Below are 72,089 nucleotides of genomic sequence, written 5' to 3'. Positions count from 1 at the left end.
ATTTTGAAGCACTAGTGGTATTACTACTGAAAATAGGATTTTTGATTCTCAATAATTTCTCAATTGTTTCAAAAAAGTTGAGAATTGGATTCTTGATTTTCAATTAACTCTCAATTCACTGAGAGTAGATTGGGAGACAATTGAGAACCAAAAATCCAACTCTCATCTCTCAAAAAAGTTGAGGGTACATTCAGAGATACCTGAGAATCGAAATTCAAAAATCAAATCAATCCCGATAGTAAAATTGATAGTAAAGAGGGTGACTGACATAAAAAGCATTTTACGCCTCGTCACTCCAACTTTCAACTAACCCTGAATTTTCTCTCAAAAACCAGAAATTATCCAGAGTCCAACTCTCAATTTGGTCCGCAAGAGCCAAGTTTCCGAGAGCGTTCCAGAAAATTCTCCGGTTTCCGAGAAAATCCGTCGTTTTTCAAAAAAAAATCAAAAAAATTCTTCAATTTTCTAAAAATTTTGAATTAATGTACCAGTTTTCTAAAAAAATCGAGAGAATTATTGGGTTTTTGGGAACGTTCTAGGAAATTCTCCGATTTTCTAAAAAATTCACGAAAATTCAAGCTTATTCTCCGATTTTCTATTAAATTGCACGAGGTTCGCCGATTTTCTAATAAGTTCGGAAGAATTACGATTATCTAGAAAATTCGATGAAATTCATCGATTTCCTAATAAATTCGGAGGAATCCTCCGGTTTTCTAGAGAATTCGACAAAATTCTTCATTTTTCGAAAAAATTCTCCATTTTTCGAGAAAATTCTCCAGTTTATGAAAGATTTTGCGAAAATTCTGCATTTTTATAAAAAATTGGAGGAAATTATCCAGTTTTCTAAAAACTCTGAAAAAATTCTCCGGTTTGTATTTGAAAAATGAATTTTTGATATTCAATTATCTCTCAATCTACTTTCAACTTTTTTCAGAAATGAAAATATGATTTTTTTGCTTTTGAAAATAGCATTGTTGCTTCTCAATGATGCTAAATTGGAGATGCAAAATGACAGTCACTTTTGAGATCGCGTCATGTGACCAAAAAATAACGGTCATGTGACGCACAAATGTTGTAATTACAAATGATCGCCACAAATAATTTCTAAGCAAATTGTTGTGAAACCATCTATATGAATACATAATGACGGTCAAACTCATTTCTAATTTGTGACTGTCATAAATAAAATAGCTTCATCTCTAGATAGATGGAAAATGACCGTAATTTTGATTTCAAAATGCACATTAGGCTAATGCAAAATGAATTCAAAGATGAATTGATAATAAAAAAATGAGCTCGCATCTGTATAGATAAAAAATGACTGTCATTTTTTCTTGGCCAATTGTGACGGTCATAGAAGAGTGGGGAAATTGTGACAATTGTGGAAAACGTCTCGTCATATGACTGTCAATGATGGTCACATAACCGTCATATTATGGGTCATGTAATGCATTCGCAGCTCTATCTGAATCTTATTGAAAAAAACCCAATTCTCAACTCTGTGGAAAAGTTGAGCGTAAATTGAAAGACANGGCCTGCGCTGAATCCGCGAGAAGGACGATGTCGTCAGCAAATGCTAGTGCTAACAGTTCAAGGGATCCACCCAAACTGGCCCCTGAAAGCCCCGCCTCACGAAGGTGTATCTCCAAGCCACTGATGAATAAGACGAATAGTAGCGGACTTAGAGATTCTCCTTGTGGTGTACCCTTGGTGATTCTCATTGTTTTCGACATTACACCATTGATCTCGTAAAACATGCGAAGCTTTTCGTACAGATCCATTATTGGGTTCAAAGCTCTCGAGCCTAAACCAAGACTCCTCATTCTGTCCCATAGCATATGATGCTCTACTGAGTCGAACGCCTGCTTGAAGTCGACAAAGATAGCAAACAGGTATCTGCCGGGCTGGCTCAGAGCTATTTGAGTGGCCGAAAGCAGACTGAAGAGGTTGTCAGAACACCCTCGGTTCCGACGGAATCCACACTGATATTCAGGGAGCAGTTTCTGATCCTCACACCAGTTCTGCATGCGGTTTGCAATTATTTGAGTGTAGATCTTCGAGATACAATTAAATAACGCAATATTCCGGTAGTTGTTGTGGTCGAGTTTGTCTCCTTTTTTATGCAGAACTATCGTCTTGACCATTCCCCAGCCTTCAGGGACTATGCTTGTTTCCAGTACTCTGTTGAAGAGGGTACTTAGTGCAGAGATGCCTGGTGGTGGAAGACTCTTATAAAACTCGTTCGCTAAACCGTTCGGTCCAGGCGCTTTGTTGTTTGACAGCTGCGATAGAGTTTTATACACCTCATCGAAGGAGATATCCAGGTCCAGTGATGGATGTATCGTCTGGAAACAATTCCTTGGGATGTCGATGAACTCCGATGAGTAGTGAGTCAGGTAGAAGCTCTCCCATCTTTCTATTGACAGGGGACAAGTGGAGGGTGGCCTTGAAGAAAGCTTTCTGTACGTGGACCAGAACTCTCGTGTGTTGCGGACATTGGAGATCGCCGCAATTTCCGCCGCTCTGTTATCTTGTTCCACCGTATTCATAGTGGAAGCTAGATTTTTTTTAGCTGTGAGATAGTTGTCTCTATGCTGCTTCTCAAAAGTCGAGTCCCTGGCGATCTTGAATAAGAGGCGAACGTTTTCTTTGAGATCCTTGCAATGAGCCGCTACTCTGGAGGGTTGCCCAAGGTAGGGTTTATCAGGATTGAAGGTTTTGCAGAGATTAGCTCGCGTTGCTGCTACTTTGAAGGCTCCCTCCATTTGTCGATCCAGAGAAGTCGGATCATCGGTACGGCTGGTAAAAGAGTCCCAAGCATCACAGATACAGCTAAGATACATGAGATATTCTTGTTCTGATTTCGCCCACACGTATTTCTCTGTTATGGCCGGAGTTGGGATGCTCATTGTTGATGGAAGAGATTCAGGTAAACCACTCAGGATGATCTTATAGATCAGGTGCGGAGACTTTGTTCCATGTGGAATGACTTGAGAGTCCTGAATATGGTCGATGGCTGAGATGTTTACCCAGGCGGTATCAATGATACTCATCCCTCTTTGGTGCATGAAAGTCCAGTTGGCTGGGGAATTGTCCTGCCGTTCAAGAGTAAGAACCCAAGACTGCTCAATTCATCTTCCAAGAGTCTTCCCCTGCGGCTTGTTTTTTCATCCAGGCTTGATCGTAAGTGTATCAAATGTGTTCCTTCAGTGATATGGGGATCTAGTTGATTCAAACAACCCAATCTCGCATTAAGATCACCCATGATTAAGAAGGGAGTGTTGGGGTATCTGACTATAAGTACTAACTGCATCTGAGAGCTCATTCACAGCAACCTCGTCATCCATATCAGGGTTGAAATATACCAAGCAAAATAATAACTCAGTGCCTTCAATCTGCAGTGAGAATACTACGAGGTTTTCCGTGGTTGTCTGGATGACCGGAGTATTGCTGGTTAAGCACTTCTTTATGAAGAGGATGAGACCACCTGACGGTCTGCCCGTGGAAAAAGATCTTTTAGCTGGGAATTGAAACGACTGGAAGTTGGATAGGAAGCTGGGGAATGCTGAGATCTCACGATCGCACCAGGATTCCGCGATGCCAAATAATTCAAGATTGGAAAAAAATTTCATCATGGGTTTGTCGAGGTTGAACAGGTTCTTGATGCCTTCTACATTCCAAAAAGCTATGGATCTGCTTCGTGGTTGGATAGGAGTGTGAGTGTTTTTGGATACAGATGATTTCGGTGTGAGAAGGGGAGGGGAATCGATTGGTTTTATGTACATGGGATCTTGAGTAAACTGGAGGGAAGGGGGGAAATTATTTGTTGTAGGCGAAGGCAGAGAGGGGGCTAGGACGAAAAAACTTCTTCTGTTGCTCCTTTGAGTTCTCCTCTTTCTGCTTTTTTGAATTTATTGAAAGAGCTGGATCTGTTGGAGTCATTCCCTGTTGACCACTTCTTCTTCAGTTGTAGAGCTTCTTCCTTGGTTATTTTTTTATTATTGACTAATATGTCAGCATCCCTGAGCTTGGCATCAAAGCCTAGATGTTTTAGGCTCTGGACTATGGGCAGACATTCCTTGCGAGCTGCAGCAGTGATTTTGTCGTAGTCCCTTGATATTGACACCCTGGTCCCCTTCAGTTTAAAAGTCTTCATGAGTATCTGTAATTTAGTATTAAAAGAGGTCAGTGAGAGGATGATGGGACTGGGTTTGTCTCTTCGATCGATCCCGAGCTTTCTTACGTAGTTGACATCTTGTAGCCGAAGCGAAATTTCCAGATTGTCTTCCAGGAATTTAGACAGTGTCTCGAATAAACCAGTGGTTTCTTTAGGTGCTGCTAGACCATATATTATGAGATTATTTTGACGTTTCTGATCTTCGATCATCTTTGCCTGTGCCTCGACAGTTTGTTGGAGTTTGAGATTCTCCTCTGTTAAGGATCGAATCTTCTCTGTGTTATCATCAACTTGAACCTTCAGTGGGTCAATAGCCTCTTTGACCGATAAAGTGATCGTTTCCTTTATCGTGGGATCTATCATGGCAAGGAATTGACCGACTGATATCTCGCTCAATGGCTTATCCAACATTGCCTTATCAATACCTGACATGGTGCCTCTTTGTACGTATAGATGGAACTAGTGGTTATAATTTGATTAATGCTGTGTGAATGTGGTATACATATAAGCATAGGGCGTGCAATTGATCATTGAAAAAAAATTAATAATTTCAAAGTTATTTCAAGAGTAAAACAGGAAATTCAAAGCTACTTTATATTTCAAACTTCAATGGAAAATTTAATAAAGTCGAAGTTTGTTCGTTAACATCTTTCCCAACTCTAATTTTTCTTTATACAAAGATATCGACACGATTCTGTTGGAAAATGTCCTTTAAAAATTTTCTTTATTTTGGAATAGGACCAAATTTTTCGGATGTCTATTTTACCCCACTCTTGAATAATTTCTAAGTTGTGGACTTTGCCAAGAAGCAATTTTTAAAAATCAATTATTGAAAATGTTTTGAGTGTTCATTTTAGTTCCGTCCATACAGATTTATCAGGTGCGTCCATAATGCCCAATGAATCAATTTATAAAATTTTGAATTTTGCAAAAAAAAATTTTTTCGCCAATTTTTGAGTGTCCATTTTATTTCAGTTGTCCATATTACCCCGCCCCCTCTAATTTTTTCAAAAACCGGAGAATTTTCCGAGAATTTTCTCGAAAACCTAAGAATTATCTACAACTGTCTCGAAAACCCAAGTTTTTTCTGGAATTTTCTAGAAAACTGAAGAATTTCTTCGTACGTGCTCGGACACCCTAGAATTTCCTCGAATTTTGTTTGAAAACTCTAAATATCTTTGTAATTTTTTCGAAAACTAGAACGTTTCTGCGAAAATTTTTAGGAATTTTCGCAGAAACCGCAGAATTCTCTCGAAAATCGGAAATATTTCTCAAAAACTTCATAAGAAACATGAGAAGATCTACCGGAAAAAATAAACACGAACAAAATAAGAAACAAAAACTGCGGGGCCCCTTCCAAGCCCCACTTTTATATGTCACCCTGGGTTCCTGCCATTCCCGCAGTTACCGACATAGCTATGGTCGGGATAAAGCTTCTTGCTTTGACCGCAAACTGGAGGGGGGCGGGGAAATTGGCACTCGGAAAAAAATCCCTCCAACCGGGCCATAACCGCAATGAACATTTGGTGAGACCGAATAGACCCTAACCTCCAACGAAAATCCATTCGTTAACAATAACTAATCCGTTCTATTAGTGCACTGAGAAAATAATTGTTTTTGCCAAATATCCATTTAGTTGAGAGAAGTATTCATTTTTTCAATACCATATTTTTCCTGTCGAATCATTCCCAGACAATCCTCATTAGGCTTCAATTATGACAATTATATTGCTCTAGAAGATGATCATGTTAGCTACATCTATCTTGAGTGAACTCCCTCAATAATTATCAACATTAAAAAATTAATCAACATTCTTCCCTCTAGAAAATAAGAAATTCAGGAAAAATGAATAATTATTGAAGGAGTTCATCGAAGGTCATGTAGTACAGCAGTGTTCCTCTAGAGCAACATGATTGTCATAATTGAAACCTAACCAGGCTCGTATGGGAATGACTCTGATAGAGAAATTCGATTTTAAAAAAATAAATACTTCTCTCAAGTAAATGGATATTTGGCAAAAATATATTTTTTTACACTCCTGCGTGGAAAGTTCATACTTTCCTCCTGCTCATTAAAGAGGAAAATACGAACTTTCCTTTTCAGGCGTGTTAAAAAATCGCATGTCCACCTCGGGCGGAAAGTCTTGATTTTCCCGCACTTTTCCTTGATGCACAATAGTATATTTCTAACCTAGGAAGGGAAAATAAAGGATCCTCAGCCGCCAGTGCAATTACCAGCCGAGCCGAAGGCGAGGTTGGTAAGCACGCGGCTGAGGGTCCTTTATTTTACTTCCCGTCGTTAGAACGCGATTTTCCGTCTCGGCGTAGGCGCAAAGTTAGAGTTCCCTCCCGCGAAGCGGGAGGGAAATGTAACTTTGCGCCCGCCGGGACGGAATATATATTTTTCTCATCGTCAGTGCAAAGGACACCAATTGTAAGAATTACCTATTAGTTGGTATAAGTAGAGATGTGAGTCACAAGTATGACCGTCAATGACCACTGTCATGACCGGCAAATACCGTGCCGAGAGTCTGAGCATATGGCCAGAAAAAGAGATGACGATTGGCCATAAGCATAAAATGACTGCATAAATTTTGACCGTCAATTCTCATCTATATAGATGATCGTCAATTTTCGACTAGTCCAGCGATTTCTACACTTTAAAAATTTTTTAGCTCCAGTACAATTTTCCGAAATTTTTATCACAGTTAAGTTCCACTTAAATTTCAAGGAATTTCGTCATTGAAAATTCTGAATTGTGCGGAAAAATCTATGAGAACTGCAAATTTTAATTTAATTATTCCCTGAAAATTAATAGAAAACCGAAAAGTTCCGATAAGCATATTCTTCAATTTTCAACTATTTGAAAATTCGAATAAAAGGAAAAAATTGTGTCTTTATTATCCTCAAAATTTTAGTATTTTATTGAATTTTCAGTGAAATCTAAAACTTCATGATTTATTTTACCAGGAAATGGCATTCAGTGGCACTGTGCTAAAAGTTACTAGTCAACTGCTCATGAAATTTCATTTTTTTTTTCTAACAGTATATCACTGAGAATGAAGCCATTGATAATAATTAATAAATAAAATAATAAATGATAATAATTCTATTCTACGCTTCCAAGTTTAGCGTATGATACATAACTCCAATACCGCCAAAGTGAGCTCTTTTCATGTGAGCGTACACATTAAAAATATGAACAACTTAGTTCTCGACTACTCTCACGTCGCAGTATTGAAATATCATATGTAAATATTTATCAATTCCACGGTATTTGAATGAAGCTCGAACACTGCGGAATTATGATTACGTTAATTTGTAACAAAAGAAAATGTCTAGGATTCGTACAATTAGTTATGACAAAAATTCAATAATCATATTCTGCATTTGTAGTTAAGTCGTTTATGTATTATTTCTCCATATACAATATAGTTCAAAATACATCAAAATACATGAATAATCGCATGTATACAATTGAAATATATTTCGGCTGAGGGAGAATGGTGGTTGAACGAACTAAAGTGGGAAGAAATCGGACGTAGAGTATAGTATCTGTGAGCACGAGGAATTCTTCATTTTAGAATTTTTTCCATTTTTTATATCAATTACTGAACATCGAACATTACGATCACGTTGTGATGAGTCAAGATTTTTTTTTTCATCCAAGAGCTGAGGAGATACACTAAACTTTGTGTACATCCTTTTTGAATAAATAAAACAGAATAAATAAAAGATAATGAATAAATAAAGATATAATCCTTAAAATATAATTCACAACGTAAAATTTTCCCTCTCTAACGAATATTGAATATTAAATTATTCTGTTAAATAATTGAAGATATTTTTTTATAATGTAATCAATACATCAAAGACGATACAAAAAATCTTTCAATAAATTGGTCATTGTGTGGAAACACGTCAAAATAAGTTTTTCATCACGCTGTGACGAAAAGTGAACTTTTCGGCACGCTCCACGTGCCTAAAAGTCCAATTTCCGCCACATTGTGATGAAAAATATTGTTCGTAACTCGTGAAAAAATGTTTTTTGGTTCTTGGGATTATATCACTCGCCTTCGGCTCGTGCTACAAACCTCCCACAAACCAAAAAAACATTTCTTCCCACTCGTATCAAAATATACTATTTTGAATCTGTTGCTACTTTTACCTCGTGCCGAAAAGTGCCTTTTCGTTTACTCGTAAACGAAAAGTCTTTTCTAGCTAAATTATTTTTCCAACGGTTTGCATTAATATAAAAATTCCTCCTCCTTCTGCAGGCCATTTCCGTATATTTGAAAGGAAGTTTTTGGAGTAAAAGAGAGTTTCATGAATAAGTAGGAATGAAATTCACATATAGATCCTTGAATCATGTGGGATATCTTAATTTAGAATCACTCATGGCTAATATCGAAATAGATATCTATGATAATGTTTTGAATCTTCTTTGTTTTTTTAAAGTAGATGGAAATAAAGTGATTGCCCTGATGAGCAGTGAGATTTACCACTCGAAAGGTTGGCAACAGTAAATCGATTTTTTGTGTTAATTCATTGTGGACGTTAAAATAGCCGAGAACCCCGAAATGGTCTGGAGAGGGAGGAGAAATTTTGAAAAGCCTTTTCGTTGACTCGTAAACGAAAATGGCACAGTTCGGTCACTCGCTGAACGTAACATCACTGTCAAAATAGTATATTTCGTCACTAGGCCGAAAGAAACTTTTCTGACGAATATGAGTTTGCAGCCCGAGCCGAAGGCTCGGGCTGCAAACATATGAGCTAGAAAAATTTTTTTTGGCCATATTTTCCGCCATATTTTTTGTTATGACGGCCGTAGGCAGAGATTCACGGACGCGGAGCGGAGCGGAGCGTCCGTGAAGCGCTGCCTCACGGCCGGAATGACAAAAAATATTGTTCGGCACATGTGAGACGGGAATTTTCGGCTCGTGCGATTGACACCCCTCGACTTCGCCTCGGTCTGCAACTCTCACACTCGTCAGAATATTTTTTTTCGGCCTTGTGACGAAAATAGTTATTTGTGTAGCTGAGATAATTAAGAACACAAAAGATCTTTTGACATTTCCTCCCCCACTGGATAGTCATGGAAATAATTTCATAGGTATCACTCCAACCCTAATTATATTGTATCCCACTCTCGATTAAAGTTTTCAAAAAATTGAGTGCACCTCCTCAACTCATTTTTAGTCATATTTAAGACACTGAATTCTAATTCTCTCATGTGTGTTACATCAAATATACACATTACCTCCTACACTTTTTGAACACTTAAAATTGGATGGGTAAAACATGAATTTATTGATCATCTCCATCGGATTCGCATTCAGATATAATTAACCACAGAATCAATCACTCTTCGACGTTTGGCACAATTGCTTTGATTTCAATTATTGAACCCCCCATCGTGCTCAGTATTTTAACGACTGTGAGCAATTGAGCGAAACATTTCGGATGTTTTTTTTCATTCATCTGTAACTGTATTTTCATCACGCTGTGCGAAACAGTAACTTCATAAAAGTAAGCTTCGCGTGCCTAAAACGTCCCTTTTCCACACATTGTGATGAAAAATATCGTTCGATACTCGTGGGAAAAGTGTTTTTTGGCTCGTGGGAGGTTTATAGCACGAGCCGAAGGCGAGTGATATAATTCCACAAGCCAAAAAAAACTCTTTTCCGCACTCGTAACGAAATATACTATTTCGAACATAATTCAGCGAAATAAAATGTCATTGATGTGGATATGTTCTATAATGTGAGCATGTGACTTTGCTAGAAAAATCGTACGGCCCATATAAATGACTAAAATATTGAAGAATCAGATGTTTGAAATGAGTTATATTGACTCAACCCTTTCATTACTTCTTTATTATTTTTTTCCTCGCAAAATAGAGATGATCGTCTTCGATTGATCACAAATATCCCACGTCGTAAAAGAAATTAGTGCTCTTCTCTATTGAACAATAAAAATAATGATAATTATCGTAATAATAATTATTCATATGATTTTTCCTGCCGATGTCACACATGTATTCTCAGTTGTTCTAAAATACAAAATTCGAAAATTATTTGCTTCCCTCGGTAAATGCATTCGTAATAATTTCTCTGCCAATATAAAGTAAGTAATAAATTCGTATTGTAAATGTTAATAAATGTGGAATATGTGAACTAAAATATTTCGTTAATTCTGCATAAATAAATGGGATTACTCCACCTAAACGTGGTTTATCTTTCAATAACTACTCTTGCATCTGTCCGTAACTTTGGCATATTTTTGGACCACGAAACATCTTAATTACACTTGTATCCTGCTTGCTGTTGAACTGAATATACTACTGGTTATATTGTCTCTCTACATTTCTCTGTTACAATAATTCAATTACAAAATTATGGGTTTCTTAATTAATTATACAGAATAAATGAAATCAGTGCATTCGAGTCATTTAATTAATAATTACTCTGTGGTCCTGAAACCAGTCTTGAGGTCAACCCAACGATAAAATCACATATTCGTTTTGTTTTGTTATTCTTAGAAACCTTTTTTGTATATTTTACGTTGCAATATCGATAAAATCCTCTCTGAAGAGAAATTATCGGACTTTGTAGATCGAAACTATTGAGAAACGGTTCATTAAAAATTGAAAAAATCACAGGAATGGTCACGTAGGAAATTTTTTAATGAAATTGTTCCAGAAAAATTCCTGAAAATACTGTGGGTTATCAGAAAGGGGATTTGGTTGTCATATGATTTTTTTAAATTAAATCACATTGTAACAGGTATGAAAAAAAATTATAGAAAACCCAGCGAATTCGTTAGAAAATTCTATTGGAATTCTATAGGAATTCTATGGTGTTTCTATAGGATTTCTATTGGAATTCTATTAAAAAATTCTATTTGTTTTTTGCGCTGATTCTATTGGATATTCGATAAGAAAAGCCAATAGATTTCAAATTTCTGTTTGAATTGTAATCTTGAGATTTTTTATATAAGAATGCTTGGGCATCAATTTTCAAAATTTTTTCTACTCGGATTCTGTAATGCAAAACGAAACAAAATCCAGCGGAAAAAACTTGGAAAATTTGTGCCCAATAATTCTCATAGAAAAAGTCACAAGAGAAAAATTCGAACAGAAATTCAAAATATATTGATTTTTTCTTATGAAATAGCAGTAGAATCAGCGCAAAAACAAGCAGAATTTTTCAACAGAATTCCAATCGAAATCCTATAGAAACCCCGTAGAACTCCTATAAAATTCTAATAGAATTTCCTAGCGAATTCGCCAGGTTTTCTATTGAATGTTTTCATGCGTGAAAATAAGAAAATTGGTTGAGAATTATAAAAAGAATGTTTTCCATTCTGACATTACATTGATTGTGAGTAAAAAAATCCGTCTATTGGAGAAATATCTGTATTATTCATTACGGTAGATAATCTTCCATACCTATGGGCACTAAAAAATACAGGTTCAATTTTGTTGTTCAACAATAAAAAAAATCAGGTAAAAGCCTTGATTAGGACAATCTCTTCAATCAATTCCTCTGGTAAAACTTCCTCTTATCAAAAGTCTCGAACGATCATGATCATTTCTTTCATACAAAAGCAGACTTCTTTCATAAAAATGTCCGAATCATTCACAGTTATCTTTCAGGATTTTCTCTAGAACAAGTTTATAGAAATTCTCCATACATGGGGTCACCGGGAAAAATATCATGAAAAAATAAACAAATATAATCGTAGTGATGAACTTTTGAGATGAATCAAATAATTTCATGCACATTATTCCCGAAATATCTCTTGAACTATAAAGTTTGGAGAAACATGTGAAAAAACATTTCTATAGGTCATCAAATCCCTGCAGAAAATACTTTGAAATTCTTCTTTAAACTTATTGGTTCATTAGATACATCGATATTAATCTATGGGGAAAAACCCACAGTATGAGAATTCCATAAGGAACTGAGCTCATTCTTTAGGAAATTCTATTTGATTTCTTTACAACTTCTATTGAAAAATCTATTATTTTTCACCAATTCTATCGAAAAAATCCGCGACTTTTCTGCGCGCTTTTCTCAATAGAAATTTTTAATGAGAAATAATTGTAGAAAAAAACTGAATACGATTTATTATGCAACGCATTATATGAGATATTTTCTATAGATATTTAATATATTCTATATTTAATAATATAATTAAAAATTTATTATTATCTTATATTATTAAATATAGAATATAGAATTACTAAATGTATACTAAATTCTATAAAGTTTTTGGTTTGATTTTTTCTAATGAGAGGAGCAAAAGGATGAATAAAAGAAACTTATAAAATTTATGTCGAGAAATTTCCATAAAGAAATCTCAATAAAATAAATTTTGTGAAAAATAAAATTCTGTTGATTTTTTTCTATGGAATATTTTCTGTAAAACATTTCCCACTTAAGCAAATGCAATCGGCGAAAAACTAATGGAATTTCCAATAAAAGTCCAATTTTCTTGGCGACTCGCCACCTTTTCCTATATTAGATTTTCTCGTGTTTGAACAGTTCAACTCATCTCATTCATCACTTCATTAGTGAATAACAAGAATAATAATTATTCTTTATTTAATGAAAGCTCTTTGGTGCAATAAATTAGAGATAAAACGCTGTGTGAAAAGAAAAAAAATAGTAATTACTGGTAAAAATAAAAATATCAGGTGAAACTATAACTTTCTAAAACGGAAATATGTACATTATCCGATGTTGTTGCTAGAATTACCGTCTGTATTTGATGAATGAATTATCAGACAGTAATTGGCTAGATCTGGCCGATATATGTAACCATAACCAGGTGTATAGATAAACGTAGTTTTCATAATACGTCTGTAATTAATTAAAAGTATAAAAGTTCAAATATTTATAAATATCCCTTGATCACGTGATCACGAGTTTTCGTACATTGTTTACTGTCTTCTCTAACATGTATTAAATGTCGCAAGCATACATACAAACATTGGTGATAATACAATGACTATTTAATATTGTAATCATAGTTCATATCAAATATCTGCAAAAAATTTCTCCTATTTTACCCATTTTGCTTTCTACCTTTTCTATTCATCTTCTATTACATCCTTTCCGCAATGAAATGGACATGTAATGTGCAGCCACAATCACAGACGTTCTGTGTTATCAAATTTATATAAATCTAATTAGTCTCAAAGAATAAATGTATGCAGAAAAGAATAATCAGTTTGTGACCGATAAATAATAATTAAAATATTTGATTGAATATAAAAAATAATGATTGTTGCCTCTGTTGCCAATAAAATCTTCACCCATTCATTCATGGGATTTCGTAGCCGAGAAATAATAAAATAAATAGACCATAAATATTAACGAATATTTGATGATTAATACTCGTTCGAGATTATTCGCTAGGACTATTCAACTAATTTTAGACGAAGAAAAAGAACAAAAATTTGAAAAAATATAAAATGTTTTTCCATGGGTTATTATTCAATGACAATAATAATCACGATTGAAATTATCATTAGTGGAAGAATAAAAATGCAGTTGGAATGATGAGAGTTTCACAGAACTGTAGTGAAGTAATATAAGACAACTAGTTCATAGCAAAATTGCTCAGTATTTCGCAAATATCTTTGTTAAAAAATGTTTGAGAATATTAAAAGATCTTTATAATAGCCCGCAAAATTACCTACAAAAGGATCTTTCGAAAATTCTTAAAAAATTGATTATTACTCGGATAATCAAATAATAATGAAGGAAAATTTCAATGTTAAATGCATTCTTTGTACAAATTTCGTCAAAATATTTCCGTAAAAAAGGTCGTTCGATATTTTTCTCAAGACCCATCAGTTTCATAAATATTTGGGAAATAAGTTATGAATATTTTTTTTTTCATTTCTATCACTTCACGACAGGAATTTTTAACAATAATATCGAATCGTTAACATTACTCGTTTTGGAATGAGCATGAGATGCCTGCCTTGGTCTGAGAATCCTCCCAGATAATCGCTAAAAATACCAGTCAATGTAGAAATGCAAATCGACGATTATTGGACACACAGTGAACGCTTACGAATTAATTGTCTAACAATTACAAACACTTTTTTTCTTTCCTTTCTTCGTTAATCGACGGATTTCCTTCGTTTAACGTCGATGTCTCAGTGATTTAAACGATACAAAAAAATTGGTTTATGAGTCCCGAGACCGATATTATTATATCGTAGTAGCTGGAGGGAATCGAAGCAGGCGATTTTTTTCATCTCTTCTTTGTTATTCACTAAGTTAAAAAAATCCTGCGCTAGTTTGTTTGCTGTATATTCCATGCTTGTGGATTATTATTATGTTTGACGTCTAGTGGGGAATTCCGTGGTGAAAGGAGACGAGGCAGATTATTCTGTAAATATTGCCAAAAGACCTTTTCAGTAAACAGTTTTACGATTAGAAGTCTTCTGATATTTCCCTATAACATCTTCCATTTTTTAGATAGGGACGTAATTGACGAAAATTTCCTTGGAATTTATTGGAAATGTATCATTAATTATCTTTTGTTTTTTGTAGAAAATTGTCTTGGCTACACGAAAAATATTTTGACATTTTTCTTCAGACCTACAAGTTTTCAAGGTATTGCCAAATTATTAATATCATATGAGGTATTTCACCCCAAATGAGTCAACCGCTGACCCTCACCAGTTCGGAGATATGATTTTTTTTATTTTTCCGTTTTTCTCCAATAACTCGAGTTCTATTTGTCCGATTTGGATTTATTAAGCGTCAAAATTTTCCATTTTTACCGCCTAATGAGTATTTTTAGTAATTTTTTTTCCATTCCTAGATTCTCATAATAAGGAATTTTCGAAAAAAGTTGAAAAACTTGAATTTTACAAATTACATCATGGTTGATTTAAAAATTTTTTTTTTTCAGTAATTCTTATAATCAAAACAAGTATTTTAAGCCGTCATTCATGTTAAGCATCCACCTGGATGTATTCAATTTTAATTTTTTTATTTTCGAAATTTCGCAAATGTGATCAAAACACCCCAAAACGACTTCAGCTATGTAACGAAAAAATATGTAATATATATGTTTACAGTCAAATTTACTTCATACTGTCTGTAATCAAAGTCAATCAACGCCATTTTGGGACGTTTTGACCAAATTCGCGGAATTTGGATAAGAAAAAATTGGAAATAAAATAGATCCACGAGGATGCTCAACTTTTATGACAGCTCAAAATACTTGTTTTGATTAAAAGAATTACTGAAAAAAATGAAACAAATTAACGGTGACGTAATTTGCAAAATTCAAGTTTTTCAACTTTTTTTTTGAAAATTCGTTATTATGAGCATGTAGAGATCGAACAAAAATTTTCACTAAAAATATTCTGATGGGCAGTAATAAATGAAAAATTTTGACGCTTAATAAACCAACATCCGACGGATAGAACTCGGGTTGTCGAAAAACAAGGAAAAACGAAAAATCATATCTCCGAACTGGGCTGCCGAAAAAATCCAAAAAAATTTGAGAGATAGTTTTTCAACCCCTTCAATCGTAGAAAAAATCGCCATCAATTTCCAAGAGGGTGAGGGTCAGCGATTGACTCATTTGATGGGGAATACCTTATATACTTCTCAATACAACTATCTAAATAAATATATTTGGAAAAATGTCATCAAAATTTATCTGAAATCTGTCATTGATTATTCTTTGTTGATTATCTCAATGATCATTGATGCTAGGAGAAAATATCTGAAAACCTTTTTTGTAGAGAATTTCCTCGGTTACAAAAAAGGTTCTATAACATTTACGCTTAAACCCCTTAGTTTCAGAGATATCCACAAAATAGTTCACATGACATTGCTTGCCCTGTCTCTTCTCACCACACAATTTCCAGTGAATAGTTTCTTCTACTCCGATTACTAATTTTTTTTGGAATTAATTAGCTAGACTATTCCTCTAGAGTTATTGTTTAATTGTTGTTGAATTTGGCATAGCTAAATTCTCCTAGTGTCTTATCCCTTTTGTTAGTTTATTTTGTGTTATTTGAATTATTAGTCCTATTGTTCCTTTCATATACGAGGTTTGTATGTGAGAGTGACGTGGAACGTCTGGACGTCCATTTCAGTGCAGTCCTGGGGACCAATCGGCATTTCTGCAGTCTTGTCTACCTCGTTCGGGAGTTCCTCACTATTTTTGAGGATTTTCTCCGCTGGTAGGTCCAGGGAGACTCTCTTCATCTTCATTGCTTCTAGAGAGCGCGATTTTCCCGAGTCACTTCGACACTTTGCACCGTTCTCCTTGTTTCGGCGGGATGAGCTACGGTGCAAACGGGATTTCTCTCTCGAAGCTGTTCGACGCAGACTCGGACGTTTTACAGACTCTGCACTGGCACTCAGACCTGTTGCTAATCATTTTTATTCATAATTAGAGTTTGGGATTAAAGAGTAAATCTGTTTGCTTTAGTTTTTCTCTTTTTAATTTATACCACGAAAAGGGAATCCTTAGAATCCAATTTTTGTGGACTTTCCTTCAAAGGAAGATCGCTGTGGAATTTGAAAGTCCCTGGATTTTTTCAGAATAAAGCTGACAGTTCTTGATATTTTAGAGTTGCGGGACACCTCCCAAAAAAGCGCTTCTAAATTGACCGACCGACCACTCGCGTTATAATGCGTAATTCTTTTTTTGAACAATGAACTAGGATCACGGAACGTCAAGTAAACAATTTCCAATCAATTTTAGGCATTGCAACTATTTATTATCAACAATTTAGTTGTTCAAATCGCCCTAGCGCCCAAACTATCCAAGATATACGGAAATTTTCGGATCACGAATCATTTAGAATTTCATGAGGAATAATTTTTGTTTTTTCTCACTTTCACATATCTCCTTTAGAATTCGAGATATGAACAAGGAAAGAGTTGCGTGACCCAACACCGCGCCCTCCAGCCCACCGCGCGCCCCAAGTAGTTTATTGCTCATATCTCGGAATCTACGAGAGATACGTAAAATTGATAATAGACCAAAATTATTTCTTATTAAATTCTAGATGATTCATGATTTGAAAATTTTCGTCTATACTTCATAGCTTGGGTGCTAGGGCGATTTGAACAATTTAATTGTTAATAATAAATAATTCCAATGCCTAAAATTAATTGAAAATTGTTCATTTGACGTTTAGTGATCATATTTTATTGTTTGAAACAAGAATTACGCATTAGAACGCGAGTGGTCGGTGCATGTCTGAAAATCGAGGCTGTCCCGCAGCTCTATTTGTTGTGACCCTCAGAGAAGAGAAGGAGGCGCGAACTTTGGATGGGCGCAAGTCCCCTGACGGATCGCTCGATAGGGGATTCAAGTTGTTCACGCAGTCGAGTGCTAGTCGATCACGGTTCGATTGATCGACCATCGATCAACCAACGATCGATATATAAGAGGAATCTAATAGGATTATATAGGATATGCTGTAGCAAAATCCTGTGGAGAATTCGAACATTTCCTATAAGATTTTCCAGATATTTTTGTAGGATGTCCCATAGGATTTCATGTGAGATTTTCAACAGGATTTCCTGTAAAATTCAGGGTCATAATGTCATATGGGGATCATGTGGGGGTCATAAAAGGAACATATAAGGGAAATATGGAGGTCATATGGGAATTATATCAGGGTCATACGGGAGTCATATAAGAGTTATATAGATGTCATCTAGGGATCATATAGGGTTCACATGGGGGTTATATAGGGATTACATGGGGTGATATAAGGGCCACGAAGGTCACTTGATCTCCATATGACCCTTATATGACTTCCATATGACTTCTATATGATCCTTATATGACCCCACATGACCTTAAATTTCATAGAAAATCCTATTGAAAATCTTATAGGAATCCTAGAGGAGAGTAGGGCAAATTGCTCTACTGTTGCTAATGTAGGGAAACAGTGGGACAAAATTAAACAGTTGAAAATACGACTGTTTGATGCAATTTAAGCAAAAAAAATGTTTTTCATCAATTATTTTTTTTACTAATTTTTGTTTATTAATTTTTTTCATTATTGGGAGTACTGATTAAAATAATAATTTTCCGTTCAGTAGAATGGAAAATTATTGACAAGTTTTGACCGGAGATTTTGGCAATGAATTAATTGAAAAGAAAATGAAACAGCAAAATCTAAAGTCCAGAGGAAGGCTCAGGGGGAGACCCAGAGGGGGAAAAAGGAAAGTGCGATAGTGAATTTCAATCGAATGAAAAAAAAATGTAATCAGCCTAATTTAATCAATTAATTTGTCATCAACTGAAGTATTATACGAATAAATTTTTTTTTGACGTGAATTGCGGCAAATAGTTGTTTTTCGGCTATTCCATTTTACCCCATGTTTCAATTTGTTCCGCCCTCCCCTATCTGAAAAATCCTATAGGAAATGTTCGAATTTTCCACTGGATTTCCTATGGCAATTCCTATAGAAAAACCTCTAGGATATCCTATGGGAAATCCTATAGGATTTTTTCATACGTGATTAAAACCCATGAAAATGAAAAAAAAAATCCCCACGTTCAATACACCTACAAATCCCACTAAATCAATAACACCCCTGCCCCGTATCACTTTCTTACCGATATTTCCCGACGACGAGCGATTGGATCCCCTAAGAATGTGTATAGCAGTTGGATCGCTATCAGTTCCAGCTAATCTCTCCCCAACGGGTGTCAAAAACCACTCAGACCGGGTGCGCATTCGTGCGGTTTGCCTCTCGTGCACCTTGAATCCATCACAAATATTCACCTCTTTTAGAATCATTTATCAATGAACTAATAATCTTCATTCGGGTCACATGAATTCCACATCAATCATGACAAAGTGCAAAATGCTTGAAGAATAATCAGTTTATTATTCAGGGTAATTTATCAATAATGCAAAAATCATATATGGCAATAACAGTATGAATTACAGTACATGGATTAACAAGAAAGAAAAAACTGTTATAAAACTGATTAATTGGATATAAACTTGTCATGCAGATGAAGATAATCAATACTAATAAAAAATAACTAATAAATAATACATAAATTTAGATGGAAAAAATAATAATCGACAAAAAATCGAACAAATACAAATCGATAAATACTACAATGATTGTGGTGACAGAACAACATATGGCATTCATTTGAAAAATGCAGTCTTGTTTGCGTAATATCATCGTGATACGAGTTCGAATGATATACTGTTATAGTGTTTGGAATGCAGATCGATAATAAAGTGTCGTGTTGAGCTCTGAGAGTCGTCATAAGAGTTGACATTCATCTTTTTTTTAATCTCACACATTCTATTCAATTCTCTTTTTATTTTTCATTCTATTTTAGTTATGTTAATTCAGCCGGGAACATGGGACCACAATAAACCTCTCGTGTCCTAAAATGGTGTTCTCTCATAATGTCATGGGCTCGTTTATTATTCTCGGTGGGATGATCGTTAAACTTCGCCAATTTTTACCTGTGGCAGATAACTGAGGCTCTTTGTGCTCTCAGCATAACGGTTAACTGCCCTCAGTTCGTCTAGTGTCATTATGTCTCCATGGCGTGAATGATGACTACCGTTGCTTGAGGATCTACTTGATGCCTGGAATCATATTCATGTATTAGTTTTGCTTCTAGAGGAGCTGAGAAAAATTAATGGCTTTTTGATGATAGATAACTTGGAATTTGCAGAAGTCAGAGAGGTTCTTAGAAGTTTTAAATAATCTGTTGCCCCCTTTCAGTAAATTTTCAAGGTTTTTTATGTTTCCAGGAAATTGGTGGAATTAACGCGACAAAATATACCGTTTTTGCGTTTTATTTCAATGACTCACGAAGTTTTATCATTTTCCAACTATTTTCTTGCGTTTTTTCTAAAGTTTTGTAAATGTCCGAAAATTTGAGAAAAACCAGCAGGGGTTCGAGCCTATCCGACAGAAGGCATGTGACTGTTATTTTTGTGCCATTAGTCTTTCTTTTTTTTTATTTTTACCAACTCCATTGGTAGTAAGCTTCCGAATGGATACGTAGCAATTCCCTATCCTTCTGACAGGTATACAACCGTAACCATATGCTACCGGGTGTCTACAGGAAAATGTTCAACCTTTTAATGAAAAAGATTTATACGCAAGGTTAAATATCTCCGAAATTGTTCATCCGATTGCGCCTATCCAAAATATTAACCTTTAGTATTATAAGAGCTAGGATCTTACCAAATTTCATCTTGCTAGCTCCTTTTTTTCTCAAGTTATCGTGAGTACAAGATTTTTCATTAAAAATGTAAAAACGGCAATATCTCTAAACTGTGTGTCAAAGAGGTTATATATTCTGATTGATTTACATAGAGGCCATCGAGACGAGTATTTTGAAAAAAAAAATTTGAAATCGGTGGGGTAGTTTTTGAGATATTGAAGAAAACTAAAATTTAAACAAGTTGTTATATATCAGGAACTACAGGACCGATCGGGTTGAAACAGCACGCCAAAGTTAGCTCAATAATAGCTCCAATGAGCCAAAATTTCTGATTTTTATCTACAAATTTCACCGTATTTATGTTGAATTGTCTAAAAATTAATCACCAAAAACCAAAGTTGTTGGATACATAGATACAAACATGACTCTAAAAACATCATTTTCTCACGTTTCATAACATTTTAGACCATTTGCAATCAAAATTAGAAAATCTAAAAATCGGTCAAAAATAAGGCTTTCATCCGGAAGCAAAAACGGTTTAATGTGCCCAATCTTTGAGATACACAACTTTTTTTTCAAAATTTTCCAAAAAATGTGCAGAATAACAGTGACAAAACGCCTCTTTTATAGTTGAGATTTGGAGATTTAACTTAATGACGCCTATTTCTGAAATGCTTAGAAAATGAAATTATTATTGGTGGTAAATAGATAATAGATATTTATGAATTACAGTATAGTTGAGTTTTATCCAAGGAAAATTATGAGTATTCGTGGTGAACTGCAAGATTTCCATAAGATCTCTTCATAAAAGGACGACTAATTCCAATTTATGGGGATTATGATTCAGTGAAGAAACAAGATGACTCAATATCACATGAGGCTGAATTAATATCTCCGAATTCCAGGAGAATGATGAAATTTTTAACAAAGGGTCTTCCAAAAAATACGTATATTTTCTTTACATTCAGCGATATTCATCAAGTAAATTACATTGAAGAGGAATTGTATCTTATTGTTACAGTATTCTGTTTAAAATTCCTCAGTGGTGGGTAATTTTCATAACTGCTTTGGATTCTGCAATTCAGAATGCATTCTTTTGAAACAGTGTAACAACAGATTATGCAGTTCATCTAGTTTGTTGTTTTTTCGTGCGAGTTGAGCATTCTCTAAGAATTTTATTACCTGAAAGAGACCGTTTTCCTCGAGGCTCACTGACAGTCTTGTGTAACTCTCCAGGAGGGTGTTCTCTGGGATCATTCCCAGGGATGACGTCAGCTCTATAGTTTCTGGGACGTGGATCAGTGCGGGGGTCGATTGAGACTCTTCCTGATGTGACATTGCTGATGACAAGAAGAAAATTAAAACATCAGTTTTAGGAAAGTTTCTGAACCCCTAATTCTAAAAAACAAAAATAATTATTTTTGTAAAAAACACTGCGCTAAGGAAAATTTTTCTTTGGTTTCTCTTGGAAATGAAGAAGACAATTTTCTACAAAAATACAACTTCCATAAAAAACATTATAAAAATACAGAAACCAGTGAAAATAAGCCAAGTGAGGGCTCAATACAAAATCAGTAAAGATAGAACGAACGTCCTTGGCGCGGGTCAGAACATGAAAGATTAGATTGATATTAGGCAGTGTTATAAAAACTCCGTGCTAAGAATGTTTCTATTGTTGGTTCTATCTTTACTGATTTTTTATTCAGTCCTGACTTGGCTTATTTTCATTGGTTTCTGTACTTTCTTCGCGTTTTTTATGGAAGTTGTATTTCTGTAGAAAATTGTCTTCCTCATTTCCAGGAGAAACCAAAGACAAATTTTCCATAGCGCAGTGTTTTTTACAAAAATATAATTATTTTTGTTTTTTAGGAAGGTTTCATTTATTTTTGCAAAGCGAGGAAATAATTGATTTTGGGTTTGTCTACAAACCCCGGAAATATACTTGCCCACAGTTAATTCATGAATTTAATTAATAACATTAATTATTTGAAAACGGAAAAATTTTCTCACAAAAAGCAAAATACCCTTGCAGATCACCTCATTTTTCATGTTTATGTTGCGTTTACAATAAGTAAATGAGTCGGACCAAAATGAGTGCAGTACAAGAAGAGAGAAAGAATAGCATACTCTTTCTCTCTCCCTCCATCACACGCGAGGCTGGTTCACTCTGCTACCAATTTCGATACCCACACTTAGGGCTCGGAGATATTGTGAAATGCGAAAATGAAGATAGCAACTCGTTGCTATGCGCGTAACTTTCTTAATATTGACTTCAACAAAAAAGTGGGCACAATTAAAAACTTGTAAGGGATTTATACGATATTACTAAGGGTATTTTCATCACACTATCCGTAAAACGTCGTGTTCATCAAACCCACATGTAATTCAACATGTGGGCCACTTCTTGTCCGCCAAACGCCGTTTACGGACATTGTGAAAAAATAGTATGTTTCATCATTAGCCCTAGTGGAAAAACCTAAGGCAGAGGCGTAACATGCCTGATTAGAATTTCGGATCGGACTTGATCAGTTTCTGATCGAGACCTGAACAGAATTTCCACTCGGGAGGCCGAAAAAAACTTTTCTGGCAAATATAAGTTTATAGCCCGAGCCGAAGGCGAGGGTTGCAATCATATGAGCTAGAAAAGTTTTTTTCGCCACGGTGGGCGGAAAGGCCACATTCCTCCCGCGAAGCGGGAGGAAAATCTGCCTTTCCGCCTACGCCGCGACGAAAAATAACGTCCTCACCACGGGAGGTAAAATAAAGGACCCTTACCCACGTGCTTACCACCCTCGCATTCTGCACGTGGGCAGGACTCCTTTATTTTCCCTCCCTTGGTGGGAAATATACTATTTTACGCGTAGCGTTCGTAAAGCGCTTAGCTGCCTTACGGTCGAAATGACGAAAATTATGTTCGTCACTCGGCTGAAATAATATATTTCGTTACGAGTGCGGAAAAGAGTTTTTTGGCTCGTGGGAGGTTTATAGCACGAGCCGAAGGCAAATAACACTTTTCCCACGAGTATCGAACGATATTTTTCATCACAATGTGTGAAAAAGGGACGTTTTAAAAAGTTACTTTTACCTAAAAAGTTACTTTTTCGCACAGCGTCATGAAAAGAACTTTTCTGACTCGTGTGATTGCATTCCTCGACTTCGCCTCGGCCTGCAACACTCGTCAGAAAAGTTTTTTTCGACCATGTGACGAAAATAGTTATTTCCATGTAACTTGTTTCGTTTTTATTTTACGAGATCGGCCGCGCGTACTACGCACGCGTTTTCTCATCTCCTCGCGTAGTGGGGCTGCGGTTTCAATCTTACGCTTACGCTTATTCGAGATTTTCGAGATATTTAGAGATCGATTTCCTTTCTCCTTTTTACGATAGGACTGACTGAATAGGCATGATCTGAAGGCAGTGGACGGGGTAGTTACTTCGTGTATAGATACCCGGCAGCGCTCGGCCTGAGGTGTTGGAGAGTCCGCGTATCTGGACCTACAGGCTGGGTCAAATTGACCCGGCTCTAAATTTTTTTCAAAGAACCTTATATACCCTCAGATTCTACTCCCAGTCACAGATCTTGAGCCACCAAATACAATTTAATTTCTTCAAATGTCTCAATGAAAGAACAAAATATTCAATTCACTACACTGAGAGAAAAACGGCAGTGACTAAACAATTCTTACTCGGGTCAAAATTGTATATTTCATCACTTGTGTGTAAAGTGAAATTTATGCATGCTCGTGGGACAAGTGTTCTTTGACTCTTGGGAGAGTACTACTCGCCCTTGGCGAGTGCCGTATTCCTAATATTTGGAGTTTGGTATGCAATTTGACTGTTGCTGAATACTAAAGTCAAATCAGAGAAATTACACACGTAATTTTTCATTTTCTTAAATAATAAAAAATCACCGAGTCATAGGCAACTGAAAACATCTGCATTATGACGTCATATTGCAGATTTTCCTCAATTACATGCAACTTCATTTTTTATTCATTTTATTGATTTTTTTAAAGCAAAATAAAACCTCTAAATTTTTTTTTCTCAATTTTGATTTTTCATTATTTTATATTATATAAAAAGGAGATGTCACACGTTTATTCCTAAATATCTGAAAGAGAAATCACATACATGATAATGACGATACCGATTTTGTTGTTAATGTTGATCTTACTGATGGTCCTGATGTTGGTGTTGGCGATTACCAACGGAGTATGATTATGAGTATTGATTCTCAATTGAAGTTTTCATGGATTTCGACGAATTTTTCAAGGACTCTTAATAGAAGTTTCGATAGATTTCTATGGAAAATCCTTCGCTTTCTAATGCAAGTTTTCATAGCTTTTTCCATCCCTTTGCAATAAAAAAAAATCATGGATTTTCAATAGAAGTTTTCATCGGTTCCCACAAATTTCTCCTCAGTAATACTATAGAAAGTCGTATACGTGAAAGAACATATTGATTCCAATCAACTTGAATAATAGCGTGATGAATCATATAAAATCTATCAAATAATCAGGCGCGCGGAGCGCGTCTTCAATCTCGTTCAACAAAAAAATGCCAGGTAACGAAATTATAAAAAAACTAAGTTATAATACTTACATTCCAAATTGAATTTCAGTCCCCATCGTTCGCATTCATATTGCAGCCATGTTTTCTCTGCTTCTAGTGATAGTTGTCCTGAAGAAAATAAAAACAAATAAATTGGAATAATGCTTGCACGGGAAAATGAGACAACATAACTAATTTTGGAAGAAAAAAAAAAAACAGCATTGAATGTTCAGTTTTAGATTCGTATGCCGGAATATAACAATAAAAGTTATTTGATAGACAATCTTTTTTCCACAAAAAAAACAAGCATTGTTTCTACCAATTCCATTGGTAGTAAGCTTCCGAATGGATCCGTAGAAATTTCATTTTTCAATTGAAAAGTGGCAATTTTTACTGAAAACGTGTCCTCGAAACGTTTGACCTTCTAAAATTGAGAATTAAATTTCGGTTTTATCTAGAGGGATAGGCATATCTATGCGGCGCTACTTTTAAAACATGTTTCCATATTAAAAACAGTGATAGAACACTGACATGTCATTTTATGTGAAAACGTTTTTTCCGTCCCGGCGGGCGCAAAGTTACATTTCCCTCCCGCTTCGCGGGAGGGAACTCTGACTTTGCGCCTACGCCGAGGCGGAAAATCGCGTTCTAACCACGGGAAGTAAAATAAAGGACCCTCAACCGCGTGCTTACCGACCTCGCCTTCGGCTCGGCTGGTAATTGCACTGGCGGCTGAGGATCCTTTATTTTCCCTCCCTAGGTTAGAAATATACTATTACATCAACTGCGCCATTTCAAAAAGTATTGAATCGATAAATCTGAAATTAACACGGGAGTGGAACTCGATGATACTAACTAGTCCTCAACATTTTGGAATTTTACCACATCCTTCACTCATGTAATGAAACGTCAAAGCAACTTTCAGCCAAGAAAAATACAAAACCGCCAGTATCTCGTAAACTTTGTAGGAACGAGTATGTATATTTGGAAAGAACTAGATAGGAGACATCGAGACGAATATTTGGAAAAAAACTTGAAATTGGATGAATAATTTTTGGGACATTGAACAATATAGTTTTATGCCAAAAAATATCTTTAAAACTACTCATTCCATCTCGCCCATCTGAAATCCCAGCGTGTAATATAGTAAAAGCTAGAATTTTTTTTAGCATCCAAACCATGTAGTTTATTCTGCTATAAAAGAATGACAAAAATACAAATGTGTTTACAAAATAATTCTTTAGGTACTATTGGTAACGTTTTACATCACTTCTTCAAATATTCAATCCTGAGGAGTTCAAGAAGGAATCATTATGTTTCAGAACATTCAATTTCTTTAATAAGAGCTAGAATCCTGCCAAATCTCAAATTCCTATCTCAATTTTTTCAAGCGTTATCGTGTTCACGTCAATTTTATCACAAAAATGAAAAATGTCAATTACTGAGCGAGTCGCAATAGTTAGTAGGCATATTATGGTCTGATTCGATAGTTATTATTGTAAGGAATATTTTGACATTTGATGCTGTAGTTTTCGAGATATTGAGAAAGGAAACATTTTTTGGAATCGCTGTATCTCAAAAACTACTGGACCGATTAAGCTGAAATTTCGTCTAGATGTGCTCCCAAAGAATACCAATTATGAGCCAAAATTTCAGATTTTTATCTATCACTCTAGTTCTTTTTCTGTGAAAATTTATTACAAAATTTCCAGAATTTTGTACACACATACATTCTCTGAAAACATCATATTCCGACGTTTCACGACATTCTAAGTTATTTCCATGCAAAATTAGAGAATCGAAAAATCGGCCGATTATAAAGCTTCTATTCGGAAGCAAAAATAAAATTATAACGTCTTCATACATACTTGATACAAGAGAATCCGGCGGATATCTAAAACTAAATATCCAGTCCTCGTCGACCTTCAGTATTCGTCCAGTGATTCTCGCATAGAATTCGTAGTTCTCACGTCCAAACAAATTCGACACACCGAAATTGTCAATCATGAATTTCATAACTCGAGTTGCAACCTGAGTTGAATAAAAGAGAAAAAAAAAGTGAAATCGTGTTGCTTTTCACGAGAAAACTGAGAAACTTGAATTATATAAAAGAAAGCGAAACTATGAAGCTATATGCAGTTTCTTTATCTGTTCATTAGTAGATGGATTATGATAATTTTTTGTTTCTCTTTCATGCATTTCCGCGAGATAAACGATGTTAGTACTTGAAAACTTACGGAGACTTCCGCCTGGCAGTGACAGTAGGCAAACACAGAATATTGAGAGAAGTGATAACATCGAGGTTGATAAGCACATGCTTTTTTTTGTTAATGATTTATGCAGATGAGATGGTAGAAAACCATAAAGGAAAATCAATAATCTCTCTAGGATATTCTACCCTTTTCTTCTTTGGGATGTGATAACCCCGTTCTAAGGGTTATTTATAAATACCAAGACAGGATAGATCATCCGTAAATAGGAGTGATACATCCCTTTTCACAGATGATTTACACCGAAAAAATAGTGAATCATCTACACAATTCTTCAAAAAAAAAAAAATAAATACACAATTCTTCCCCCGGATAAAAAGGCAGAAATATCCTTAAGACAAGGTTAATTGCCCTCAGTAGAGGATAATTTTTCCTTATCATTTTTGTTTTGTATAAACTCCTCTCTCACTTTGAATATTCCATTCAATTTTACTATGAAAAAAGAGATGACGCCGCAGATCTTAATTAATAGATTATTGAGTAAATTTCTCTGAAATTACTAGGTTTTAAGGAAATTTTTTGGATCTTTTTCGAAAACCATAAAATTGCCTGCAAAACAGTTCTCTTAAAATTTGAGAGTTGTCAAAACTATGAAAAGGTCCGCTGATGAATTCCTCTGAGACTCTGTTCTCTGCAGATTTAGTTTTCCAGATCACGGATGAAAAAATTTAATCGAAAAATCTAGCGAATTCGTTAGAAAATTCTATTGGATTTCTATTGAACTCTCTATTAGTTTTTGGTCAATTCCATTGAAATGTTCAATAGAAAATATTCAATAGAAAAAGTCAATAGAATTCGATTTTTCTATATAACTTAATCTAATGAGATATTTTCTATAGAATTTACTTGGCTCAAATTTTCCAAGTTTTTTTGTTTTATTTTCTTGATGAGAAGAAAAAAAACAGAATGGAAAAAACTTGGAAAATTTGAGCCGAGGAAATTCTAGAGAAAATACCTGAACAGAACTAGTTATATAGAAAAATAGAATTCTGTTGATTTTTTCTATTGAACATTTCAATAGAATCGGCCAAAAACTAATAGAAAATTTAATAGAAATCCAATAGAATTTCCTAACAAATTCGCTAGCTTTTTCTATTCAATTTTGTCATGTCAAAAAAGTTCTAAATTACCCCGGAATTTTAGTAATCATTTGGTATTGGAACTCAGAAGTTTTTCATAGAACTCTAGTGGAAAGACAATCACTCTGGCATAAATTACAGTAGAATTTATACTTGAATTATTTGCGTGAATTATTTGAATTTTTGTTCAACTTTTAGCATTTTTCAAATAAAATTGTAAGAATTTAAGAAAGGCTACTACGCTACTCCATTATTAAAATTCAGGGGCAACTTTTAATAGATTCTTTTCTCCATGTATGTCTTCCTCCCAAAGATACCTACGAAATCAACCTACTAGTATGTTTTGAATTCATCTCCCATATCTCCGATAAGATATATTTGAAATTATCAAGAATAAAAGAACAAAGCCTAGCAGTTAGTACTAATTGCATGAGCAATTAATTCATAAACTTTCTAACAAATTCATTCATTCAAAAACACTTCCCACTTAGATCTTTATGGATTGAAATTCATCATGAAATTTAATGATAATTTCACGATTCAGAATTGCGATTAGTTGTTCCCTCATACTTATTAACAATATATGAATAATGTGGATTTAGTGGCTCAATGAATGTGATGAATAAGCATTAGTTTTCAGCACTTTGCAGCCAATTGTGTTTGAAGCGCAAAATTTTGATTTCTTCTAAACATGAATTCAGTAGCAAAGCGATAAAGTCCGATAAGTCAACTCAACTGGAGAATCCGGATATCTTCTTATCTCAGGCAGATAGTAGAATTGAAAAATTGTAGTGCATTTGCGATAGGAAATCTGGGCATTTCCGGAGATTTCTGTGAAAATTTTATGTAAGAACGGAAAAAATTCACGTGCTGCTCAATAAAATTTCCAGTGTCGGCACTGGAATTTTTCTCTGGTCGTCACTTTGTGCCCAATTTCCCATGCTAGCACTAGAATTTTTATAAAGAATTTCTCTCCGTGTAAGGAACTTTTTTTTCGTAGATTTTGTCATATTGCACAAAAAATTCGCTATCGCCCTCTGATTTCGAGATTTTTCCAGAAAAACGTACATTTCCAAGTGAAATTGACTCATTATTTCAACACTTCACCACTGAATTTCATTTCCATCAACACGATTGAATGATTTCTTACCTTGAACCTCAAGACATCTTCCATTTTGGCAGTTTTTCCGTCACTCACACAGCTTTGGAAAAACGAGGGTGCGACAGAAACGCCGAGTGCTTCACTCGACATTCCAGTTCTTGCTCGTTCACTATTTACTGCAACTACCCTAAACGTCCCGAAGAGTAACACCAGCAGGCGTTGGGTGTATATTGGCAATGAAGTGATTAATCTGCCCAAGAAAAACAAGTGCATAATTGCTACTGCATTATCATATTGTGAAGCATATTATGCAAATCCGTAATATGCTTCGCAATGGATATATTGGACAGAACTTTTTGATTATATCATTTATTCTACCATGACAAATTCACTTATTTCAGATTTAAGACCCGGGTGGGTCATCTTTCGAACGTGATCTTCATTTATTTATTTATTTAGATAATCTGAAATGATCTCCAATTGCTATTCAGTTTTACATAGCTCTCGAGTCTCCAAAAATTATGATTGTACAATTAAAAGAAAATTGAAAAGAAGCTGCACGTTTTCAAAGAGCGTTTTTGAATGCTATTGGATCGTGTTTTGAATACACAAATTAATAATTTGATCAATCTAATGGCTGTTAGGTCGTCATTTGTCACAGTAGCAAACGGCTACCAGATCGTTAGTTACCATGATAAATTATCCATTCAATATTTCCTCTCAATCGGACTTATTTCTTAATCTTTATTAAAAACGCTCTTTGAAAATGTTCAATTTTTTTTCTACTTTTTTGATGGTACAATCATAATTTATAAGGACGCCTGCGTGATGTGCAATCTAATGGAAATTGTGATATATTTTACATTATGAAGATGGAAAAACAATCGAGATAAGGTTCGAAAGATAATCCACCGGGACCTTAATCATAACTACAAATATTCAAACGAAAAATGGTTTTTGTCCTTTCGATTTTAGCTTTATTTTTTATAATGTTCTGTTCTAAATATATGATATTTAATATTTGAACTAACAAATATTGCTATTGGCATCATCTTGGAATCAGGTGAGGGTGACATTGAAGCAAATTTTCGGTCACTCCGTTGGTGAAGCCTCGCTTCACCTAATCTGCGCTTCCAAAAAGTCGCTCATGACCGTCGTGAGAAAAACGATTGTTCGCCACTCGGTCAAAAAATATTTTCTGGAGAATATGAAAGCAGAACTCGCCGTCGGTTCGTCCTGCAACCTCATATTTTTCAGAAAAATTGTCTTCACTCTTGTGACGGAATATTCCATTTTAAGCCATAACTGAATCAATTTGAAAAATCATCATTGGATACAAACGATTTCGGACAAAATCTGAAATTATAGGAACATGAAAGATGTCCGTTCAAAATGACAGTTCGTAAAAAAAATTATGTTCGTTAGCTAGTGGAGAGAGTTCTCTCCTCCATGATAATAATTTTAACAATACTGACTCAAATAAAGTAATTAAAATATTCAGAAGTAGAATAGAGAAAATGCATCAAATGCGTGCATAATATTGAATTGTTCAACATCTCCATTATTTGCCTCGGTACCGAAAATTTTCCAGTGGCCGTCGCTTCAGTATATTTCTTGCATATTTCCCACTATTTTTATTTTTAATTTTCTAAGTCTTCTAGGAGGTGGGTTATTCCCTATGGAAAAATCCGTATCCGTACCCCAGATTTTTCCTTTGGTTTCTATGCTCAAGTTCTTCCTCTTTCATAAACCACACATTTAATGTACTCAATTAGAAGCTTATGAAATAAGCTTTAAAGTGAGAGCTGATTTGTTCAATTGTGCCAATTTTCCATTACCTTATGAGAGTTTTAGGCTAACATTGAATTTGGTTGGATACTTCGATGGGCTCCACGGCAAAATATCACATATCAAAATATCACCGGCAAAAAATCATGCCTCAAAATATCACGAAACAAAATATCACCGGTAAAAAATATCACAAATCAAAATATCACACACAAAAAATAGCACAAACCAAAATGATCATAAACAAANATTGATACACCGCAATTATTCATGACCTCAAAACATGTGGGAAAAACCCAGCAGTGTTCACATACCGAAAATGGAATTAAATAGCCGTATTGTGGTAATGAATTATCGGAGAAAGAAAGAATTACATGGCCGTGTTCACACACGCGACGAAAAATCAAGAAAAACCATTGAAATATCATTGAATATATTGAAAATTAAAAAAATTAATTAATATTATTGAAAATTTAAAAATTACATGATATGATATGATATGATATTTTAAAAAGTGATATTTATCACAAATGATATTTTCATATTATGATATTTATCCATGTGATATTTTTTCATGTGATATTTTGCGGTGATATTTTGAGACTGATATTTTGCCGTGATGCCCTTCGATGCTCCTAAGTGAACTAGGCGGCATCACGGCAAAATATCAGTCATATCATATCATGTAATTTTTAAATTTTCAATAATATTAATTAATTTTTTTAATTTTCAATATATTCAATGATATTTCAATGGTTTTTCTTGATTTTTCGTCGCGTGTGTGAACACGGCCATGTAATTCTTTCTTTCTCCGATAATTCATTACCACAATACGGCTATTTAATTCCATTTTCGGTATGTGAACACTGCTGGGTTTTTCCCACATGTTTTGAGGTCATGAATAATTGCGGTGTATCAATAAAGTTTTTCTTCATGTACCCTCGTAATTTGTGTTTTTAAAATTTGTTTATGATCATTTTGGTTTGTGATATTTTTTGTGTGTGATATTTTGATTTGTGATATTTTTTACCGGTGATATTTTGTTTCGTGATATTTTGAGGCTTGATTTTTTGCCGGTGATATTTTGATATGTGATATTTTGCCGTGGAGCCGACTAGGCAGGTATCGCTACGTATCACTTTGAAGAGCATTCACTATTCTTCAAAATGGTATATGCTAAATGAGATTTAATTCAATTTTCATCAAGCTATAGCAGATTGTTTTCATTTTTTACGTTTTGTCGCACCCCCAAAAATGATAGTTTTTGCCATTTATCGAGGCTTTAGACTTGACCAGCGAGAATATATCATGTGTCGATTTCCAGGTCTTATCGAGTGCCAGAAATTAAGATCTCACATTATCCATTCCATCCACTAGATAAATTGTTATAAGCGACAATATAACGATTTTAGCATGTCACTTTTTGAAAATTTCCATGTTTATTCTTCAAATGACGAGATTTGTTCGGTTTCTGCTCAAATCTGTAGAGATATGTTATGCCCAAGTGAGAATATATTAAATTACCTTGAAATTGACCCTTGAATTACTTGATTTAGGCTAATTTTCCTTGACAGATGGGAGTTTTTATCCAAAATTTCATTATGTTTTTTTGATGTTTTTCTATAATTATTGATCACGTGGATGAAACTATTCATATACCATTTCAACGGGTATTTGTTGTTATACAACGTATTAGATCAGGGGAATTAGAATTTAAAAAATGACGACATATATTGATCTCATACCACCTGGCTAGCGCGCGCGTCCCGCCTAATCAATAAAAATTCAATCTGAGAGAGGCCCGCGAATGAAGCAAGTATTGTCCATTTCAATTTTTCAAAACTATTGCATCTAATTATTCTCAATCATCGAAAAAGCGAGTTTTATAAGTTCGTCTATCAGCCAAAGACATTACAAATTTTTTTCGATTTTGATGAAAATAAAAAAATGTGATTCTTACAAATGTATCGAACAGCCTTAATATCAATCTTCACACTTGTTGGAAATTTCAATGACTGAACTTACTTATGTATCTGGTCCCGTTGTTGCTCGATACTGTCCAGCTGTATGACCGTGAACAATTGCTGCTCACCCTCGCGTCCAAACACTCCGCCAGGTATTTTACGCAAGAACTTTTTCAACACACTGGCTATCGTGTAAACACTGAAGTTGTCAATGTTAACTAATCGCCCGGTTTGAAGAAAATGTATCAATTTCTTCATGTTGCCCTGATGTCCTGGCGCTCGGAATACATCCTTCCGGTGTGGGGCCTCTTTATTGAGTTTTAGAATAAGAACCTGGACATTTCATCAGGAAAAATCACAATTGATGGTTGATTCATTTATGAAACTATATGTACAATACTTAAAATGGAGACGTTAATTGTTAAATCATTTCGCTAATAAGTTCTTTCCAAGAAATTATCAAGAAATCTTTCCGGGGACTACACTGTTAGAAAAAAAATGAAATTCCATGGAGAGTTGACTACTAATTTTCAGGACAGCGACACTGAATGCGATTTAGGGAAAAAAATCATGAAATTTCAGGTTTCACTGAAAATTCAGTAAAATTCCGGAATTTTAAGCAGCATAAAGACGAGAATTCCTTGATTTATTGGCATTTCTAATCTAATATGAACAGTCAGTACGAAATTGCATTGAATTTTCAGTGAAATGTGAAATTTTATGATTTTTCCCCCTAAATCGCATTCAGTGATTTTACCGGAATTTTCTGGCTTTCTATTTATTTTCAAAGAAAAATGAAACTGAAATTCACAGTTCTCTCAAAATTTTGAATTTTCAATGACGAAATTCCTTGAAATTTCAGTGGTAATTAAATTCGATAAAAATTTTCAAAAAGTGTACCGGAAATTTCAGACAAAAATTTTCAACAGTGTAGAATAGTTCTTAAAGTAGATTTATTTCTGACAATAGATGCGACTGCACTGTACAGGGTGTCCCAAAATAAAGTCATCTTCATAAGGGTAGTTGGGGGGGTTCGTTTGGAGACGAAAACTCTAATAGCGTTCTTCTCTCGGACGCTTTATTTAAGAGTTAATGATGAGATGGAGTAATGGAAAGATGGCAATCGATTGAGCATTCAATGCGCAATAGCTCATTATGAATTTTGATCCTCTATTGTAAAAACGGGATAAGAAAAAATGCGACAAAATTCACCGTGACGTGAGAGCCATTTGGATCCAACACGCGATGTGACCCTGAAAATCAAAGTCTACATAAAAAATCCATATCTTCTCTCTCCTTCGATATCGAGAGATGAGATTGATTGGAATCGATAGGACATCCAATACCTTCGCCCGACCGCATTGAATGAAGAAGACGATATGATTTCTCTAACGTTGAAAAACATTTGATTGGCGTACCTTTTTTATTTGCTAACTCTTAAACAAAACGTCGGAGTGAAAAATGTTATTAGTTTTCATCTCCAAATGAGCCCTCCGAACTCCCTCACGAGAATGACATTTCATTTCGGGACACCTGTAGATTTGGATATTTTCAATTTTCGAATTTTCCAACTAAATTTTGTGAGAAGCATTTGACAAAATTCGTAGTTAATCACTATCATCTAAATTACACTTCGACTATTAGTAATCTTCTAAACATTTCCTTCTCATAAATTAAATAAAAAAATATTTCTGTTAGATGTCTAGCTGAAATAAACGTGAAACCGGTATCAATTATTCATTTATCTCGAGAATAAGTAATTTTAAACCAAATAGCGAAGGAAAATTTTTGCTAAAATCTCCGTTGAACATCTTCTATGACATTTTCTACAACACTGTTCCTTTTCAAGATAAACATAAGAATTGGAGTCTCCAGAAGAAACTGTTACGGTTTTTTTGTAATATTTTTTTTGTGAAGTAACTTTTTTTAATGTAATTAACGTAACTTTTTTTGTGAAGTACTTTCGTCAATCGGAAAATACTTCACAAATAAGATGTTCTAGACCTAGAACACGAGATAATCCCGTCATTAATCAGAAAAAAATGTAGTATAACGCAAAGCTGCTGTTGATTATGTATTCATTTTATGAACGACAAATAAAACTCTGTATTTGACATTTTTCTATTCATTTAAACAATTTTTATTTTTGATTCCATATGTATACCCTTTCGGGTTTTTACATTTTGTTCCCTTCCCTATCTGCGTTACCATGGGCCGACTTACTTTATCCCCAACTGCACCCCATTCAGGATTCGACTGCCAGGGAAACCATGGAAAACCTCAGTCGTGCAGCCGGCCGATAATGCAGGGATTTCACATTCATTTAAACAATATTTTTCTTTGAAATTAGGAAACTCATATATTTATTTCAATGAAAATGTTATATTCATATGAAATAAATGAGTCATTCATTTATTCTGAATAAATTTATATTAATGTCAAATAGTCGATTTATTTAATTCAAATGAAAGATCATTGAAGAATTCATTTCCTTCGGTGTTTTAATAATGATTTCGATTCTAACTAAAATACCTGCATTTAGATCAAAGGAACATTTATTTATATTTAAGAAACTATCTATTTGACTCAAATAGAATTAACTCCATGCAAATGAAGGATTCATTTGGGTGTGGTGGCTTTAGACTCTGAAGTTTAGAGGAATTCTTCAAGAAACTTTTTCACAGAATCTTCTACAAAATATGTCTCCACGTACTTCCAAAATTTTTGACATGGATACGTCTATGGTTTCAATATGGGGGATCATTTTGGGAAACGGTTCTTATGTGCAGCGCCATCTATTGGAATTCTAGAAAATTCTAGACATTTTGGGGTAATTCGAGAAGTTTCTTGAAATTTCGAAAAAATTCAAGGAGTTTCTAGAAAATTCGAAGGAATTCAAGGATTTCTAGAAAATTCGAGAAAGAAGGAAAGACCATGTACGTATCCACGTACAATGACAGCTGTATCGAGGATACAGCCACCTACAATTTTTTGATTAAAAAAATTTCCCAGGGAACTGAAAAATTGCTATCCATTTATCTCAGGAGGAAGTTCTCTCTGAACACAATGTAGCGACTCTTCTGGCAGCTAAAAGTGAATAAAATAAAATCTCATATCGCCTCTCGAAACTAATCATTAACGAAATAATCCCAATTATCTCTCAATTTACCATCAACCCATTAAACAAAAAATCTCATAATTACCAACAATGGACCAGGAATATCGTTCTTGCAGACTTCATCGAGTGGAACTCCAAATTTCACCCTGAAATAGAAAATAGCCCCAACGATTAACCACCAGAAGGCTCCACAGAATATCTTCAAAACACGAATTAACGAAAGTAATTCAAATTACAGTGGCATAAATAAAGACATGTTAGAAGAGTTTCAACTAAATGTTATTAAATCTTGGCCATTCGCTAAAAATCAGTAATCTGAACTGTCATCAATTTCAAAATAAGTTGAATTTAGCTTATGTTAACTGATAATATTACCCAACAATTTTCAATTACCAAATTAATCATCAGTCGAATATTCAAATTCCGAAATAATCTATCAACCAGTAATCGTGTCAGAAGATTGACCATTACATGTCTAATCGACAAAATCCTTTTATGAAATTTAGAATTATTTACTCAATAGTTAATCGAAAATTTAAATTATGAATTATTTTATTATTTGAAAATTTCAATTATGATAAAATAACCATAGTAGTAGAAAGATGCAAATTTTAATAATATCACAAAATATTACAAATGTAATGATTGTCGACCGATGGCTGCTAAAAATTTTAGAGTTCTCATGTTCTAGATAATTCTAGTGCATGTCACACACACATACATGCACTAGAATTGTCACGAAACCGAGGAATCTAAAATTCATAGCATAAAATCGCGGTTTGTCGAAAAATGACTAATGCAATTATTAATAAAATACACCTAACTGATTATTAATTTTTCAAGTGTATTAGTCCATACGCTGTGGGGGTTGAGTATACATTTGACGGTCAAGTCTTGCAAAAAATCATTTTCTATAGATTTTGAGGTGTAGAATCCGAATCTTTTGGTATTCCGGCTGTATTTTACCGCAAAATGAACATTATTATCAATTTAAATGTTAAAATGCGTCTGACGCAGCCATTTTTGTTTGTACTCGAAAAAAGTACAATCAAAAAATGTGCGAGACTTCATAACAAATCCAGCGGTTTTTTATTTTTCTTGATATTCCGCGTAGTTTTCGAGTTACGTAATTTTTTATACAACACGCCGCGCTCCCATTGAAACCGTTCACCGGTGGGACTACCTCTGGCGTTGAAGAACTATTAACGTGATAAAATGAAGTCGTATTAGAAAATGTTTCACACGAAAGAAGTGATAAAATGCATGATGAATCGATCGGCCTTTGTTTTTTGGCGATGTTGTTATTCATTGACGAGATATGAATATTTCACTATGACGAGGGAACGCCCCGTCAAACGCGAATGCCACGGGTATCGGCCCTATAAGTTTGACTGATATTACCATTGAAAAGATGGTCACATTTGAAATAATTTAAATTAAAAGTATTCCACAATTGAAAAAGAGTAGGATGACATTTGGTTTTCCTCGCTGTTGATATGAATTATCGATCGCATATTGAATAAGATCTGCGATTGTTGGACAAGGTCTTCCGTCTTTATACGATAGATTTATTAGGAGAAAAAAAACATTTCAGGTACGCCATGCATACGTTTCAACACTTAATAATAAAATTTTAATATTATTTCCATTTAATATCACAGAAATCCATTTAATATCAGAGTTTCAAGTTCTAATAAATACGTCTACTGAACATTATTAAACGAATGTCGATCAATATCTTCAATGATTACACGGATTTTTGTATGTCTCTAGTGTGAGACATGAACAATACGGAATACAGGACAAATTATTTTTCAAGCATATACAGGTAAGATTTGTGCCTCCTATGTAGCCAGATTAGGATGGAGGGGTAACAAGCTGTCATAAATTATAAACATGAACCGTATGGGGAAAAAACCATCATAAATAAAAATTATGCTAGCAGTACTCATGTCAATGTCAAAATGTACGTTCCAAAGTACCTTAATCTCAAGTCTCTGGACTCTTCATTTTCGGAGTTACATTCAGAGGACTATATCTACATAATTTATAACAATATTGGAGAAAATCAAACGCCATTCTACTCCTTATTAATTTTGAAACACTTTTGATTGAAATTACTTCAAATGCGACCATTTTCTCCATGGTAATGTCAGTCAAACTTATAGGACCGATATCGTTGGCATTCACGTTTCACGGGGCGTTCCCTCGTCATAGTGAAATATTCATATCTCGTCAATGAATCACAACATCGCAAAAAAACAAATGCCGATCGATTCATCATGCATTTTATCACTTTTTTCGTTTGAAACATTTTCTAATACGACTTCATTTTACCACGTTAATAGTGCTTCAATGTCCAGAAGTACCCCACCGGTGAACGGTTTCAATGGAAGCGCGGCGTGTTGTATAAAAAATTATATAACTCGAAAACTACGCGGAATATCAAGAAAAATAAAAAACCGCTGGATTTGTTATGAAGTCTCGCACATTTTTGACCCTTATGACCCTTACCACCCCTATGACCCTCGTGACCCTTACCACTCCTATGACCCTCGTGATCCTTAGCACCTCTATGACATTTAGAACCCCTATTACCCTCGTGACCTTTGATTCCCCCGTGACCGTTATGATCCTTAGCCCCTCTATGACCCTTATGACCTTTAGGGTCCCTATGACCCTTGAGACCCCCGTGCCCCTTATGACCCTTAGCCTCTATAATCTTTATGACCCTTGACATCCCTATGACCCTTGGCACCTCTATGACCCTCGTAACCATTATGTCCCTTACCACCTCTATGACCCTCGTGACCCTTAGCACTTTTATGACCCTCGTGCCGAATCAAGGTCACCCCAGGGCCGAATCAAGGTCACCCCAGGGCCGAATTGAGAAATTATCACCATTTCATGTCTTAACAGAAGTCGATTTGGAATTTTATAATATAGAGAGATTATTATTATTATTATTATTATTATTATTATATATTATATTATATTCATTAAATCCATGTGTATCTGACATATTCTAGGATTGTCACACATTCACTAGAATTGTCAAGAGCGTGAAAAATCTACAATTTTTAGGGAGAGTCCATAATTTGAAATTAAACTGATATTGTTCAAACTCTTCCAACATCCCATTTAAGGATATCCAAGTACTTTGGCTATTTTTTTCTAGCAAAATGCTTTTCTACTTTTGTAATGGACATCACAGCTTTCATTTGAATCCCATTTGACCCTAAGTTCCCGGACATTTCACAATGACTTTATTATTTAAACTTTGTAACTTTGAAATAGAATCTCGATATTGAACCGTTATAAAACATTTTAAAAATCTAAAAAAAAAATTAAAGTTTACTTTTGGAGGAAGATTGATGAAATATTTTGAAAAGTGCAATTTCTGAAAATTACGAGCATTTTCTATAAATAATTTATGAAGAACCAATTTTCTACCTTAAAAATCATTGTTCGGAGTAGTAAACAATTTATTCATATTCAGAATTTTACCAGAAATCGATTTAATGCCTAAAAAAATAAAGTTTCAAAAGTTGAAAAAATTTCAATTATTTATTTATAAACAACACAATTCTGTGCAAAATGTAGTTTTTATGACGCTCAATATTCTGGATTTTTTTCAAATTTTTCTCACGCAATTTAATTGACCAATTTGATGATTGAAAATGGTTGAATCTATAGTGTGGTCTGTACCAAACTGCAAAAGGAACTTGGATATCCTTAAATTTCATATTATCATCCACAAAAATGAATAACATCATAAATCCAAATACTTCAAAGAATTACGAACTTTTCAAGTCTCCTCGGATACGGTGGCACCGAGCTGGGATGTCCACAGCTCGTGACCACGTTCCCAAGGGTAGCAGCCCTCCTGTGCATTCTCTCAGTCCACGTACTCATCATTATTCCCTCCCAATCCCCCGACAACCCTCGCAAAAGGCGCCCAACTCTTAACCTTCACAAATTCCAAAACAATCACGACACACTCCTCACACCTGTTTGTTAAATTAACTCATTCCGTTATTGTCACACCCAAGCGTATAAACTCGTGTCTAACGAGTGTGCTCTCTTCATGACAAATCAGACATTGAGGGGGCGTGTAAACAACACATACAAGGGCTTAACCTAAATGCCCGTAGCCCGATGGGAGCAAATAGATTTCTCACAATCAAAAAACAAATTCACCCACTAATTATCATCACACCCGCATTTTACAGTTGTTCATGAGTAATTATCTCGTTTCCTCCTTTCATTTTCACCATAATCACGGGAGTGTGTACACACAACTGTTCACAGCGACAAACGGTCAATTACTGGGCAACACAAGCAACCAACAACAATTGCACTATTTTTTTTCCATAAACAATGATTTCTTCTAGGCAATAAATAATCAATAATTATCGGATGCGAAGGGCCGTTTTCTCTGCAATTTTGATGAAGTTGAATGATGACTGCTCGCTACTTGACTCCCTATCCTAACACTGGTCTATTGGCCATGTAAAGCCTCGGGAATGTACACCAATGCACACCATAGAAACTAGTGCTCGAATAAATGTGCAGGGTCGTTTCATTTTACCAGACGCACACGCGCAAGGATGAGTGAAATAACGTGTTTTAAAGTTCCATTGAGTGCAGTTGAGGGACTCGTGTAAACACGCATCCACACACCACAATCGTAAAAACCACTGTTCTGCAGTCTACTGTCTTCGTTGGGTTCTAGGTGGTTGTATCGTCGCTTCTCTCTCTCTCTTCTTTCAGATTCCGATTAGCCACAGCACATGAAGAATCAGATTGGCTGGGTTTCCTCCCACTTCTTCCATGGTTTTGGTCTTTTTTCGTATTTGGGGAGGGTAGATATTGAAGGTCGATAAAGAAGGAATTTTGTGAGAATTTTGCGGATTGTTATGACCGACTGATGTTACTCACGAGCAGTGGCGCCACTTACGAAATTAGCGCGATTTTTTAAATAAATTTGTTAGCAGCTAACGTTGAGGTGAGCAGTTCAATGGTAAAGCTCGCAATAATTGGGTGGAAAGGTTCAAGTTCCTTAAGGATAATCGGGTGAGGAGTATGTTGTAAATGAGTAAATATGTTTCTTTAGTTTTCTTATTGCTGAGCTCTATTGAAATAGTCCCATCATAAAACATTTCCATGGTGTTTGAATGAGATAAATATCGAAAACATTCTTAAGAATTTTGGATAAATGAATAAATAATTTAGGGGAGACCGGGGCAAAGTGGAACGTCGGGGCAAAGTGGAACGGTAGCAAATTTTTTTCTTGAGGGGTCAAAAACGCTTAAGGGTCAAACAGGGAAGTAATCGGAAGGACCAACAGTTGTTGAGGGTCAAGTAAAAAAAATCACTACGACTTGTAAGCATATTTCGAGTAAGAAGTCTTAAATTAAGAACCGTTGGGTTCTCGAGGGGGTACCAAGATGAAACATGGNTGTAACCATATTTCGAGTAAGAAGTCTTAAATTAAGAACCGTTGGGTTCTCGAGGGGGTACCAAGATGAAACATGGGAATCTCCAGTTGATAAGAATATTAGAGCGACTCTTAGTATATTATGAAGTATTTAAAATAGTATGGAAAATATTGAGGCTCAACCCTTTTTGCTCCTTACGTAGAGGTAAAACCTCGTGTTTCGAGGTTTTGGCTTTTAAATGTTCCTTGCACCACGATTTGCATTCCACTTGAACTGTTTCTTTTCAATGTTCGTTAGATTCCATAGAATGAAACTACTTTTCTTTTCTTTTTTTTTTCAATTCAGTCACGAAGCGGTAAAACCGTTTAAGGATATCCAAGTATCTTTTATAGTTTGATACAAACCACAGTATAGATTCAACAATTTTCAATCATCACATTTGTCAATTAAATTGTGTGACAAAAATTTAAAAAAAATCATGGATATTCAGCGTCATTCAAATTATAATTTTGTAGGGAATTATCATTTTTTTAAACATTCCCTTCTTATATATATATATATATATTTTTTTTATTTTTTCTATTTCATTGGTTTTATCGAAGTAATTCTCGATTTGAAACCCCTCCTCTAGCCTGCCTTCCCTCCTTTCTTTTTTCCTCTCATTGTTATCTGCGGTATCATGGCCGTCTTACTCTTAGCTGTGCCCCATTCGAGCTAGGACTGCACGGGAAACCATGTAAAACCCCAGTCGCACAGTCGGCCGATTTGTGCAGTGCCCTAATATATCCATCTGTCACACTGACTAGATGGAGACACTAGGCCGCTACGCCGTACCTACCACCCGCAATTTTTGTGCGAGCGAGGTGTTCCTAAGCGGTCCACCCATCCAAGTACTAACCCAGCTCAACGCTGCTTAGCTTGGATGTCCGCTGGAGCAACACCTCACCCACCTAGCCATTACAGTCGGTTCCCTTCTTATAAATAATTAATTGAAATTGTTTAAACTTTCAGATACCTTATTTTTTTAGGCATGGAATCGATTTCTGGTAAAATTCTGAATATGAATAAATTTTTTGCCTTTCCGAACAAATGATTTTTATCGTGGAAAATTGATTGTTCATAAATTATTTTTAAAAAATGCTCGTAATTTTCAAAAATTTCAATTTTTCAATTGTTTTATGAATTCCTCCAAAAATTACTCTTTCTAATTTTTTTCACATTTTGAAAATATTTTTTGACGGTTCAATATCGAGATTCAAGTTCAGACCTTCACATTTTAAATAATAATATCATTGCAAAATGTCTGGAAACTTCGGGTCAAATGGAGCTAAAATGAAAGCTCTGATATTCGACGACAAAAGTAGAAAAGCATTTCATTGAGTAAAAAATAGCCGAAGCACTTGGACATCCTTAAGTTGCCTACTCCTTCACCTGAGTTTTTGAGGAATATTGCAGAATGTAAGGGAAATAGCCAAATTTTTGCAATAACCTTTTTTGTAACTCGAATGACAATTATGGTACGAGGAGCATTTTGAAGCCACATACCTGGAAAACTATGTTCTACCTCGACGTATGGGGGAAAAATGAGTTGTGCTCAAAATTTTCGTTACTTTTTAGGTATCCTTTAGTCTATACAGACTCGCTCAACGACTATTCTTATCAACCGAGAACTTCCAAATTCCACCTGGGTTCGAAGTTTCACCCTGGCTTAAGGGGATATACACCACTGTTTGACCCTCAGAAACGTTTGACCTTTCATCTTTTTTCGACTAATAAAGTTAAAAAAAAAGTTGCCCAAAATTCGCTCTAAATTCGTTTTTGCTACCGTTTCACTTTGCCCCGCGTTCCACTTTGCCCCGCGTTCCACTTTGCCCCGCCGTTCCACTTTGCCCCACCGTTCCACTTTGCCCCGGTCTCCCCTAAGTATTATTCTTTTGCAAGTTGTCCATTTTATAATGTTTGTACATAAGCCTGGCAATAATTAATCACAGATGGAAATTGCAGATAAAAAATCGTTAAGGAATTCTATTGATCTTTCGCCGGTTCTACTGAGAAATTTCTCAGCTTTCTCACAATTTTTTGTAAGAAAGCTTCAATAGAACAACTGGAGCTTTCTATGCTCCATTTTTAAAGAAAGAATAAATAGAATTTGATCTTTCTATGATACTTATTTCTCTGAGTCTGTTTCTGTAGATTATTTCTTCACATAAATTTTTACCGAGTTGAAAAAATCGTACTGAAGAAGAATTTCAGTAGAACAAATATAGGCAAGTGACAAAAGCATCATTATGTCCTCTTCATTTTTTATCATCTAATCGGGAATAGTCGAATTTTCTCATCACGGAGTTAAGAAAGGTGAACCAATTNTATTTTTTTTTTATGCTTATTTTATATCGCTTCGAGTCTGATGAGACTATATGGCGATTGATCAAGACTTTAAAAATGGTTAGATCTCACCATTCTACCCGGCCAGGAATCGAACCTGGAACCTATCCGTTGTGAGGCAACGGCCTTAACCACTACGCCAGGCCACCGGGCGAGGTGAACCAATGTAAGTTCACGGACGAAAAAATTTAATAGAACCTATCGAATTCGTTAGAAAATTCGATTGAATTTCTATTGAACTGGTCTATTAGTTTTTGGCCAATAAGTCAATAGAATTCAATTTTTCTATATAACTTATCCTATTGAGATATTTTCTATAAAATTTCCTCGGCTCAAAATTTCTAAGTTTTTTCGTTTGATTTTCTTGATGAGAAGAAAAGAAAAATAGAATGAAAAAAAATGTGGACATTTCGAGTCGAGCAAATTTTATAGAAAATATATGAAAAGAGTAAGTTAGATAGAAAAATCGAATTCTGTTGACTTTTTCTATTGAATGTTTTCTATTGAACATGTCAATAGAATCAGCCAAAAACTAATAGAAAGTTTAATGGATATTCAATACAATTTTCTCACGAATTCGATAGGTTTTTCTATTAAATTTTTTCGTGCGTGCTCTCAACTTTCAAAGATTATAATATAGAAGAATAAAACAGCAATCAAATACTTTGAAAATCAATATCTGGTATATTATCGGAAGTCTATTTTAGGGCGAATAATTTTCTGAAGTGGTTGTCGCAAATGTTTTGTCGCGGATGACCCGTTAAAACACCAATTTTTTTCCATACTTCTCGATTATTACTCTTCCGGAAACGGAACACCTACAATCGTATCTGGTTCAAAATGCGTTTGGACTCTATCATTGCTATAATGGTTGTCATCAATATCAACCATTGTGTCAGAGTCCCGAAGCTCTTCTCGTGATCCGCACTTCCCAACTTTTTTCTGTTTTCCAAAAACAATTTTTTCTGTACTACTTCTCACGATTTCTCGTCTGGGAATTGGTATTACATACTTCCCAAACTCGAAAACTTGAAAATCACTACAAAAACATATTGTTCCTGGGCTGTTGCGATGGGGTTTTTTACTCGTGTGGCGTTGGCCTCCGAGCCGCAGGTGAGGACTGGCCAACAGGCCGGAAAAATACTATTTCAAGAACCAAAAACGGTGACTCGAAGACAAGACTAGGAGCTAGTCCGGTAATGACAGATGCAACGAATTCTGCGAGAAATGCATAGACAATTCCGAGTTCGCTGAAATACGTAGGAACCCTGGCGGAAGCGGTTCTCATCTGTTGAATAACCTTGTGTGTCAAATAAATGGAATAAGATATCCTTCCGAATGGTAGGAAGACTGAAAGTGACAGAAATCGTGAAATAACACCTCCATATCCTAATACTGATGAGTAAATCAGCCAGCAGATGCCGAACGCCCAAATATGTCTCGATAAGCCTGCGTAGAAGATCTCCCCAAGGAGCATTCCATTTATAATTTGCACCCTGGAAAATTCTATACGTGAAGAATGAGAAGACAAATGCTAGTGCAGTGAGAGTCCACCCCAACATCACAATCTTCGTACTGAGTGCATCTCTTCTCCCATTTAGTTTGTAACCTAGGTAAATTCCGAGGAGCCAAGGGCCTGCCCTGGTATAGGCTGCGATGTAGAAATTTCGCATCATCTTTTGTATCTTTGCGACACTGTTAGAGAAAATTAGAAAATCAAAAACTTCCTTATAGATGGATTAGTTCTGGGAAGCAAAGTTCATTGATTTCAGAAATTTAAACTCACTCCGTTATTCTAGCAACAATTACTGAAGGATATTTATTCTCTCCTACAATTGCCGCAGGTATAATGACAGAAACTATGATGAAGACAGTTAATATGCTGAGTCCGATGCGTGGTTTCTTTGCTAGAGGGTAGAGTATTAAAGGTGATATCCAAAAAAGCTGCATGTCGACTGCTAGATACCATGTATGATCCAAACATCCCTAGATGATGCATAGTCGATGATTTTTGTTGATTACTATGACTTCGTCGTCACAGAGAAAAAAGTTTTGATTTTTAGGAATCAAAACATTTCACTGATGAGGGACTTGTCATTGATTTTCAGAAATCTATCACCAATTACACGGTTCGACCAAATACGCGAAGGTTCGGTCCGGAGAATGAAACTTGTGCTACTCGATAGATTTTTTGACGCAGAATTCGAATCTGCTTGTTAAAATGCGCTCAAACGTATGGTGACTGGGAAAAAAATGTTAAAGTCGGAAAAATGAGCGAAATCGATCAAGTTCAAAAAATTGAAGTCAATGAATTTCCCTTCTATTGAGCCCAGGAAAACACAGAAGATTCGGGATTCTCAGAAGTGTGGAGTGGAGAAGAGTATATTTGAATAGATTTCCCCGTAATAGGCTGAAAAAATAAAATGAAAAGCGAAAAATGCTGCATTTTGGGTGGTGTTTTTAATCACCGGAATTTGGTGATAGATTTCTAAAAAATAGAGATGGATCCCTTAAAAATCAGTGACATTCCTTAAAAAATTAGAGACAATGTCACTGAAAATTGGTGATAAAATCACTGAATTTCAGGACTTTACTCCCACTGAATTTCACAATCGCGAATCTCAAATATTGGGAATGAATTCCTGAAAATCAGTGACATGTTCCGAAAATCTAAACATCGTTTTTTCTGTGATTGGGCACTAAAATGATTCAAAGAATAAAAAGATTTCTTTTAATTCTTATCAGGAAAGATCAATTTATGAGAGAGTAATAGAATTCATACGCTGTGTAAATGAAAAAATACTCGACTCCCTTTTCTAAAAAAAGTGAACTTATCATGAACTGAACTTATCAGATAAAAAACCAATAAAAAAAACCATCTTGATGGTGTGCTAAAAGTTCTGTATTAAGGGCAATGTCAAATATGAATAGTACATTTTGTCATTAGGACGAAAAACACTACGCCTCCATGAATCCTCGGCTCCCGCCGTGATGACAAAATAGTACATTACATGCCCGAGCCTTGAAAAACAGATCACCGTCCCCCACGTGCAAGATTGCCTTTCGAGCCGAAGGCGAGGATGGCAAGCACGTGGGGGAGGGTGATATGTTTTCCATGGCGAGATGTGTATATTACTTTTCAGGTCCCGTGACACGAAAAAATATTGTTCGTCACACGGCTGGAATAAACTTTTCTAGCTCATATATTGCAGACTCATATTCCCCAAAAAAGTTTTTTTCAGCTCAATGACGAAATGTACTATACGGAATCATCCTAAGCACAATGATCACATAAATATCTTCCCCACGGGAATGTATGTCTCTTTTCAAATTTAAATATTTTCGAAAATATAGAACTTCATAAGATTGTAAAAACGCTGTTGTCAATACACCAATCTCTTGACTTCGATTATTTCTGTTTTATCCTTTTCAGCCTATTGAAAATGAGTGAATCGCATTGACATTGAGTGCACTACGAGGTTAGTGTTAAGGTAGGTCTATCCTTACGGTAAATTCAAAGATTATTGAAAACTGCAAAAAAATTGTAGAAAACTCGATTAGATTCGGAATTCTAATTTTTTTCTCAATTTAATTACCGTTTTGGTTTTTCAAAGAAGAAATGTTTAAACATCAGGATTTAACCCAGTGTCTTATGTGAAAATCAACCTTTCCATTGTCATCAAAGATTAAAATCTGAAGTTTTTTTCATCAGATATGAAAAAATCAAACATTTTTTTGACACCTCATAAAAAATAATTCACCGTTTTGCAAACAAGTTTTATTATTTATTTATAAGAGGGAAATGTTTAAAAAAATATAAATATTTTGCGAAATTTAATTTAGATAATACTGACTGCGTATGAATTTTTTCAAATTTTTTCCATGCAATTTAGATGAAAAATTTAAAAACTGAAAATATCCAAAAGTCCAGCGTAGCCCGGCCGAAGGGTAGAGCTACTTTAAACGAGCCCCGGACTTGAACTGTTAACTTACCATGCGATCCCCAACGTAATTATGAACATAAAGTAAGATTGGCCACCAGTTATTCTTGCAAAGTTCTTTTTCTGAATTCATGTTGGATTCCCATAATGCTCCTGAACCCATTCGTGGAAGGAGGTAGATTGATAACACTATCATTGCGGCAAACGCAGGCGTTAATCTAAAAGTAAAATTATCAGAACATCTCTAAAGGAATTATTTTTCAAGTCTAAAGTAATAATTTGGTAAGTCTATCTACACTGTTAGAAAAAAAATGAAATTTCATGGACAGTGGACTACTGATACTGTGACAGTGACACTGAACGCGATTTAGGGGAAAACAAATCATGAAATTTCAGGTTTCACTGAAAATTCAGTAAAATTCTATAATTTTAAGCAGCATACACTGAGAAAAAAAAATTATTTTTGCCAAATATCTATTTACTTGCGAGAAGTATTCGTTTTGTCAATACCGTATTTCTCTAGTCGAGTGATCCCTACACGAAGAGAAATATTCAATAAAAATGATGTAACTTTTCCGTAATTTCGGAGCGAAATGTGGTTGTAGGAAATTTTACGGAACTATCAACTAATTTTTATCTAAAATCATGGAATTTTTTTAGAGCGTTCCGTAATTTTTATCTGAATCTCCTGTGAAAAATCACGATACCGTCACTTAAATTTTCTGAATCGCTTTCGTAATCGGTGAGTGAATTGTGAGTTCCGTAATTTTTACTGAACATTTCTCACCGTGTAGGCAATCCTCATTAGGTTTCAACTATGACAATTATATTGCTCTGGAAGATGATCATGTTAGTTATGCCCTTAGTAAACTTCTTCAATAATTATCAACATTAAAAAATTATGCGAAATTCTTCCCTCTAGAAAATAAGAAATTCAGGAAAAATGAAACGTAGTCATCCTCTAGAGCAATATGACTGTCATAACTGAAATTTAATCAGGCTCACCTGGTGTTAAAATTGTAGTGAGTTTCGGTGAATTTCGGAATGGTCGTGGAGGGGAATCAAATGCAGGTTGAAGGACAGGTTTTAGGAATGAGAACTCCGAAATTGAGCCAAGTCAATTTATTCACTAAAATACTGTGCACGTTGATATTACAAACAAATTAACCGATGAATTTCTCAATTCACGATAACTGTCCTGTTGAATGTCTTTTTCACACGCGTTGAATATTGGTGAAGGTACAGAGATAATTGTCCAATAAACAAACAAAAATAAAGATGATATTCAATGACGACTATTAAATATTTGGAGAAAGTTTCCAAAAGTTGACTCGATGATTGACAAGATAAATTTCCCAGTGATTTTACGATGATATTTTATACAGATGATTTACCCACACTTGATATGTTCGACTGGTGACGAGTAACTAACTGAAATTCGGGAGGCGAATTGATATATCTCTCGGGTGAACTCGGTACTCGGTTAGGGTTTCCGAATACCCCAGGCAACAAGTCGGAAAGGTCCGGAATTCTTCCCGAAATTGGACAGGTTTTTAAACACCTGGGAATGAGTCGATTGGAGAAATACGATTTTTAAAAAATAAATGCTTCTCTCAAGTAAATGAATATTTGGAAAAAATAATCTTTTTTCACAGTATACATATAGACAAGAATTCTTCAATTTATTTGGATTTCCTATCTAATATGAATATTCAATGCCCAATTACATTGAATTTTCCGTGAAATATGAAATTTTATGATTTTTTTGCACCTAAATCGCATTGAGTGTCACGGCCCTGAAAATTCAAGAATATATTTACTGGAATTTTTTGGTTTTCTATTCATTATCGGGGAAACATAGACCTGAAATTTACAGTTCCTTTTGATTTTTCCACGAAATTCTGAATTTTCAATGACAAAATTCCTTGAAATTTTAATGGTAATTACATTCGATAAAAATTTCCAAAAAGTGAGCCGGAAATTTCAGACAAAATTTTTTAATGATGTACCTTATATAACGATGAGTATAGTACATGAACGGATTGAATTGGCGACCTCTTGAAATTTCTTGGAGGAAGAGATACGATGTTAAGAATCCGCTCAGTACGAAAAATGTGTCCACTGCAAATGGCGCTATGAGAATGTATATAAATTCCCAGGACATGATCCACTGAATAAACATTCAAGGAAATGAATTTTGAAACATTAGAAAAATCAGTGCGAATCACATTTGTAATAAAGAAAATTAATTACTGATAATGCCTCGCCAAGGTTCATCGCAGTCTGAGTATTTGGAAGAATGTATTCATGGCCAAGAATTACCCAACACAGGCTGAAGAATCTTATTCCTTGAATTTCTGGTATATTACCTTGTGACGCTGTTGTATCAAATATACGTTAAATATTGGTATAAAATGAGAATTTACAAAATTTGGTAAGGGCACTTTGAGGTTCCACCGTTCGAGTTAATCTGAGAATGATATCACAAACGGTGCAGCCAAGGAGGAAACTGATAAAGATTGTGAGCATCACACTGGAATGGAAAAGTATTAATATAGCAGACAGAAACATTGAAAAACTACAAGAAATAAAACTACCAGAATGCGAAGATTGCTAGCGTCGAAAAATGTGGTCGGTTTGTGGTCTGATTTACCCATAAATGGTGGTTTAAGGATAACCGTGCGAGGAGGAAATGTAGGAGGTGAGGCGGAGGGGTTCCTATTGTTTTCCTGCAGAAAACCAATCGCTGAACAAAAAAATTTTTCCCATTCGGATTCAAAATTCAGGCGATATTAGGGAGTATCTCTGGTTAAAAATTATTTTTGGAGCTAATCAAATTTATTTGTATCTGTTCCACGCATTGAATGGTTTTCAGATTGTTTTTTTTTAATAAATGAAAAAATATTAATCCATGCGAAAAAGTGGCAACATTGTTATGTCCGCCCAGATGTCACTAGGGCAACCAGCGCCAATTTCAAAATTGGCGGAAAGGGTTGGCAGGAACGTTTGCAACTGAAGCCCGGATGGGCAATCCAACGAAGTCCAACAATTATCTCATGAAATCTCTGCTAAATCCTTGACTTGATGATTAATAATTATGAGGAACAGGTTATTTAAAATAAATCCAACACTGAGTGCTTCGGGAGAGCACGTAAACTATTTATTCAATCAACAAAACTTCAAAACTCTAATTATTTGAAAAGGTAAAAGATCTGAACTCTGAAAACTATGTCGTAGAACTGCCTCTAGATATTCAAAAACTGCCCCTCGAAGGGTCTTACTTCCCCTACTCTTTTCCAAAGTTGCGCACGCATCTCCTATGTTCTTNCGAAGTATTATAAGAGAACATAGCGTACCTCAACCAGCTATCCCAGTCTCTCTCTTTATCAATATAATGTTTCAAATACTCTACAAGTACCAAATGACTCCTTTCCAAAGAGCCATTGGTTTGAGGATGGAAAGCAGTTGTCTTCAATTGTTTGATTTTGAATAATTTTGCAAACTGCTTCATCAACTGACTTGTAAAATTAGCACCTTGATCTGTTAGAATGATTTCAGGACATCCATAAATGCAAATAAAATTTTCAGTGAAAGCCTTAGCAATTGTAAGAGCTGTAGTTTCAATTAAAGGAATAGCCAACGAGTATTTTGTTAAGTTATCCTGAATTGTTAATACATATCTATTCCCTGAGCTAGTGATTGGCAAAGGGCCCACAATATCAAGAGCAATTTTCTCAAAAGCCGATTGCGGTGTATCAGTCACAATCATTGGCTGTCTGGTTTTAACCCTCACGAGTTTATTCTTTTGACACGTTACACATTTCTTAATGAAGTTTTGAATTTCTGCTTTCATTTTTTTCCAAAAATACTGTCGTCGAATACGTTCATAAGTCTTTAACACTCCTTTGTGTCCACCTACAGCTGATTCATGCATTTCTCTAATTATTTTCTCTCTTTGATCAATTTCAGGAATTTCGATTTGATTGAGACACAGAGTAATATGATAACCAGGTGCAAAAGTTTTTTCCAAGTGCATTTTTATACTTCCCCAAGGAAGTCCATCAAGTCCGCCTCCAGTTCTCGAAATTCGTACAGTTTTTACCGCAAAATAATCCATTGTTTCTTTCAATTTCGTAATTCCCAATAGTACATTTTTCAATTGGATTTTATCCTCTACATTATCTTTAACCACAATCAAGAATATATGGAAAGTACCATATTTAAAAACAATTACATCTCCAATTTCCGGTCGATCCTTAGGTAATTCATCTTCGTTAATTAATTTTTTCTCAATCAATTCTTGATAAACTCGCGTTTTCATTTTAAAATCGGCGGATACAAAATGCGCAATATTATCTTTCTTCATGAATACACCGTCTCTAGTTTCCGAGAAAACATCTAAAATCACCCTTTTCTTTCGTTTTCGTCCCTCAGGTACCGTCTCTACAGGTCTATTATCGTCATTGTCAGATGAACTGTAATTATCTTCACCTTCTGATAAGGGACTTGGGAATGCATCATCTTCGAATGGATCAATAAATTCATTATCAATGCTATTATCAGTTGAGTCTGGTTCAGAGTTCGTATGAAAAATAGAACAATTATCACATGGGAGACCATTGCTGCTGGTAGGGCTTTTTAATTCTTGTGAGTCTATTTGTTTATTTTCACTTCCTTCAGATGACTTGAGGGTTAGTATTTTTACTTGTTTATTTATCATTTCTTGTAAATCTGTTCTATCTAACGAGGACGTCCTCTTGAGCATCTCATGCATGGAGCCTTCACTCCACACGATTTCCGGGCCCGGTACAATATCAATATCAATATCAATAAATCGGTCATCGGTTCTATGAACCGGCCTGGAACAGGTACCAGGTAAGACGGGAATTTTACTTCCCTCTTCAGGAGTCACGGGGCTCAACTTTTCCAAAGAATTACTTCCTTGTGCACAGAGTACTGTGGCGGTTCCGACACATTTTTCCAACTCCACACAAGGCCGTACATTCACAGGGGAAGCTTCGTTCTCCTTTGCGCCAGTTCGCGCGGTTTGCTGCTGAGGCAAAATTTGTTCGATGCTCTTCCTATCATCCCTAATCTTCAAATTACTCAACATCGTTCGTTGAGTCATATTTTCCTCATCATCAAATTCGTTCAAGTCATCCTTCAGAAGGTTTTCATTTGAGTCATTACATCGGATGCTCTGTGTAAACTTGATACCTGCTGGTTCTAATTCAATCATATCAACAGGATTCCGTGACAGGGCATCTGCATTTGCATTTAATCGCCCTGGTTTATAAACAACATCATACTCATATTCTCTCAATTTTAATATCCAGCGCAATAGTTTCGATGTGGGATCTTTAATTCTATGTGCCCATAACAAAGGCCTGTGATCAGTGACCAATGTAAATTTCCTACCATACAAATATGGTCGAAAATGATGCACAGCGAATACTATAGCAAATAACTCTTTTTCAATGACAGACCAACTGATTTGGGAACCCCTCAATAATTTTGATGCATATGAAATTGGAAGATCCTGGCCTATTACCCCTTGACTCAATACAGCTCCGAGAGCATAGAATGAGGCATCCGTTGTCACAATAAAAATACGAGTAAAATCAGGGAATTGAAGTATCGGCTCGATACATAATTTTTCTCTAAGGATTTCGAATGCATTTTGTTGTTCCTTTTCCCATAAAAATTTCTCATTTTTCTTCAATAATTGAGTAAGAGGACGGGCAATTTTCGCTAAATTTGGGATAAATCTACGGTAATAACCCACTAATCCCAGAAATTCTTTGATATTTTTGGGATTTTTGGGAACGGGAAATTCTTGGACTGATCTTAATTTCACAGGATCTGGTTGTACACCCTTTTCACTAACAACATGTCCTAGATATGTAACGCTCTTTTGTAAAAATTGACATTTGTCAGGCTGTAAAGTTAATCCTGCTGTTCGAAGTCTACCGAGTAATTTCATGAGTTTCTTCTCATGTTCTTGAAGGGAGGAAGCATAAACAACAATATCGTCAAGATAAACGAATAACTCGACACCTTGTAAACCTGAAAGAACCTGATCCATCAACCTTTGGAAGGTTGCTGGAGCGTTCTTCAGCCCGAAAGGCATTCTAGTATAATGATAATGTCCGTTGGGGGTTGTAAAAGCTGTTTTGATTTTATCATCATTATCCATGGGAATTTGGTGGAAGCCAGAAGCAAGATCTAGAACCGAAAAGTATTTGGCACCACCGAGTTGATCCAATATATCTGTAATATTTGGAAGAGGGTAAGCATCTCCAGTAGTTTTCTGATTTAATTGGCGAAAATCTATTACCATGCGCCATCTCTTATTACCTTTCGAGTCCGGTTTTTTGGGAACAATCCAAACTGGTGAATTGTAAGGAGAATGGGATGGTTCAATAATGTTATTCGCAAGTAAATCTTTGATTTGTTTTTGAATTTCCTCTTTATGTACTGGAGGATATCGATATTGTTTAGTCGAAATTGGAATGTTATCTTGAGTTGGAATTTTATGTGTAACAACGTTCGTCCCCTTCAAACGATCACCCGGTAGATGGACCTGATATGGGAATTTAGAAATTACCCTAATTACACTTCCTCTTTCTTCATCGTTTAACCCATCCAAATGAAGAATATCTGTGATTTTATTGATTCGATCCGACAGGAGCTCTTCATCATTAGTTTTAGACTCCTGAATTTTACTTTTACTTGATTGTCGCGACAATAATTCTACCTCTTCAATGAACTGGGGTGCAATTTCGACTTCTCTCTCCTCGTCATTAGAATTAATTGCCAAAATCCATGCGATGCCATTATCAACCTTCACAAGAGCCTCACCTGCATAAACGTTCGCGCCCAGATTCAATCGCGGTAAATATCCCTCACTGATGTCATTATTAATTACCCTGATACCGATTTTCTTTCTACTTCTTCCAGGAATCTTGAAAGTTTGATTTTCGAAGGGAATATTTATGTTTTTCTCACGAATTTTCAAGCAATTTTCTGTGAAACAAAGCGTTGCTTGTTTGTCTCGTAAAAATTTTGAACCGAGAATCCCATCGTATCTTAGTGGAAAATCGTGCCTAACCACTTGGAATTCGCATGAAAAAGAAGGAAACTCGATATTGACTTCCCCAAGAGTTGTTTCTGATCCCGATGTAATTCCTGACAGAATAAATTTCAGAATAAATTTTCGTTTATACTACTCCCCGGTGATAGACAATTTTCTTTAATGAGATTAACGTCAGCGCCGGAATCGATCAGTAGTCACATTTTCATGTTTCGTAAATCATTACTGTTCAACACGACACATGGAGGAATAATGCGTTTGGATTCACTAATATTAACCGACGCTTGTTCTGGTTTCACTTCTTGTGTCGATGATTGAACGTCTGTGTTTTGAGTATTTTCTTTCTTTTCAGTTTTGAAATTCGAGGCTCTGGAATTTGAATTTCCCTGAGAATTCTGAGTTCTACGACGACAATCGCGATAAATGTGTCCAATGCGTCTGCAGAATGAACAATAACCCGGTTTGAATTTGCTTCTACAATCTCTCTGTGAATGTCCAGGTTTCCCGCAAGCAAAGCAAATCAGAGATCTACGATCAAATTGTCTGAAATTTTGATTTGAATTCCCATTATTAGAACGAACATTCGTGTGTTTGACATTCGCAAAATTTTTATTTTTGCTCCTAGAATCAGAATCAACTTCCATTATTTCATCATCATCCTCCTCATTTGATTTATTGAATAGTTTTGCCCTTTGCTCGACTTCTTTTTCCATTTCCATGGCGAATTCTAATGCTTGCATTAAAGTGGAAGGTCTACTACTCGCGACGCGTAAACTCAACTCCCCTCTGAGACCCCTCACGAAACTGTCACGCGCCCCTTCTTGAATACTCCTCAACAATCCCATGTTCCCTCCGTTAGGATATTTCTCATTAATTAATTCTTGCGCCCCACGTACAATTTCATTGATTCTATTCACAAAATCCATGATACTCTCCTTTGGTTTTTGAAAGATATTAGCTAGAAGAGCTTGCCATTGTGAAAGAGTTCGATGAGGTACGAGTCCTCGTTTTAAATTTGTCAACATCTCTGCAAGAGATGAGCCAGGCTGATTGGAGATGTAAGGGCTTGCTTTACCTCGAATTCGTCCCTTAATAAACTGAGTTAAGTAATTTATTTGGAGTGGATTAGTGCAACGAATGGCTTCCTCGCAAAGTTCAATGAAATTCATCACTGGCATATTTTCCCCATCAAATTTTGGAATCATGTCTTTTATGTCTTTAATTGGCAAATAAGAATTCCCATTATTCCCTATTATTTGCTGATGAACATTTTGATTAACGTGACAAGTGTTAAAAGCATTAATAACCGGTGGGTTTTGTCCCATGAAATTTCCATTGACACCGATGTCACTTCCCGATGCCGTATCACTTCCATTGCCCGTGTTATTTATCATTTCCCCAGAATTTAAATTAGAGACTGATGGAGACTTTTCTAATGCACCTGGTTGTACAGAATTGATTCGTGTAATTATTTCATTGCTCTGATCGTCATTTTGTGAAACTAATTCAATACGTCTATCATCACTCGGCATAATTGTTACATTATTACCCTGATCACTTTCAGTACTCTCCTCTACTTCCCACGCACTCGTTGAAAATGACATGTTTTTTTTTTATTTTTATAAACTGTCAATCAAATATTCTATCCATAATGAACTGTTAATTTAACTATTTATATCTATTCTAACTATTCATGTTCTCTCGATTTTCAATAAAAACCTATTGTGCTCTCTCCGTTGGGTGGACGCGGCCGCGGCCGTCTTTTTCTCAAGATACCTTTGAAAAGAAAGCTGGTGCAAAATTGGTTATTTTTACTTATTCAAAATTACTAACGAAATTCCCATTTTAATTTCAAAAAAAAAAATGATATTAATCAATTTGAATCTTCATAGTAGATATTCTTTTCACTGATTTACAAGCAAATGAATGAAAATATTAATTGAATGGAAAATGAATAAATTTTGAGAATTCTAATTTCCTTCCGAAATCAATTATTGCACAAACTATCTTGAACCCAGTAAAACCGCGGAAAACCTGAGTAGATACCTTGGTGTCCTATCCCCAAAACCAATATTTACTTATTTCTAGACTTACAAATTTCCTTAAACTGCTATTAAACTCTGTAATCCGACTGAGGTCACTGTCACTTATAGATTTCACTTAATTGCCCTTTATTTTATTTCACAATCACTGCACTTTAACTCAATTCTCCTAGTCCTCGAAAATGGGATGATGGGATGACAGGATGACACCAGGCTGCTCCAAGACCCTCTGCTCGTCCTCTCGTTCCGTATAAAGTGTCCAGTAGTCTCGTTGAAGTATATATATATCCATTTATATATATGTATATATATATATATATATTTTTTTTTTTAATGAAAATAGAAAATTTGCAAAATTTTCAAACGGGACCCATTGAATGTTGCGAATCCCACCGCTGTCACCAGTTGTTATGTCCGCCCAGATGTCACTAGGGCAACCAGCGCCAATTTCAAAATTGGCGGAAAGGGTTGGCAGGAACGTTTGCAACTGAAGCCCGGATGGGCAATCCAACGAAGTCCAACAATTATCTCATGAAATCTCTGCTAAATCCTTGACTTGATGATTAATAATTATGAGGAACAGGTTATTTAAAATAAATCCAACACTGAGTGCTTCGGGAGAGCACGTAAACTATTTATTCAATCAACAAAACTTCAAAACTCTAATTATTTGAAAAGGTAAAAGATCTGAACTCTGAAAACTATGTCGTAGAACTGCCTCTAGATATTCAAAAACTGCCCCTCGAAGGGTCTTACTTCCCCTACTCTTTTCCAAAGTTGCGCACGCATCTCCTATGTTCTTACATGCTAATAGAAACTGAAGGGAGAAAGCTAGGCGACGTTGCGATGCAGTCAACGTTGCCTAGTCTCTCAACTTTGGGACACACGTGTTCCAGGAGAAAATGACGTTTCTCACAAGGAAACAAAGGACACAAAAGGAGGTCTGTTCATGATTAGTCATGGACCCTCTTGGAAAGCAGACGCATAAAATTTTACGATGTTTATGGCGACTCGAGAAAAATCAACAGAAACCCGATATTATTTCAGAGTGTTTATTCCTATGTTTATTTCAACGGTCTATATTTTCCTTTTCTTCCAATGGACCTCTATATTCGAAAATTGAAATAATGCATCGTTCTTCTCCGGAAAACACGTGCCCCAAATACGCAGTATAAAATAAAAGAAGGATAAAATAATTATTTAAATTCAATTATTCTGATCAGACTAATATTTAAATTGCCCGCCAGGTGTGCATAACGCCACCTAGTTACGAAGGGCCAGCGACATAACAACATCGTCGGTAGTTTTTTTTTCACCAGGAGCTGGTGCCACTGGCTCGAGGGAGCTCCAATCACAACGCTTCATCGCTCTCTCTCTCAAGAGACGTTCAAATTGACCGTGCGACCCCCACGCGATCGGTACTTGGGACGTTGCTGCTCGTTTGGGCTGCGTGCGCAGAAATGTCATTTTTCGGTACTTTTTTCGCTATTATTAATAAACAATGCTCCTAGTCGCCAATCTTTTTCACTCAAAAAATCATTGATCACATGTTCTAAATGTGTCTGAAGTTTCATGACTTTGGCTGCATTTTTTCCTTGGGTTTTACAGTTTTTTTGGTGATTTCCGTAAGATCACAGGTTAAATGACCACTTTTTCAAAAATTCATAATAAATTAACAATGCTCCCCAGCAGTCTGAAACTTTACACACGCCTTTTCCATCATTTAAAAAATACGTAAAAAAAAAGAAAAAAATGGCTGCTTTTTTTCCAACCCTCCCAGCTCGCCCGATTATCCTTTAAGAACTAAAAGCAGGGATGGCCATCAATATTATATTTCTTCAATATTAAAAGATTTTGCGGCTTACATTGATAGATATTTAAATATACTCATCAAAATTCAAAAATAATATAATATTAATAATTTAAATTCTCGATTGATGATGAATTAAATATTTGACAATTAGAAGTGTAGACTTTCCATTAAGTGAATATTGCACTTCTGACTCATTCCACTCTGCTTTCTCCTATTCATTAATATTATAAATTATTTGTCTCCTTTCTACTACAATAACAAGCTTAGGCTAAGTTATATTTGGCGGCTAAGTCCCGACCATCTTGGTCGGTTTTTAAACTAATGCATATTTATAATTACTCGGTCTGCCTCGTAGGATCGACCAAATACCGACCAAAATGCAGTCACTGTTCGACCAATTCTTCTAAGTTCAATATAGGCTTAGAAGGATTTGGAATCGTGGGACTTTAAGAAAAATTGTTTTCCAGTTTCTCTAATATTGGGTTGAAACCAATCAAATAAAACATTGCACTAAGTCAAATACCGACCAATTGAAGAAGGAACGCTCCAAACTAAGTGGATTTTTGAGATGAGACGATTTCTTTAAAGTGAAGTCTCGTCCGGTCAAATCACTGAGTTGACCTAAGACCAAATTTTTCGACTCAGGTCCACACTCTGGGACTTGTTAAAATTTACGTTGTAATAATTTCTCCAGTTTCAAATGGTGCAGAATCGACTGGGGAACACACCACATTTCTAACACCAATGCCAAAGGGCAGATAACTCAATGTCATATTTATGACTTTCTGCAACATCATGGCTACGTGTTCAGCATCGCAGGCGCAGGTAAACAAATCGATAATGTTGATGATAGTGGAATCGATAAATTCGGAATCTTCGTAGATATTGAATACATACAGTGGCGTCCACGAATGAATTCGGGTCCTTTCTGAACTTCGACGGCCATACACTCGTCATAAACACCAAAGTCCTTCAAGTTACCCACCAAAATTCCCGAAGGAATTTTAGATGAGAAATCCATCACTAAAGTAGGATAATTGCGGAGATTATATGGGGTATCTCAAAACTCAAGGGAAACACTACAAAAAGTGCCCAAAGGTACTGAAATTCAGTATCTTTTGAGTACGGAAAAAACGGGACAAACACGGAGAGAAATTTTTTAGAAAAATTCTAGTGCTAGGACGAGAAAAGAGGCGCAAAGTGACGGTCAAGAAAAAATTCCAGTGCTGGCACAAGAAATTTTATTGGGGAAAACGTGAATTTTTCTCCGTATTTCTGTGAAAATGTCACAGAAATCCCCAGAAATTTTATAACAGCACTAGAATTTTTCACAGCCGGTGGATTGTGATTTTTTCCAGTACTCGTGCTAGGATTTTTCTAGAAAATTTCTCTCCGTGAAAGGTACTGAAATTCAGTAGCCACTTTTTGTAGTGAATATGTAGAAGTAGTGCGAGAGGGTTATTTGGAGACAAAAAGTCCAATAAAATTTTCGACTCCACCGTTTTCTTAGAGAGTTACTAATTAACAAAGCGCAGGGAATTAAACATTTTTCCCCAATAAAGAAATAATGTCATTCCACTTCAAATATTTCCCTTGAGTTTTGGAATACCCAACATTTTAGTGATATGATATTAATTTTCCAACAAAAATTTTTCGCTCACTTTTCAATGCCCATGTCTCAAATTGCGATAACCCAGCGACAAATAATGCCAATAGGGCATCGCACTGAGTATTATTTTCTATTCCACGTCTAATTGATCTAGCTGATGACACGTCCTTTGCATTCATTCGGAGAATATTTTCCGGCTGCAGTTGGCAAATTACATCGATCACTCGGAAAGACGTGTTCACTCCACGTATCAATTGTGACTCATCGAAGGTCAACAAATCAACATTACTCCTGTCATACTCGTTGTGTATTTGACAGGTAATTGTAGATAGATACAGAATTCTAAACACAATAAACCATGATAATTCCCGAATTTTTTATTTCATTTTCTTCTGAAATGCAACTGTTTACACTTCAAACGATTGGCTCTATATGTGTAATACTGCACTACTGAGCAGAATTCAGATATTGTAAGCTTCCGGCCGGGAGTAGTTATAACGTACTGGGTTTATCTTGATTTTCTCTGTCTCTCTATGCCGCTATTGTTTACTATGTGATACTTCGACTGGCAATCGGGAGCCGATTCGTCATAGCAGTCAATGCTTTCGTCATATTCCACCGTAATAGGATTTTTTCGCAATAACATAATTGTGGAGTTGGCGTCCGAGACGAAGGCGAGAATTGGCCCACCAGACGACTAACCCGTCAATACCCGCACTATGACTTTCTCTTGCAAAAATTTTTAGGGTGTAGGGAACATGGCCAAAACATTAAAATTTTGGATTGAATCTTTTTGATTGCCTCAAGAAACTGTCCTTCTTTCCTGTGTAGTCAATAAAAACCATTTAGCATGTTTCAATAAATTATAAAGAAATATTTTATCGAGCTCCGACGTGGAGCGCGTGAGATTCTCTGGCGGCGCGAGTAAAGTCGATCGTGTGGTTCGCTCGCATGACGCGCTTCCGTGAAGCATTCGGTGATATTCGGCAACTAAACCAGTCCTATGGATAGCTTGGACCTTTCTGTCTAACTACACGGAGAAAAAAATTCCAGAAAAATTTGTAAGATCATTAAATTTTCAAATTTGATATTAAAAGAAGGAAATAGGAATTTAAACCCAAAGAAAAATATAGAGAATTAAATTATCGGTAAAAGAAGAGAATAATATCTGGAAAGAAATAAGGAATAAATTTGGAATTGAGATCATTCTATCAACAGAATGGTCCATGGTCAAGGTAATAAAAAGTTTTTATTACCTAATTTGAAGGTAATTTTTCATATACAGGATTAGCGGATTCGCCCAATGCGAAATTGTTTAGAGTGAAAACAATTATGAGATGGTAACTCTCACTCGATTTTCTTTCCAAGGTTTCGTTCCAGGCAGTAACGTTACCGGACTTTCGTTCCCGAGTTTCGTTCCTGCCAGTAACGTTACAGTTTCGTTTCCTACCTGAGTAGAGGAACGAAACTGAAATGGTAACGCGTTCCAATACCCTGATAAAAACGACGATGGCCCAGGGCTCTCTCTCTGCTCTCTCGACTGGCCAGGAGATAAGTAGTAGTCTTTCATTTTTATTTTGGGTACCCAGGTATTTTGACAAAACGTAATTTGTTCATTGATATAATTATTATTGTCTGCTCTTGTTGCAACCTTTAACTTTCAAGAGCAATTATTGATCAATTTATTTGAAATTAAGACTACTTAAGAACGGAACGCATAACGCATATTAAAAAATCCTCGAGGTATTATAAATTTTGAGTGTGTTGTAAAGTGTGACAAGGGAAACTGAGACTTACCTGATATTAAATAATAAGTTTAATCGACATTAGAACTGAGGAGAATTTTGGATGCTATATGAGTGAAATCGATTGACTTTGTCGCGAAAATACGAGATGTTGGGTGATAAATTTTGTTGAATAAATGTTTTTCTTTGATGATTGAAAATTTAAATCTGAATACAAACGTTCCCAACATGATTCTTAAGGCTTTGGTTTATTTATTGAAGTTAGTATCATTGATGGTTATGGGATACCCGATTTCGACGGTTTTTTGAACCATTAATTTTTCACTTAATATTATTTTTAAAATATATATTTTTTTAATGTAAATTATTGGCATTTGATAAACGGAGAACTCGGATAATGAATAAGTAACAGTCATGATTCGTATCATCTTTATTATGTTCAAAGTATTTATGCTGATAATTTGCATTTATATTTGTGATATTGTCGAACGAAATATTTTTATCGACGATATTTTTTTGTTTAGATCGGTCATAATTCTATTAGTAATCATTTTAATGATTAACTTTATCAACGTTTTGCGTATGCTACTAGATTAAAGTCTGATCTATTCATATTCACGATCACAAATAACGTCTTGATGAATAACAAAAAAATTATTATAAATTGCTGTGGAATTTCTTAAAAATTTTCCAGCGGATTTTCATAATTAATTCAGTAATTGACGATTTTGACGTAGCGTAAATTCACACCAAGGTTACAGGCGACTGGTTCTACTAGTAATCATCACGTTGTTCAATTATCCAGGCGTTTCATGGACAAACAAATTATACGAAACTTGAGTTGGGGAGTAACACACTAAAATCGTGGTCTCACCTGAGTTTCTGTCGAGCATGTATTGCATTTGCACAGGCATTTCTCGAGACTATACAAACGAGGACATTTGTATTTTATACATAAAAATATTACCAGAATATGACAAAAGATATTACCAACGTTACTTTTAAACTTTCACTTGATTATCAAATTTTAGTCGCCAAAATCGTGGAAACACTGGAAAAAAAATGCTCTTTCGATGAGATTTGCGTGAAAAACCGAGAGCCCAAATGCAGTTTGAGCTTGGAGGGTTTTGCATGAAGGATTCGTTGTTCCTTAAAATTTCGGCCGAGAGGATAGGGTACGGATATTTTTCGGCTGCAAGTGGCAGCGGGAAACCGAAATCACGTCAAACGTTAAAATTCATCGGCTATTTACTCAAGCCTCTCTGTAAATAGGCAAGTTTGTCAAGTTTTGCAGAAAAATTCCTCGTGCTGCACAATCGGGATTTTTATTTTTGCTTCCGGATGGAAGCATGGTATTCGTCGGATTTTGACATTCTCTAATTTTGCCTGGAAATGATGTAGAATGGTATGAAACGTGAAGCAATTATGTTTTTAGAAAATGTCTCTATGTCCGGGTCTGATAGTTCGGTTTTTGGATTACCACATTTTAGAAAATATAACATTAATACGGGAAATCCATTGATATGGACGTGAAATTTTCACCCATACTAGGTATTATTAAGCTCAAATTAGATGCGTAATTTCATCCCGATCGGTCCAGTAGTTCCAGAGATATTCAACGTTTTGTATAAAACTATATTGGTCAATATCTCAAAAACTACTTGATTGATTTCATTTTTTTTTTTCAAAATACTCATCTCGATGTCTTCTATCTAGGTCAATCAAAATATATGTACCCATTTATACAAAGTTTTGGAGTTATTGCCGATTTCACTTTTTTCCCCTAAATACCTTGTATGCGCTATAACTCAAAGGAAAATCGAGATGGGAAAGCAGAACTCAATAACCCAAAATGATAATCGTTGTTTATTTACGTTGAGGCTCCATTAGGCTGAAGTTGTTGAATTTACTCCGATAATTTAAATTTTAATTTATTCATCTCTTCGGTGTTACAAATTTTTTTGTGGGATACTCGGGAATGTTGGACGGGTTGATGAAATTATAACACGCGTTATAACAGTAGAAATCGAATGGAATTTATTCACAGCGAATGTGTCGATGTTTACACCTTGACAGCTATGACGAATCTGTCTCTCGCGACGATATAGGCAATTAGATCATCCGATCGAGGGTGCCCGAAATATGACGAATCGTCACGAGGTGACGTAGTCAGGTATTCAGCTGCTAAGCCGGTGCGAATACAATATAGTGAAATAATTCGAACGATAAATAAATAGCTTCGCTACAATACTCCCCTTCTGTGTCGGAAAAAAAAGAGGGAGTTAGCTATGTACAATATATACAATATAGGCAGTGTATACGCGTTAAAATGGCACTAAAAACGGTATACGTGATTTGAAAAGAAAATTGAATATTGAGTGAGTTTATTGACTGAACCTGACGCGTTTTCGTACTGGTCGAGGAGTTGAGTCCAAAGATGATCTTGCGTCACTCGATGGAGCCCAAGATGATGATCTGCGTCTAGATGGTCCAGGTTGCGGTGAGGCATCTGGTGTCGTACCCGGGGTCGATTGTTCTGACGGCGGTAATAGAGTGTCGTCTGGATCGTTGTCGTCATCCGGTAAGTCAGCGTCGGCGACTTCGTCTTCGGCAATGGAAAATACTGGCTTCAGACGGNCCCAAGATGATGATCTGCGTCTAGATGGTCCAGGTTGCGGTGAGGTATCTGGTGTCGTACCAGGGGTCGATTGTTCTGACGACGGTAATAGAGTGTCGTCTGAATCGTTGTCGTCATCCGGTAAGTCAGCGTCGGCTGCTTCGTCTTCTGCAATGGAAAATACTGGCTTCAGACGGTCAATGGATACGACAGTTTCTTGACCATTGATCCAGACGACGAAATGCTTCTCGTGTCGCGATATGACGCGATGTGGTCCTTTGTACGGTGGCGTAAATGCATGATGAGCAGCATCTAAATGAACAAAAACGTGCGAACATGAGGCGAGTTCTTTAAATACGAATACCTTACGTTGGCCGTGTCGTGTGCCGGGAACTGGAGCGAGCTCAGCGAAGTGGTTTCTGAGTCTGTCGGCAATCGTTACTGCCGGTAGGCCATTGTTCGGAGCAGGAGCGAGAAATTCTCCTGGTAATCGAAGTGGCTCTCCAAATACGATATCGGCAGATGTGGCGTTAAGATCGTCTTTCCACGCTGAACGAATTCCAAAAAGCACGGTGGGGAGGGTATCTACCCAATGAGGACTCGTGACACCGTATTGCTGCTTTAATTTGGCGATGTAGACGTTCCACCATGCCATTAGCTTACGGGTGAAACGCCGTCGTGCGAATATGTCTGCTGCCTGTACGTCGAGCGAGAGCGTTGAAGAGTTAGCTCTCGAATTGTGTCCCTTGATCTGTCGTGATCCGAAGCGGAACGCCATAACGACAAATCCAGTTTGCGTAGAGCACACCGGCAACAATCTCAGCGGTAATGTCGGAAATCGGGAATGCTTCCGGGAAATGTGAAAATCTGTCGATTATTGTCAGGCAATAACGGTAACCTCTGGACGGTACATATGGTCCGATGATGTCGACATGAATGTGTTCGAAGCGTCTTGTTCTTCCCCCGGGAAAGTCTTGAATCGGCGATGCCACGTGTCGTGAAATTTTATTCTTCTGGCATGCGAGACATGCACGAGTCCAAAGACGACAGTCTTTCTTTAAACTCGGCCAGACGAAACGTTGAGCAACCAGCTGAGTTGATGCGTTAGCCCCTGGATGACTGACGCTATGCAGAGTGTCAAAAACTCTCTTACGTAGCGGTAATGGTACATAGGGACGAATCAGCTGATCGTTGACGTCACAGTAAATTGGAGTTGGACTCTCTGGCATGTTGATAGGTCGTAGTTGAAGGACGCCATTCGGGTCTTGCAGACGTTCTTGGAGTTCGGCATCTGCTGCTTGTGCCTGTGCTAGTTCGGCCGTCGAGATTGCTATGGATATGGCTTCGATTCTCGATAAGGCGTCGGCAACAACGTTATCTTTACCTGCGACATGCTGAATATCTGTTGAAAACTGACCGATAAAATCAAAACGATGGAGCTGCCAAGGATTTGCTTTATCAGGATTTTGTTTGAAAGCATGCAGCAGCGGTTTATGATCAGTATAAATGGTCACGTGACGACCTTCAAAAATGTGCCAGAACTTACGAACTGCTTCATAAATTGCGTGGAGCTCTCTGTCGTATGAGCATCGCTTCCTCAGGGAAGGTTGAACCTTCTTACTGAAGAAGGCGAGCGGCTCCCAGACGGTACCTCTGCGCTGTTGAAGAACGGCGCCGATAGCAAATTCGGACGCGTCGGTAAAAACAGCCCACGGTAGTGACGTATCTGGGTACACTAACAGCGTTGCATCTTGCAGTTGTTTCTTAGAGGCATTGAAGGCGGCTTCTCCTTCTGTAGTCCACGGAACTGGATGAGACCCTTTTACGTTAGAACCTTGAAGAAATTCGTGAAGGGGTGCCTGTGTTGTTGCAGCACCTTTAACAAATTTCCGATAAAAGTTAATCATGCCGAGAAATTCACGTAACTTCTTAATTTTCTCTGGTCGAGGAAAGTTGACGATAGCTTCAACTTTTTCGGGAAGCGGACGAATTCCTTCCGCCGTTACACGATAACCGAGAAAGTCGACTTCTGGTTCTCCGAAATGGCATTTGGCGGTATTGATGACAACTCCATACTCTGCCAAGCGTTGAAATAGGAGACGAAGGTGTTTTTTATGTTCTTCGGGGTCTTTAGAGGCAACTAAGATGTCGTCGATATACGGAAAAACGAAATCTAGGTCTCGTGTTACTTCATCGATAAATCGCTGAAATGTCTGCGCAGCATTTCGAAGTCCAAACGTCATGAATGGAAATTCGAATAAACCGAAAGGCGTAATTATTGCTGTTTTGCAGATGTCATCCGATGCGACAGGAATCTGATTGAAAGCACGAACGAGATCGACGGTCGAAAATATCTTTTTGTCTGCGAGATTGGCGGTAAAATCTTCTAGTACGCGAACTGGATATCGATCCGGTATCGTACGAGCGTTAAGTCCGCGATAATCTCCACAGGGTCGCCAATCGCCAGATTTCTTGGGCACCAGGTGTAGCGGTGAAGACCAGGGGCTCTTTGAACGACGAGCGATACCTAGCTTCATCATTTTCTGAAATTCCTGTTGTGCGATCGTTAATTTGTCTGGGGCGAGACGACGAGCTTTACTCGATACAGGAGGTCCGGGCGTTGTTGCGATATGATGGACCGTTGTGTGTTTTGTCAATTGAAAATTTCCATCCGGTTTAGTTATTGACGGAAATTCGGCAAGTAGATCTGTCCAAGACGATTCGGTCGGCCGGTAAACTTTAATTGTTGAAACGATATTCGATAATGACGCTATACATCGCGTCGATAAACCGGTTGCTGAATCTAATAGACAATTGTTCTTTAAATCAGGTAAAAGTCCAAAATGCGCGAGAAAATCTGCGCCGATAATTGGCTTTTCGACATCCGCAATAGTGAAACGCCAGGAAAAATCCCTTCTGAGGCCGAAATTGAGCGAGAGGACAGTACAGCCGTATGTGTGTATCCGTGTGCCATTTGCTGCGTACAACATGTACTCCGTTGCCTTATTTTTGCCAGGGAAAAGCGTTCGTGGATATACGCACAAATCCGCGCCGGTATCGATTAAATATTTGACTTTGGTATTAATTTCCGACACGAATAGGCGGTGTGAGCGGAAGATTGGATCGTTTACCGCCGCTAACGATCCGACGGTTCGTTTCCCGTCGACATTGAACAAGGAGGCCTGCATCGAGTGGCTTGATCACCAAATTTGAAATGATACCAGCATTTTTCGTATCTTTGACTGCATGACCTTGAACGAGGCCTTGAACGAGACTTGGAACGTGAGTGAGAGCGGGAGCGTTCGTTTTTTATTGCGTTCGCTAGTTCAGAAATGCAAAGTTCGAGACGCGAAAACCTCTGTTCCAGGGCGGCAACGGCTGGATCAGCGCCTGGAGAAATGGCGTTAATAATTGGTGGAGACGATATTTCCATTAATTTGTCGGCCAATGTCGCCATTTTGTCCAGTGTGGAATCTGCTTGCGTCGCTAAAATTGATTGAGTATTTGCTGGCAAGCGTGACAGCCATTTTGTTTTCAGAATATTTTCTGGAATATTGTCGACAAGAGATTTTAAATGTCTTAAAAATTGTGAGGGCTTACGATCACCGAGAACCTCTTTGTCCAGGAGTTGGTGTAGTCTTGCCTCCTGTGAAGCCGTGAGTCTCTCCACGAGGGCTTCTCTTAATGCCTTATATGGAGTTTGAGCAGGTGGATGCAGTATGATGTCCTGAACCTCAGCTGCGGCATGCGTGTCGAGGTGGACGGCAGCCATGTGGAATTTGTCGAGTTCATTTTCGATACCTGCGAGGTGAAATTGCCCATCGAGTTGAGCAAACCAAAGCTCCGGGCGTTCGGCAGAAAATGGTGCCGGTCGAACCACGAGGCGTCTCAATGCCTGTGTTGTGTCGGGCTCGTCAGGCATTTTGCTGAAAAATCACTAAAATCGTCTAAAAGTGCACTAATCACGGCGAAATTGTTCGTGATAATTTTCACGGTGCAGCACAACGTCTCTGGGTGCTCAGCGATGCACCACGATGCACAAAATATCACACGCGGTAACACAAGCGCGTTGAACGATATAACGCTACCGAGCACGTGTCGAAAAATCCAACGCTTCTCGAATGATCCACGAAAACCACGCGATCGAAAATTACTTTAATTTTAACGGCAACTATTTCACTCTGAACACGTTAAAACGATAATTTTATTGATCACGTTAAAAGGATCACGTCGGGGTCACCACTTGTGGGATACTTGGGAATGTTGGACGGGTTGATGAAATTATAACACGCGTTATAACAGTAGAAATCGAATGGAATTTATTCACAGCGAATGTGTCGATGTTTACACCTTGAGAGCTATGACGAATCTGTCTCTCGCGACGATATAGGCAATTAGATCATCCGATCGAGGGTGCCCGAAATATGACGAATCGTCACGAGGTGACGTAGTCAGGTATTCGGCTGCTAAGCCGGTGCGAATACAATATAGTGAAATAATTCGAACGATAAATAAGTAGCTTCGCTACATTTTTTCTTTGTTTTATACCTATGTAGTCCTCCTCCTCTTCTTAATATCTGTTAACATCAGTTATATCAAATTATATAAAATTTTCTCTTTTCATTTTTCTATTATCCTTTATCCTAATTCTGCTTTATATTAGCTAATATTTAGTATCACTGTTCGCCCTCACTTATTTGTCGCTTTTCTCATTTTTTTATTTCACTGTCCCCCCTTCTTCCTATACTGTTGTCTTCTCAGCTACTCCTAGCCCTCTTTGTCCTCTCTTTGGTTTCTTCCTCTGCTTCCTTCAGCGCCTTCTCGATCCTTGATAATCTCTCGCACCTTTTCTTTCCTCCTCTCTTAATCTCCTCATTAATTCCTTGCAGCTTATCACATGTTCCAGTCTTTCTGCCTTTTTTCCGCATGCCCTGCATTTATCGTTTTCAAAGCCGCTCTTTCCTCCCCTCAGCACGTTTCCGCATCTCCACCTTGCCCATGACACCTTCTGCTCTATCCCTAGCCTCCTATCCCCCCAATACTCGCTCATCGTTGTGTCCTCCTTCAACTCTCTATAGTAGTCGCAGTATCTCGACCTTTCAATCCTTTCCTAATCCTCCTGCTTTTCCTGGTCCTCTAAGATTTTCAGCAACTCCAGGAGTCTTTCCTCCGACTCTGCCTCTCTCCCTTCCCACAGCAGTTCCAGAAATACCCCGTCTCCTAGCGATCTCAGCTTCCTCTGCACTTCCTTTCCCCAGTTCGTAGCCTGTCCATTTTTTATTCCTCTCAGTTCCTCCCTCAAGCACTTCCTTGCCCATCTACTTTCGTCCATCTTGCTCAGTTTGATCAAGAACCCTGCCGCTCTCCTCACTGCCTCCATTTCCACACTGCAAGTTCCTGCCTTNTGCACTTCCTTTCCCCAGTTCGTAGCCTGTCCATTTTTTATTCCTCTCAGTTCCTCCCTCAAGCACTTCCTTGCCCATCTACTCTCGTCCATCTTGCTCAGTTTGATCAAGAACCCTGCCGCTCTCCTCACTGCCTCCACTTCCACACTGCAAGTTCCTGCCTCCATTCTCCAAATATAGTCCGGTGTGTTTCTTGCCAACCCCATGCTAGCCTTTATGTACTTCTTCTGCACCCTCTCTACATTCTCCTGCCTTTTCCACCCCCATAGCTCTACTCCGTATAGTGCCGCAGCCTTCACCGTCACCCCCATGAAGTATAGCCTCCTCCTCAGGTTCTTCAGCTTTGCCCTCGTCATTTTCCCCCAAGTTTTATTCACTNAGCCTTCACCGTCACCCCCATGAAGTATAGCCTCCTCCTCAGGTTCTTCAGCTTTGCCCTCGTCATTTCCCCCCAAGTTTTATTCACCATCGATTGTGCTTTCCCCGCCAATTTCCTCGTGTGTTTTGCATACGAGTTTCCCGTTGTGAACCAGTAGCCCAGGTACTTAAATTCTCCTACTACTTCCAGTTTTTCTCCTTTGTATCTCCATTCTTCTCGTTTCCTCTTTCCTCCCTTCCTGAATATCATTATTTTGGTTTTTTCTACGCTCACCACCATTAGATTCCTATCTGCCCATTTCTCCAATGTCTTCAGCATCTTTTGTAGATCCGACGCCTCTTCTGCAACTATTGCTGCATCATCTGCATACATTAGGGCAAATATTTTCACGTTCCCTCCTTGGCTAATCGGTGTGCCCCCCTCGCCCCTCCTTTCTAGGTCCTCCACCATATCCTGTATAAAGATGTTAAACAGGATAGGACTCAGCGGACAACCTTGCCTCACTCCCTTCCTCGTTTTAAATTCCTCCGTCAACTCTTCTCCTGCGATTACCCTATTCCTAGTGTCTTCGTATATTTTCCTCGTCATCCTCAAGAACCTTCCCCTTATTCCCAGCCTCTTCATTTTTTCCCATAATCTGTTCCTGTCCACCTTGTCGAAAACCGCCTTAAAATCTATGAACGCCACATACAATTTCCTTCCCTTATTCTCCAGCCTGTTCCCAATTAGTGTGTTTAAAACAAATACCTGCTCCATCGTCCCTCTTTCTCTCCTGAATCCTGTCTGCGCCTCCGATAGCTTTTTCTCTTCCTCTAACCAGTTTCCCAGCCTCCCAGCCATTATTGATGCTAGTAATTTGTAGCCGATGTCCAAAAGCGATACCCCTCTGTATTTTGTCGCAACGTTCACATCCCCTCTCTTGTGGATTGGGAAAATCGTGGCCAAGTTCCACCTATGGATTATTTCCGCCTGTTCCCATAGTTCCTTAATTATTTCGTTCAGCTCATCCATCCCCTCTTCTGGTAAGTTTTTCCAGAATTCTACAGTTATTCCATCCTCTCCTGCTGCCTTCCCCCTCTTTAATTTAGCTACTGCCCGCAAAATCTCCCAATCCGTAACATCTCCATCCAGTTTGGCATCTTCTATTTGTTGCTCAAGTCCCCTCCCTTGATCTTCTTCCACGCTTCCATCTGTTTCCTCAACAAACTCCCTCTCCGTCCGGCTCTCGTCCTCTGCTTCTAGTAGTTCCTTGAATTGCCTCAGCCACTCTTTCTTCTTCACATTGTTGCTCTCTCTTTTCTTCCCTTGCCTAAACCAGTTCATCGCCTTCCACCAGTCTGCCATTGTCCTCCCC

At 36.5% G+C, this 72,089-nt stretch overlaps 1 protein-coding gene and 1 pseudogene across 1 annotated transcript; both read right to left on the bottom strand.

The window, feature by feature from the left end:
• Window positions 1–16,195: 16,195 nt before the first annotated feature.
• LOC107046490 lies at window positions 16,196–40,982 on the bottom strand. The gene is made up of 10 exons (XM_015269111.1): window positions 40,071–40,982; window positions 36,351–36,411; window positions 33,209–33,480; window positions 29,444–29,645; window positions 26,813–26,975; window positions 24,996–25,073; window positions 21,577–21,734; window positions 19,682–19,807; window positions 18,805–18,949; window positions 16,196–16,594 (listed from the first exon to the last, which is right to left on the bottom strand). The coding sequence occupies exons 1-10, from the start codon at window positions 40,181–40,183 to the stop codon at window positions 16,260–16,262; spliced, it is 1,653 nt and encodes a 550-aa protein (XP_015124597.1). The 5' UTR covers window positions 40,184–40,982; the 3' UTR covers window positions 16,196–16,259.
• A 3,904-nt stretch (window positions 40,983–44,886) lies between these two features.
• On the bottom strand, window positions 44,887–65,606 carry LOC107046488 (annotated as a pseudogene).
• Window positions 65,607–72,089: the final 6,483 nt, after the last annotated feature.

The sequence above is a fragment of the Diachasma alloeum genome, unplaced genomic scaffold, assembly GCF_001412515.2.
Source record: "Diachasma alloeum isolate Michigan unplaced genomic scaffold, Dall2.0 Dall_scaffold_01437, whole genome shotgun sequence".
NCBI lineage: Eukaryota > Metazoa > Arthropoda > Insecta > Hymenoptera > Braconidae > Diachasma > Diachasma alloeum.
Note: the sequence above shows the minus strand (reverse complement) of the source record. Positions and strands in the feature narration are given on the sequence as shown.

Coding starts and splice junctions, on each gene's coding strand:
- LOC107046490 (XM_015269111.1), bottom strand. CDS start 40,183: ATGATGAGTACGTGGACTGAGAGAATGCACAGGAGGGCTGCTACCCTT. Junction 33,481..36,350: donor ATATTCCTGGTCCATTGTTG/GTAATTATGAGA, acceptor TGAAATGTCCAG/GTTCTTATTCTAAAACTCAA. Junction 21,735..24,995: donor ACTGAAATTCAATTTGGAAT/GTAAGTATTATA, acceptor TCTTGTCATCAG/CAATGTCACATCAGGAAGAG.